This window comes from Chrysemys picta, chromosome 2 (assembly GCF_011386835.1).
Source record: "Chrysemys picta bellii isolate R12L10 chromosome 2, ASM1138683v2, whole genome shotgun sequence".
Classification (NCBI taxonomy): domain Eukaryota; kingdom Metazoa; phylum Chordata; order Testudines; family Emydidae; genus Chrysemys; species Chrysemys picta.
Window position 1 is genome coordinate 215,179,557 of NC_088792.1, and position 72,089 is coordinate 215,251,645.

Here is a 72,089-nt window from a genome sequence, read left to right on the forward strand (position 1 = left end):
CAAAGGGGAAAAAAAAAAACAAAAAAACAACCGCAGCAGTGCCGCTGAAGAAGAAAAAATGAAAAAGCTACCACCGAACTGCTGCTGAAGGGGGGGGGGGAAAAAAAAAAAAAAAAAGTCAGCGCCGCCCCAAGAACGGACGGAGTGCCGCCCCAGGCACCTGCTTCCTTAGCTGGTGCCTAGAGCCGGCCTTGCTTAGAGTTTGGTAGCTGAATTCTCAGAAGAGTCCATCTATGCTGAACATGCTCTATCCCAGAGCTACAGAGTGTTAAGCAGGACTTTCCCTAAAATTGTTGGCCCAGACAGCACTGGCCACCAACACTGAGATCAGGGAGTTTCTCTCCTGTGCTCTCAATGCTCCCCTGGGCTGGCACCTAGACAGTCTGAGGGAAGAATCTGCGTGACACAAAGGCAGAGAGGACAAGAACAAAACTGGGCGTGGGAGAGAGATGGAAAGATTGAGACTTGGACCTGGGCGCGCCTGTGTGCGCGTGCAAGACTAGTACTTGCTGGGTAAGAAGACTGGGACTTGGGGTTGGGAAGAAGATTGGGTAGGATAGGGAGGGAGGAGACTAGGAGCCTGTGTTGGGGGAGCAAATAAGACAAAACTGGTGCAGGGACAGCCTGGAGGGAACACAGACCAGGTGTCAGGCTTGGGGTGGGAGGAAGAGGGGAATGCATCTGGCTAGTATTGCAAAATCCCCTCCAGAACCTGTAAAGGAACTCAAAAAGATTCCCAAGTCTCACCAGTCCTCTGGTATCAGCAACCAATTCTGATGCTCACTGTAAAAGTGCGTGCCTCGTTCCCCTTTAGGGACTGGTCTGCAATTTACTACTGCTGCCAGTTACTCCATTAGCTCAAGAGACAGATCTGTGCAGTAGGTCAAAAGGTTCCAACACTGCAGACGCCAGGTGGATGTCAATGTGATTCCACACACTTGAATAGCTTTTTTCAGTTTGCTCTTGGAATAGCATCCAAAAATTGTATTAAAAAGGTTGCAAAGTCACACTCAAAAGTTACGAAATGTCAGACTTAAGGGTTGCCTGTGCAGCCTCAATTTGACCCCTTTTGTATATTTACTACAATACAATCTAATTACCTGCCTCTTTCAGTATTGTGAGGATATGTTTGTGAAGCAGTTGGACACTACAAACTGAAGTCTGGCATTTAATAACTTCTAAATACTTGAGTTGTAACCTTAATATTATTTCAATAATTTTTGTAGGTCTTGGGGTTACATTAAGGCTTTTTGAGCCATAGTCCATTTTGTGAGGCATGGAGAGGATCCGAATCACTTTGTTTCAACTGAAATTCCCAAAGGTTTTCTGGTTGAATTTAAATACTTCAGGGATGATATGGAGCAAACATTAGGGTGGAGGCAGCAATATTTGTTTACATACCATGTTAGCAGAACTGAACTGGAAAAAGGGCAAAGACACAAAGCTTGACTTGTACTGTAGTTAGAATATTCTGAAACCCATCTCCATTGGAAATATAGCTACCCCAATCACCTGCATTTCTGCCTCTGGGAAAATAGTCTTTTGACTCAAAATCATCTCTTCACTTACTAGAAGTGCCTGTGACAGAAACAAGGACTTAGCTTGAAGTGAGGGCAAACCATAACTTACATGGGTGGTCTTTTGCATGGGAGTTATCGGACTGCAGTGTGACATACTTATGTAAGGCTCTGTAGAATCTTATTTCATTCCATTTGCCCCACTCATCTTTTCTCGTTTCCTTCTCAGGCAGCTATTTGGTAAAGTGTTGCGGATACAAAATTAATGCCGTACATAGACTAAGTTACTTATTCCAGCTATTTGAAATCATTAGAAAGTTGTCTGACTGCCTGGGGGTTGTAAAGTTCAACCTACCACACCTGGGTATCAGCTGAAGACAAACTTCTTTCAGTCTCTGAATAGGGCTGTCTTTTAAAAAACAGTAATATCAATTTGGACCTTCCAGACTAGAGCAGGGGTCAGCAACCTTCAGCATGCAGCCCATCTGGGTAATCCGCTGGCGAGCCACGAGGCATTTTGTTTACGTTGACTGTCCGCAGGCATGGACCCCTGCAGCTCCCAGTGGCCACGGTTCGCTGTTCCTGCACACTATGCCAGCCATTTTTAACCAGAATTCTCCATTGGTTTCAAAGAGGAGTTCTGCATAAAAATCAGTGAGCTGTTTGGCCCAGGTGTGGTAGGTAAGTAGTTTTCCATTTAGTTGTTTTATATATTAGAAAAGTATTTAACTACAGTAGTTCCCATAATTAGATCAGGTAAACTCCATGGCTAACTTGTAACAGTGCATATTTTAATTGATACTGCATAGATTCAGGTCTACATCTATTCTTTTTCTAGTATACAAGAAATGAACTACTTTTGCAGTCCTTTTATTTTCCAAAAATCCATTTTATTACTCACTGTTGTACAAAATATTTTTAAAAATGACGACATTAAACAAGATAATGTTTACACAACTAGACAGTTTTTGAAATTACCTAGTTGGAGAGAACAAGTCATCCAAGACCGTAACAATCAGTGAAGTATACATTTTCAAATACTGTGTGCTTAGTGCAATTTTTTTATAGTTAAGTTTTTGTTTTAAGATTTATAAGTTTTACGGTTTATACAAATTCGATTAGACAATCTATTTTAAAATTATTTTCCTAGTGTAGGCTATTACCTTTTTTAGCATAAGATTACCAAATTTAACAGGAACACTACCAGGTAGCTATGGCACCACATTTAGGCTTGGTAGTAACAAAAATACTTTACAAAAATGAATAGTAAAGTTAAAGGAAAATGGTTTATTTGGATTTAAACATTCACCTGCTATTCAAGCAATGCATGCAGCAATGTACAAGTGAAACTGACTCATTTTATTTGAATTGTCCAAGCTGAGTAAAATGTACAAAATAATCAAACAGGATAAATGGTGAATGTAAATTAGATTGGTAACATGCTTTTGGCTCCAATACATTCAATTAAGTCACACCAAGGATGAATTTTTTTGGCCCTAATTTTTAAACAGAGTACTACTCTGGTGTCTTCTTGAATAATGAAAACATAGCTCTGGAATTTTACTTTTTATATTCAGTGTTTATAAAAGACTGGTGTGTTGGTTTTTTTGTTTGTGGTTACATTTACCATGGACCCTCATGAGTCAAAGGCTTTCTTATAGCTAAAAAAATAATAATAATAATAAGAAGTCTAAAGGGAAGAGGAAATCAAGTCATCTTAAAATATCTACACCTAACATTGAAGATATTGTATATGAAAACAGAGAAACTAATAATAAGTTCCTTAGGGCCTCATCTTCAGTTGGTGTGAGGTCAGCATAGCTCCATTTGCATCAATGGAGGTATGCCAATTTACACTGGCTGAGGACCTGGCCCTTAACATACAAAGAAACTCACTGGTGTGGGTGAGTAGCAATGCCATCAGGATTTACTTTTACTGTAACAAGACTAGTTCAGAATACCTTGGATCTTATTAAAATCTTTGATCTCAGTGACGGTCTTGCCTTTAGTGTTGGCAGTTAACGTTGCTCAGGGTAAATTCAGCTCCACTGCCAAACAGCCTACTGATAATCTAGAATACCTTTAACATTTTCATCCTTGTGAAGACTATTTATCACAATTAGATCTTATTAGAAATATTCTGAAGTCTACTTACAGTCTGATAGATAAAATGTTACTTAAAGTGTAAAGCTTTGTATCTACCTTTTGCAGTTTTTCAGACAATTAGGGTTTTGCATTGACTTGTAGTCATGTGTGGAATTCTCATTGTCATCAATGGCAGTTCTCCATTGAGCAACATGACCCTTTATTGTCATGGATAACTTGTTTTAAAAAAAATCATATATACAGGTTAAAAACTATTTCCATCCTAAGGCATGTGTTTACAGAGCAACTCCTAAAAGCAGCATTTAAAAGACAAAAAAACACAAACCTTAAGTTTCTCTTTTTTTTATAATACAAGGGAAATTTATTTAATGCACAAAAGAATCTTGGGAGCACATCAAAGATGAATAATTTACCCAGGATAGAAAATATTAACCAGCTGAAGACTTACTCAATTCAGGAATTGGTGGTTTATATCTTACTATCACAATCATGAGGTCACAATCTTATATACAGTACAGTGTTAAAGTATCGTAATAGGTTAACTTTAATTATGCTTGAGCAATATATTTGTTAATTTTCCTTCGGGATCTGTCTATATTTGTACCTGTGAGTAAGTTACAACTCGTCATATTAATAAATAGTAGGATATTTACTGTCCATAACAGTGGGAATCATACTTGATTTTTTTTTTAAATTATCAATGCTGTCTGTGTCCAGTTTTATGCTATATTTTGTGTCACTTCTGCTCACAGAAATAAATGACTGATTCCACAATATGATTATAAATCAAGTTGTCACTGCCTCCTTTGCCTTGGGGTCCTTTTTTCCCCCTCACCTCCAGCGACACACACCTAACCTGAATTTTACAGTAGGCATGAGTAGCCACATTGTATAAAACTTTAGCAGTATTCCCCATCTCTGATGTGGTTATACTAAAGCTCACAAACAGCTGAGGTTCAAATTATATCTAGAACACGATAAGTAATACTTCTGGCGGTCACGAGTTCAAGATATGGGGTCTATTGTAATGCAAGTGCAGTACAATAGTTATCCCTATATCCTGAACTCATGTTCTCCAAGTGTATTACTTAAAGTGCTTACATACAATACTTATCTACATCCCCTGGGATAGTACATTTGGTGGGCACTAGTCCAATAGGAGGAAATATACTTTTGAACATTGTTACATATATACACTACATACTAGTTTTTCATTTTTGTTTTCCATCCGAAGTTTTTTCCAACGTAATCCTCTAGTATCTTAGTCTGAAATTTTACTTGTAAAATTAAAAAGTCTTGGATCTCAATTTGTACAGGTAATACATTAAAACAAGTTATTTTGATATACTATTTTTTCCTATGAAGAGAAAAGATGAATGAAATAAAGCTTTTCACCTCTCAAGCCAAATAAAATGAAAAATTTGAAGGTGAATACTTAAAATAAGGAATACACTAAAGTCTTGTATTAAAAGTAAACACAATAGAAAATATAATGCTAAGTAGAATGCAATATTATTGTATTCACATCATTTTAAAAGAAACACCTAAGATATAAACTTTAAAGCATAGGTAATGAGTACAGGCCAAAAATTATTATGTACTGCAGAATTAATGCAGGATTTACATCCTTATAACAACCCTAAATATATTTTGTAAACCACTTCCCTTAGCAAGAAAAAAAAATACAGAATACATTCAAGTTTAAAAATATCTAGCCTCTGAAAAGCATGACAATACCATTTATTTACAGATTTCAGTACTCTGATAGGCACACTTATCTCTTTACACATGTTTCTGCTAATGTCCTAAACTTGGGTTCCAGCTGATCTAAAAAGTCAAGCACTTCCACTTCTTGCTGATCACTACAGCAGCCTACAGAACCAGCCAATGATCCTCTTCCTTCATAGTTATATGGAAGGACATAGTCTTCAGAATGCTTATTTTCTTCATCCTGTCTGCACATATACACCTTCTGCATAAAAAGAAAAACATACTATTAGTTTTCTTTAACTGTTATCCTAAACGTATGGCATAAAAATAATTTTTGATTTACCTTTCATTGTTTAATTTTTAATCAGAGTGTGTCCTCTAATGGGTTCCTACATACAAAAAATGCACATGATTGGTCTATATAATTCATACTATAAAATAAGTATTTAACAAAAATCATTTTCTACTGATCACACACATAATAAAATGTGAAGAAACTGGTTAACCTGTTAAACAATTAAATCCATTTGAAAACAAGATTAAAAGCATGATTTACACAAATTCGGCCCTACCAAATGGTCCATTTTGATCAATTTCACAGCCAGAGAGTTTTAAAGTTGGTCAATTTCACGTTTTCAGCCATCTGAAATTTCATGGTATTGTAACCAAAAGATACCCAGGAGGTGGGTCTGATCTCATTTCCCCCCTCCCTAAGCAGCCGTGCAGGGGATGGACAAGTCCTGTCCCTCCCCAGGCTAGGGCGCTCCCAGTAGCATGGCAAGATCAGATTTCACAGGGAAGGGCTTATTTCACAGTCGTGACATCTTTTTCACAGCCAGGAAACTGGTAGGGCCCTATACATAAAACTTGGTTTTTGGTGCATGGTGTACATACATTTTCTAATGTTGCACAGCAATACGTGCACCACATCCAGCATGTACATAAGGCATTCAATTTTATCCCTTGGAAGCATTTAGATAAAATCAGTACAATGGACAGTTAGACCAAAAGCAAGTACATCTGTGCACAGACACACAGCAGTCATATTCCAAATGGAAAATAATAGTTCTGCTTAAAAACTATTCTGGTGTGTTTCTCTTTGGGGGTAATTGGAGATAGACCACTCTTTGAGCAAAACTAACAATCGTCAAAGGGGTGGGGGTAGGGTGGGGTGGGGTGGGGAGAACTGTCGTAAATTCAAACAGTATGATACCGGAGACAAATATCAAAATACTTACTTCACCTAGACGAGAATGCATGAAATTCTGCCATTCTGAGTATGAGTATCTGCCTTGTTCCACCGTGGACTGTCCATATCCCCTGACTGATTCCAGGGTCTGATGTCCTCCTTTGGACATTTCAAAACTCTGTCCCCCAGTTTTTACTTCATGTCCTATTGTGCCCATGCCAACCCCTTGATCACAAGAATTTACAGTTGCAGCTTGTAGAGGAATGATATTTGGATCCTAAAAGCAAAGATAATAGTGGGGAAGGGGGGGGAAAAAATCTTACCAAAATACTTCAGATGTAAATTTTTCTAACAAAGAAATATTTCCTTTATCACCTTTGCTTTTGGACAGATCATTTCAAAAGGATACAGGACTTGGAAATGGTCAGTGCTTAAACTGAAATGTCTCATTCTGTGTGCATACAGTATTGTACTGAATCCATGCTGAGCACTCTCACTGATGTCTAAAGAAGTTTGTGCATAAATCATGGGCAGTTGATGGCCTCTATATGCATATAATTTAGAGAGCCTCCTACAAGGACCACTTTGGGAAGCAAAAAGCACTCAGATACTTTCATATTACAGATCATTTGCTAGTATGCTATAAAGTTACATAAATAAAAATGTTATTTAGGTTGCAAAGTCAAGCACTAAAAAGTTGCAAAGCCAAATTTATAGTTGCTTGTGCAACCTTCATTCTGTTCCCTTGGGCATTTCAGTCTTTGCACTGAATGAGGCTGGAGTCCTGTAGAAAAAATTGTATATGATCATATAATTAAAGACTTTCACAATGCCTAGGCACAAGGATGCCTGTGTAACCTTAAATAGGCCATCATAAATCTGACATTTCCTAACTTTTTGAAACCTAAGTAACATTTTAAATGTGATTAACTTTTTAATAGGAAAAAACTGCTACTGTGCAACTGTAACACCTCCCCATACCCCCAAATGGTGCACGATTATGATTTGAATCCAGAGCCTTCAGCATGGACTGATATTACCTGAGCAACATTAGGTAGCAGCAGAAAGCTGTTATTCCACAGGGGGGAGATAGACCGAGTCTTGAGGGTGGCTGGGTGTGGAGAGCCCTGGCTCAGTTCTCACCTCCCTTTCACCTCATCTCTCCACTCACACACACAGTTTGGGGAGCTCCTTCCCTGCATAGTGTCCCAAGAAGGGGAACTAGGCTGAGCCATGGCAATTTGGGGTTTGTTTTGGGTTTTTTTTTTTTTTTTTTGGAGGGGGACGAGGGGAGCCTGGTCAGGTTTTTCCTTCTTCTTCCTTCCCACCCCACCCCCCTGACCCTGGGAGGTAAGGGTGCTGCCCTGAGAGGGGGCTCACAGGTTACTGAAACTGTGTCAGGAAAAAGAGCCAGGTCTCATCCCTGACCTATCTCCAATGGCACAGCTGCTCTGGCAGCTCCTAGGTGTTCCCATGGTGGTAACAGTGCTGCTACAGCAGCATGAGCCCAGCCTTAGAAGCTTCAGGTGTTTAGTGACTTTGCCATTTTGCAGAATGAATGTTCCCCTTGCAATTCTGGCATTTCCAAACTTGAGTGCTTGATTTTACAACTTTCATGGTCTTTTAACCACATGTGCTAAGAGAGTAACTGATAGCCGTTACATGCTGTTATCCCCTGTATGGACCAGCCACTAGAAGCGAGAGAAAGAAAGAGAATTTGCCAGTGGTTTAATCATATACTTGCTTACAGCAGGGGAATGTGTGAAGACTCAGGATTTCTGGTTTTAATTCCAGGTTAGGGAGGAGAGTGTGTCCTAGTTATAAGACTCTTCTGTCCATGTCCCCACAGCCTGTCCGGGTCTCCCTCTACTACACCCCCACCTCAAGATTTGAGCCCCCTATTCCTTTTCCTATTTAACCCATCCCTCTATTTAAAAATTAAACCATGCTTTTCAAATGAACAATACATTTACAAATGCATTATCCTAGCTTTTTATTGTTTCACTAACTCACTGATTCACAAATTTGCAAAGGGTCTCCATGTCATACTGTGGTGATTACAATACCTTCATTATACGTTCCTACAATTAAATAAATAAAAACACTACTCACCATCACCTCTTCTCCTGGTGCTTCTGTGTTTGATATAATTAAGTTCTGATTAGCTAAATCATCAGGCACATGTTTACTCACTGCCCCCGTGCCATAACAGCCACAAAGTGTAATCAGGATTACTACACAAGGGAAAATAAAATGAAAAAGCTTCTTGAGTATAAAGGTACTGGATTTTTGTATGTGTCAGAGGAATATGTGCACAGTCCAGTATTGATAAAGTATTTGGATTTGTGTCTGGAGATAAAATATTAAGTGTGATTAGTGACCAGCAAATTTGAAGCCTCTGAATACTCTGGTGTGCAAAAACTAGGGCTGTCAATTAATCGCAATTAATTCACAAGATTAACTCAAAAAAATTAATCAAGATTAATTGCAGCTTTAATCGCACTGTTAAACAATAGGATACCAATTGAAATGTATTAAATATTTGTGAATGTTTTTCTACATTTTCAAATATATTGATTTCAATTACAACATAGAATACAGAGTTTACAGTTCTCACTTTATAGTATTTTTATTACAAATGTTCGCACTGTAAAAATGCTAAAAGAAATAGTATTTTTCAATTCACCTTATACAAGTCCTGTAGTGCATTCTCTTTATCATGAAAGTGCACCTTACAAATATAGATTTTTTTGTTAGATAACTGCACTCTAAAACAAAACAATGTAAAATTTTAGAGCCTACAAGTCCACTTAGTCCTACTTCTTGTTCAGCCAATTGCTAAGACAAACAAGTTTGTTTACATTTACCCGGAGATAATGCTGCCCGCTTCTTATTTACAATGTCACCTGAAAATGAGAACAGACATTTGCATGACACTTTTGTAGCCAGCACTGCAAGGTATTTATGTGCCAGATATGCTAAACATGTGTATGGCCCTTCATGCTTCGGCCACCATTCCAGAGGACATGCTTCCATCCCAAAGACGCAAGTTAAAAAAGTAATGCGTTAATTAAATTTGTGACTGAACTCCTGGGGGGAGAACTGTATGTCTCCTGCTCTGTTTTACCCACATTCTGCCATATATTTCATGTTATAGCAGTCTTGGATGATGACCCAGCACATGTTGTTCGTTTTAAGAACACTTTCACTTCAGATTTGATAAAACGCAAAGAAGTTACCAATGTGAAATTTCTAAAGATAGATACAGCACTCGACCCTCGGTCTGAAGTGCCTTCCAAATCTGAGCGGGACAAGGTGTGGAGCATGGTATCAAAAGTCTTAAAAGTGCAACACTCTGATGTGGAAACTACAGAACCCAAACCACCAAAAAAAGAAAATCAACCATCTGGGGGCCGGTGACATCTGACTCAAATGATGAAAATGAACATGCATCGGTCCATACTGCTTTGGATAGTTATCAAGCAGAACCTGTGATCAGCATGGACGCACGTCCTCGGAATGGTGGTTGAAACAAGAAGGGACATGTGAATATCTTGCGACTCTGGCTACAACCGTGCCAAGCGAATGCCTTTTCTCCCAAATCAAATATACTGATCCACTGTAACTTGCTGTAGAAAAAGTAGGATAAAATTGAGCAAGAAATGCTTCCCAGTGCTTATTAGGACTGGAATTGCTATTTTCAACAGCCATTGCCTTTTTTGTTTGTTTGTTTGTTTAAAAGGAAGACAGTGACATCGCATTGGCAAATTCCCCATAGAAACAAAGAATGGAGCAAAAGAATAATAAAGGCACCTCAACTTTTCCTCATTTATGTAGGACAGTCTTATAATATGCATCCAGATATCCTCCAATCACACAAGCTGAAAATTGTTCCACTTTACTGCAGTTCTGTAACCATATGGGAACCAATCCTGTCTGTGTTCTGTGCACATCTAAAATTCCTGCTGAATGACCTGCCCTGGGAGCAAGTTACCAGTGACCCAAGGCTGCGGCGGAAGGAGGGTGCAGGTGTGTGTGTGTGGGGGGGGGGGGGGGAGAGGAGAAAGGGGAAGAGAGCCCAGGACTGGGACAGGGGGCAGGCAAAAAATTTTTTGCTTGGGGCAGCAAAAAACCTAGAGCCGGCACTGCTTCACAGCCCTAAAAAATAACTATACAAAATTCCGACATCAACTCTCCCCCAAGGGAGGAAGAGAGAAAAAAAGAACCACAAGTGACAGATATTAATCACATCATTTAACACACTTCTGGAAGTTGCTCAGATACTATAGTGATGCAGGCTATGCAAGAATCTTAATAGAAGAGGCACTGTCTATTACGAAACAGACTAGTATCGAATTTTAAAAAGAGAATATTTTGCATTTCATATAAATGCATACTTACATAGCAGTAATAGTGATCCCAGAATCATTGCAAGGATGGCCCATACACCAAGAGTAATAGCTGATGAACTTTGTCGGACAATACCACAATCACTTGGAGTAGTACAATCACAATAATTAACTGTAACCATAGTTGTTCCTAGTCTTCCGGCATTATCCCTCACATTGATAGGAATTTTATATATTCCAAATGGAATATCAGTCCTTGGTGAAAGTAATATAGATCTATCTGCAAAAAGGATAAAACAAATCCAATGTTGAATGTTAAAAAATTGTTACCTTTTCTTTGTAACTGATGCAAAGGACATTTCTAAGGCTCCAGCCCTACAAAGGAATCCAAGTGGATGGACTATATCACCTAAATACATAAAATCCCGCTGAAGCCACTGGTGTATTAAATGAAGTCAGTGACACACTGTACAGGGGTAAAGGTCTGCCCACAGAGACCTCTTTGCAGGATTGGAGCTTAATTCTCTAGCTTTCAGTTACTGGATAGGAAAGCAGTTATTCTGTGCGGGACCATACAGTTAAGTTTTATCACTGACATGGACAACAAAAAATGTTTCTAAGATTTACACCCCTTCTCTAAGTATACTTTGTTAATCATTAAGAACAGGAAATGAAAAGTGAGAGCTGCATAGTGAGACCTCTTCTTAAGGTCAGTAGTATGAAACTTTGGTAGATTTTGTTATGGTTTGTTTTCAGTTTTATTGATTTAAAATGATATTTGTTTTTCACAGTGAAGATGCCAGCCGATGCTCCTGATGAGCTACAGGAAATAATCAGGGCAAAACACATTTTTTCCATCTGTTTTTGACTAGTTCCAGTATAACATGTTGTACCTTCTAATCCTCCAGCATAACCGTTCATTTTAAAGAGATATTGTACATTTGTGTTCGCAGCTCGGCCATGTCATTCTTAAAAACCAGCAGTTTCTGGTGACTTTTGTTATTGTGTTTTTCAGTTTATTCCATCACTTCCTCTTTTGACACTTCAATCTCATGTTTATCTGAAATGAGTGGGATTCAGATTCTGTGCTTCTCAGAAGACACCATCCATCTCTGCACCTTCCTATTTCTGGGTTGATCAAGGTGCCAGCATGGCTCTCAGAGTAGTTAGAGCAGCCCCTGTATCTGCTGTAACTTACAGGAGTTTCCCCACTGTTCAAAAGGGGTATTCCAAAGCCAGAATAGCTGGAGCACAGAGCTCTCTGGAGCTCCTCTCCGTCTCTTTTCTGTTCCAGGTACCCTCAGCTGGTGGCTCTGCAGGAGGACAGCATTGGGCTACACGTCAGGGGCATGCTAGATTCTATAGAGGGTTCTGTTTAGGGAATTAGAAAGGAAACTTGAATTTGGCCCTAATTTGAAGTGTTTGAAGTAGGTGGTTCCCTAACTTCCTCATTTGGTGAAGAGTGATGCCAAGAAATGTAGCATTTCTGCCATGTCCTTATTCTCCCTTAAGTGTCCGCTTTACTCCGTTGTAATCCAACAGACTTACCTCTTACAATTTTCTTGCTTATATTTAAAAATCTTCCTATTTGTTTTCAGATATTTGGCTATTTGCTCTTCAAAATTGCTTTTAGTTCTCCTAACTTACAGACTTTTTGCCTGCATTGTTCCTTTTTATTCCTTGGACTTCCATTTTCTGAAGGATATCTTTTAGGTTAAAATAAACTACCTTTCTATTTGATCATACTGGTTTCTATCTTGCTTTGCTACTTCCTGTCTGAGGGTTTGCATGCTTTCTGTGACTCTGGTATGGTCTGATTAATCTCCAAATACTTATTGTAAGTATGTCAAAAATACAAAAAAAGTGGCACAAGTCTGCTTACTGAAAAGATACAATAAATCTCGCAATTAATACTATTAATATTCTTGTTTTAAAAAAGAATACACAATATTGCATACCATCTTGTTGTGTTGTTTGCCATCCTGAACCCATACTCCTGTCAGAAATATCAAATCTGAAAGGTGCAGAATAGGGAGACTCATTAGAAGTGACTGCAGTAATATAAACTGGTTTTCGGTCTCTGCACATTGTAAAGTCTTTTGGAGTCACGGTGGGGTAAGAATATCTGTCGCAAGCACCTACAGTAGCCAACACTGTTCCAGTACCTGTTTTACCACCTAGGAGACAGAAATAATAATTTCAGTGCTGTTTAACTTTTATAATGCTCTCCAAGTTTTAAAACTCTGTGGTTTCATCTAATCCAAGCTGGTACCCAGGATTTAAAAGTAAAAGCAGACGGGGAGTTTCCCAACCTTTCCCCTAGCTTATAGGAATACTGATTTCCCCTTGGCTGCTGCTCAATAGGCAGAAGACTGTGAAATGAAATCAGGAGCGGATGCCTCGCTGGGTAGCTTTGGGGGGGGGGGGGGGGGGGGGAACCCAGCATTTCTTGGAGCAGGTATAGCAGCATCTGATAGGAGGGGAAAAGATGTTCCAATTGGTATTCTCTTACTCATCTCAGCTCCTCTAAAGAAAAATCTGCCTCTTGCTGTCCCCGCCCCCACACATTTAGGGAACTAGGGTAAAAATCTGCCTGGGAATTGGTCCTGTTTTGAGCAGGGGGTTGGACTAGAAGATGTCCTGAGGTCCTTCCAACCCTGATATTCTATGAATCATTCATAATAGATTGTATGATAAATCCCTGTCTCAAATGGTCATAAGATCTTTAAAAATGCAGGCTATTCAACGGGGTATTTCAAAATCATGTAGGAAAGAATCCTGCCTTTGTCCCCAGGGTCCAATATCTGTTTTTACATCATTACAGATTCTCCATCCTAATCAAACCTAAACGATGGCGTTTACGAAAGTGGGAGAGTGATGCACCAGGATGCAGGGGTCAACAGTTCCACATGCTGATGTATTCACACTTTGTTTGGCTGGCTATGGTCCTGCGTGGGAATGTGAATTCCTTTCACATACAATTCTTCTATTGTCCCTACTCTTCCCCTTTGCATCATCTTGCAGTGATGGGATGCAGCAATGCTACATCACCAACCTATGACAACAGCCACCAACACCAGTAAAATCCTCCTCTTAGCTGAACTGACCCACTGTCAACACCTGAAGTTATCTAGTAACCTCTACAGAAATGACTAGGACTTACATATGCAGAATGCTGAAGTCAAATTATTTCTTACTGCTTCCTTTTATAGATATATCTGCTCACTGTTATATACTGCATTTACATTTAGCATCTTAAATTGTAAAATTTGAATAATCTAATTACATCAAAATTAGTCAAACTTTTTAAGTACAGGTTCTGCTTACAAAGTAATTTGAAGAACTTTAAATTTTTTCCTATTCAGGTTTTAACAGATAAGGGCTAGATCCTGACACTGAGTCCAATGCATTTTTGCTTTCAATATGAAATGCATGTTTGTAATGCCTCTAATAGTACTCACATTGTCACACCAAAATATTTAAGTCTTTGGGCTACAATCACTAAATTTACCTTGAGAATCTATTAGCTACACTAAGCATTTGGGAAACAAAAAGGGTACTTCATTAGTTTATCTCAATTACGTCTTTTCCTAGGATAAAAAAAAATAGAGAACATGTAATCTTTTAGTTTAATGTTAATTTTCAACTCCAAAATCAGTTTTAGAGTGAGAACCTGATTCTGCAACCCTTAAGCATGATGAGTAGTACTTACCTGGTTGAGTAACCCCAGATAAAATAGGACTACTAATCTGAGTAAGTATAGCTTATTGGGAGAAATGTTGCAGAATCTAGCCTTAAGTAGGGTACTGGAGAAGAGAGAACAAATATAATATAGAAAAAAAAAAAAACCCACGAACAAAACAGTAAAGCAAAGTTACTCTTAAAAGTGCTCTTAACTTACATGCTTCCCAGTTAGACTGCAAGGGATCAAACAGAAGATTAAAAATAAGCTTTACATGGATTTTGTATTTACAGAATGACATCCTGATTCCACCCGCCCCCACCAGCCAACCTCATGGCTGTCTGTGGTACTATTAAGGGGATTGGCGGGGAGGAAGGTTATTTGGGAATAGGGAAGGTAACCAAAAGAAAAAAAAAAGTGTTCACCAATGAAAGTATCAGATTTAATATATTTCAAAATAAATATTGAAGCATTTAAAATGAGAACTGAGCTCTTGTGGAAGTCTGGCCCCAATTATGAGTGATGAATACTTTTGAAAATCTGGCCCTGAATGCTGTATGCAGTTGCTCAAAACTAGAACAGCTACTCCCAGTCTCTGTGAACGATTGTTATTCTTTTCCTCCTATTGGGGGAGGGGAATTATCACTCCTAAAAAAATGCAATGGTAAAAAGCCTATCACCATTACAATCAACTGCAGGTTAAGAGGAAAATAGTTTAATGTGACATAGTTCCATAAATATTTGTGTGCGCACCCGAACATGTGCGATTCATTTATAGACCAAATAAGTTATACATATTCAACATTTGTACTCACTCTGGTCTACTGCAATGACTGTAATATTGCACTGCCTGCCTATCATATCTTTGTCAAAAAATTTAGCAGTTCTGAGCTCGCCCGAGTTTTCATCAATGGTGATCCAGTTGCTTTGGCCAGGTGCTATCCGATAGCTAGTAAAAATAAAAATGTTTAAAAAATAATTGTATAATGCTTATCTCCCCATATCCCCCAAAATGCTGTACATTTAATAAACCAGTAAAATAAAATTATTTATACCGTATGCCTTCACTATTTCCTGTTTCTGGATCCTCTGCTAGGTATTTGCCAACCACTGTTCCAACTGTCACGCATCCGTCAATCGTTATAGGAAACAAACAAGGTTTGAATACTGGTCCCTCATCATCATCTAGTATGGTAACTCTAACAGTACAGCTGCTCTGGGAAAGTGAACTTGAATATGGTACTACTGCATAAGGTATCTCATTAGATGCAGCAATCTCAAGTATCCTCAGACTGGTGGTTTCGTAGTCCAATCCCTGTAAAATAAATTTAGGTCTATTAAATTCACCAAAACCTCCTATAAATTTTTACTATTAAAAACTGTGGTGAGAAAAGAGACAAAGTCAAACATGGTCAGGATTTTAGAAAAGGACTAATTATTTTGGGTGTCCCACCTAAGAAACCTTAAAGGGGCCTGATTTTCAGGACGTGCTAAGTACCAGCTTATTTAAGAAAAAGAAGAGGCATCCCTAGAATGGCATAAGCAGCACCACAAAACATGGTTATATTTGTAACTCTTTATTGGGCTGCTCTCCACCCCAAGGGCTATGTTAAAAACTAAGTATGTTTATTTCTAGAACTGAGGCATGGTCGGTCTACACTTAATTAGATTGCCCTAGCTACATCACTCAGGGCTGTGAACAATTTTGCACCCTGAGCACTGTGTATATGTTGACCTAACCTCCCAAGAGTCCTTCCATCCACCTAGCCTCTTGAAGTGGTGGATTACCTACATTGGTAGAAAAACTCCTTTCATTGATGTATGAAGCGTCTACGCTATGGTGCCACAGCTGCTGCATCACAGCTGTGCTGCTGAAGCGTAGACATGCCCTGACTTTCTTCCTAGAATACTTGCTGCCTTTCCTGTCTGTTGCCACAAGTCAAGAATTCTTTCCTATTAGAAATGCATGTGTGTGCTTAGTGAGAATTCAACAACGGTAAGAGCCTCTGAACTTCTAGTGCAGTTGCCATGACAAGTGTTTTTTGTTTTGTTTTTTGTACATGGCATCTAGGCTGTCCTTAATGGCAGATTTCTCACCTTGTAAGCCTCCCATTTATAAACACTAATAGAGATATCAGGTTGCTTTTACACATTCAGAAATACTGATAAACACTGATAGAACAAAAAACAAAATAAAACAAAAAATTCTTGAAATGCTTTGATTACCTCACACTTTCCAATATGAAATTCTTCTCTTTAAGAGAACAAATACGATGAAGCCATGTTCCATACAGCAAGTATGGACATTATGGGGAAAGCATAGTGTTAACTCTTAAGCTAAAACAGAATCCAAACTAGCTGTAGCAGAATTGTTAGAAAGGTTATCCTGTGTGGGCCAGCAAGTAGATGCTACCGGGTAATAGTCTACTACTACGAGAAATTTCAAGTGAGTTGGTACACTTTGGTCATAGCGGGGTGCTGTGTGTTAAAATATGACTTTTTTTTTTTTTAAAGCCATACCCATACTTCTCTGCACATAACAGAGATTTACATTTTCCAAGCACATATTAACCTTCTGTGCACCTTGGGAGGTACTTATGATTGTTTAAACAAACAAAAAAGCAGATGGTGAAATGGAAACACAGAGAGGTTAAGGGTCTTGTCTCATATTGCCTGTCTGTAAAATAATACCTATAGAGGAAATCTAACAGACCTGAGCATATACAGGAACTAAGGTGTATACAGCCACAAGTAGGCAGAAAGGCAAGAATCATTTACCTACACACTCCAAATTACACAGATAGTTAAGAAACAAAGGTTAAGTGACTGTTTTGAATGGGTTACTTAAACGCCATGAGTTTGTTTTCCCCTTTGTAAAATATGAGAGGATAATATTTCCTTCCTTCACCGTAATTTTATGAACTGTAGCGAAACATTTGTAAAGAACAATACTGGATAAGACCAAAGTATTGTTATTAAGGGTAGTCATTGGCAGAGATACTACAAGAACTCAGGACTTCCTGGTTTTAAGCCATCACTTAATCCATTAAACTATATGATCTTTTAGAGGAAGACCTCTTAAGAACCTGAGCCAGCCCCTATTGACTTAAATGGAAGAAAGATCAGCACTAAGAAAACTGGATGTAAACCTGCAAAACTATACATTAGTATTATGCATTCTTTAGGCACTTAGTCTCAATGTACACTTTACAGGCTTGTCTACATTACATCACAATCTGAACTATGAGGGTGGGGGGCAGGATGTGAATTGCAGGGCACTCCAAAGCATTGTGCTGTAACTGCTCCATATAGACCCTGCTGGTGTGAACTAAAAAAGTGTACCTAGTTCATGTTGATGTAGTCCTGTTTCAATTAGTGAAAGGCACCATTCCTTGTCAAAACCAGATTAAACCAAATGTGGAATTTGGGCCTAGCTATTACAGAATTAAAATGAATTACTCCACTCCCTCCCCAAAAAAACATTAGGAAAAGTCAAAAAGGGGAAACATCTAAACATTTTATCAAATCTCACTAAAAATGTTGTCCAATTTGCTACACATTTTCCAGAAAAATTACACCCTGAGAAAAATATCAGGTGAATTTGTTTGTTCAATTTGGGGAGGAAGCAGAGCCAAAATCCAACAGACAATTATGTGTTATTAACTAAACAGAATTTATAGCTACAACAAAAAAGCGAAAACTAGATGTGGGTTTTTGTTTTGCTTTTTAAAAAACAGACTTTAGACTGATGTTTTCATCTTTGCTTACCTTAACAACACATAATACCCCTTCATTTGTTCTTCCATCTGTTGTAATAGCGAAATTATTATCTTCATTTCCTTTTACAATGCTGAATCTACAGTTCCAGGCAGGTGAGTTAGGCTCATCCTTGTCCAAACAAGGAATTCTCAGTATTTCCACATTCACTCGGTTTTCCAGTACTTTTGTTTCATACTGAAATAAATATTATCTATTGTTTAAATTAAATAAATATGAATTACAGTATCAATTACTTAGTTCAGGAAATAGTTATATTGTGTTTAAATGCAAGGCCTTAAATCCAATGGCCAGTGTAAAACTTTGGTAATGAGGTTTTGGTTCTCGGGTTTGTTTATTTGTTTTTCCTCTAAGTGAAGCATTAAGCATCCCTTTCTGTGACCGTAGGCAAAATTCACTGGTTGAAATCTTAGTTCCATTGACTTCACTTGGGCCAGGATTTCATCCAGAGAATTTCGCCATCACCAAAAGGAATACTTAGAGAACAAACAAAAACATAAAACCTCACTACAGCAGCTTTATAGTTTAAACTGCTATCAAAGTGACATGAGCTACACCAGAAAAAGGTAATCTTGTACCAGAATAAGAGTGTCCTTTGTGAGGTGTTATACCAGTATAACTATAGTGGCTTAAATTCACTCTTTTCCTTATACCAGTATAACTTCCTATGTAGGCAAGCCCTTAGATGGTCTGGTTGGATGACTGGGAGAATCCAGTCTGAGATGATTTAAAAAAGACTTCCCATCTAGGCCCTGTAATAAAGATAGTTGAGAAATATGGTATTTGGAGACCAGGGACACAGAGAATGGGATAAACAGTCCAGGAGAGTCACTCTCGGAGAAAAACAGGGTCCTGGCTGGATCCCAAGAGCTCCTTAGTTTCCTTGGAAAACATGTATATTGGGTCTGTTCTTTTCCTGTAATTCCATAGGAAAACCCATCTAAATTTAGTTTGTAATGAAGCATAAGATTAGAGAAGAGTAAATATGCATGTAAACTATTTATTATTTTGAAACAGTTTTATCTAATGCTTTGTTCCATTTGCTAATAAATGTACTTCTTGTAAAAAGGCTGTTGGTCAATGTACGTCACTGATCAGAAGGCTGTCTGAAGAGAGGATCAAGCAGGTGTTTGAACTCTCATCGGGCCTGTTGGCATGGACAGGGTATTGTACCAGATTCTGCTGCAAGACTGGGAAAACTGCAAGATTCCACTCCAAGACAGGTAAGGGTACGAGGTCTAACACCTCAAGGGGTGCACTCAGAATCCAGAAAGGGACGGAGGTGCAATCAACCCCACAATTGTGACAGAGGCATAACAACAAACAAACTTACAAATGAATGGCCAAAATATGGGGCATTGTCATTTATATCTCCAACGTTAATGACAACTGTTCCCGTATTACACAAACCGAAAGACTGACCGTCCATATCTCGTACTTCAATTAGCAATACATGTCTGTTTATTATCTGAAAATGAACAAAAAAAATGGTTACAGATAAAACTTTCACATTCATGTAATAGTCTGTCACTTTTATTACAGAATTAAATGCTTTACTTCCTTCCCCTTCTTTCTAAAGATATGTTAAACATGTAATTATTTTCTAGGATAAAAGAAATAAGACAACCAGCTTTATGAATAGAAAAAACTGTGAAAAACACAAGGAAAATATTTTTCAGTGGCTAAGCAATACCAGAGCTCAGAAAGTTTTACTAGAAACCTATTAGTCATGTTGAATACCAGAGAAGGATCTCTATAATGTCCTACACCCACAATTGTCTCCTCTTCCCTATAATATATATTTATTATACACACACACACACACACACACACACACACACACAGAAGCCAGGTCTTCCCCATCACACGCACACCTGTCTGCTGGGAAAAGCAGCAAGGAGTTCTACATAGTCTGATACACTATTGTCTGGTGGTAGTGGGAAAGTTTCCCATATACTATGCTGTCTCTTCCTGGGGCTTCTGATGCTGAAAAGCTTCACCCACTGGTTGCTGCTCTTTTCTCTCACCCTTCTGGTGAAGGGGATTTCCACTGTCTTCTCCCACTACTCATGGATGGAGCAAAACAGTATATCTTGTAACTCCATAATCTTGTGCTGACCTCTCTCATGTTACATCTTGAGTAAAAGAGTGGAAGTGCTCTTGTGATAAGTCTTGATATGATAAGGCATGCTTGTCAGCAAGGTCTGACAACACATCCAGATAGGATCATTGAGGGGAGGGGGAAAAAAGCATTTAACTGGACAATAATTTGAGTCACAGCCGTAAAATGCTTACCACCACCTGAGAGAGAGTGGATCTGGTAGATTAGGGCTCCCTAGATTTGCTGGGCTAAATTTGGTTTGTTGGGAAGAGGGGACAATTTTGCTTCATAAACTCTTCAAATTCATCTGTAGGAAATAAGTGATGGTACTCTCCTCTCAAGATTCACTTTCCATGGCCAGCACCCCAGTATTTCTCATTCACAATATCCACAATCTCAACATTATTCTTTTTCTAAGGCTTTGTCTACACAGGGAAAATTGATGGGCATAGCTATTTCACAATATCCCTCTGTATGGACATTGCAGCCTTCTTTAATATAGTCTGCTCCTAAGCCCCACTGCTCTGTTTCTTCACTCTTTGTTGCTTGCCTAGGAACCCGCAGCTCCCTTTGCAAGTGGCACAGTCAAGTGATGCTGACAAGGTACTTCAGAGTTTGGAGCAGCAAAGCAAAATTGACACTCTCACATTGGATCAGGGAAACAGAAAAAAGTTCAGACTCCAGTTCATCTGTGTTTTCCCCAAGCTATGGAAGATTCTTGCTTCTAAATCATTAGAGACAATTTGAAACCATATATGGTGCCTCTCTCGTCTCATTAAAATCTTGCATAGTTTTCTGTGAGCAGATATATACAGAGTTGTGAAGTGAAGCTAAATATAATGCTGTAGATAAAAGTTACCTCTCTATCCAGTTGTTGTATTCGTGTGGTAATTACACCTGATTCAGGGTGAATAGAAAACATTTGGGGTAATGGCAGTTGTTCTGATACAATTCGATATCTCAGCTTAGTGTGCAGGGTATTAGGTTCATCTCTGTCTTCTGCAATGACTTTTCCAACTACTGTACCTGTATATACACAACAACATTATCAATGTTAAATTCCAAAAATACCCCAAGTAACAAATACCAAACTAATTATTTGGTACTTATTTGTACATAAGATAGAAACACACAAATGTTGCTTCTTTACATGATGTGACAAGTTGGGGGAATCTGTGTACTATTTCTGATTGTGTGTGCATCTTTATCCAGCTATAGACTTCATTTTGAATGTACTGCTTGTTTGACTTCTCTTTTGTACTTTTACCTCCATGTTGGGCTGGAATTCCAAAGGGGTAGTGGAATGGGGCTAAAACAGTAGAGAGACATTAAGTCTGGATGGTCCACTAAGCAAAAGGAAGCCCTCTAGACAATAGGCTAGTTCCTACCCAGGACAACTGCTTTAATCAGATCTGTGGTCATCTGAAGCTGATCAAGGAGTCACCTATCAAAGGGGGGGGGGGGAGGAGAAGAGACCAGAGATTCCTTATTCTGGATGAGAAGCCATGTGCAGGAAAGTGGAGGGAAGGGAGAGGAAGGATCCTAGACTCCCTAGACTGTTCTGCCCAAAGCCAAAGCACTCACCAGAGTGGTAAGGAAACTGAGGCAAGAAAAAATGCATACAAATGTTTATTACAGTGGAACCCCAATTATCTAATCTAACTGGGACTGGGGCCAGATCAGATAACCAAAAATCCAGATAAACTGGAGAATAGATGGCTGGGGCTTCTGCTGTCATCCTAGGGTGGACAACAGTGCCAGCCCCAGCTGCCTGGGGTGGATAACAGCCCTGGGTGGCTTAGTTAATAAGGAGAACCAGATAATGGATGCTCAGTTAAATGTAATTTGTCTAGATCTGTGTATCTCCCAGGCTATATAAAAAGAGTAAATAATGTTTAGAAACCTGTGCATAGGTTGTCGGTCTCCTTTGACGATCACATACCCCTGAAGTCAAACTGTAAACCAGAAGGCTCACACCTTCGGTGGAATTCTGGGAAATGTGCCTGAGCCGCTACCGACAGTTGAAAGAGACAGCACCAGTTTCAGGCCTAGGCAATTGGGCTGCGAAGTCCCCACTGCCAAGAGAGGTATCAGACACAAAGGTCCTATACCTGGGAAGTCCCTGCCAAGAGGTCCAAAGCCCAGGAGGATACCTAAGCTCTCCCCAGCACCAGCACGGGCATATGAGATTCAACATTTGGATACCCTCCCAGCAGTCTGGCAAGCGTCCAGTAGGGGGAGCTTGACCAGCTCTGTGACAAGTTTACTATAAAAACAAGACCTGAATATTATTGAAAACCTAGTAAAAAGTATAAATTCGTATTTTCTATTTCTGAGCATTTGCCTGATTCGTTTTAAATCTCTATTTATGGCTGCTTTCAGACAGATTAATAAGACACAAAATAGGGTCTTTATCAGAAATACAAAAGATCAGATTTCAGTGAATTGTTTGTATAGGAATAGCCCAAGCATAGCTACATTTCTGGAAAGCTTTAAACAGATCCAAATTATTTCTTCCATGGAGTGATCTGATTTACCATTTACTGAGGATTAAATTCTGATACTCACAATGAGTAGCACTGTACTCCATGCATAGTCCCGCTGATATTCAAAGGTCTAGACTGTAACCCCATAATCTGCCTGGTGTAAGAGTAGAGGAAGCGGCACTTCTTCAGGAGCAGAGCGGAGAATTAAACATTACTCAGTCCCAACTCTACCCCTTCCCCACTATTATTCTGGGCAGAGAGTAAGTTAATTCATCCCCTTTTTGTGAAGCAATTTACACCCCTACTCTGTGCTCCTGGCCAATAAGGAGAAGGAGAGGTGGCAGAGCCAGGGTTCTTTCCATTCCTTGTCCCTTCCTGTCCATTCGCTTGAAGTAGACTGTAGCAGGTAATTAGTCCCTGCTCTCCCTATGACTGGGCCTTAAATAATCTAACACAGTGAGATACTAAATTGTGAATACGGGTGGCAGAATCTGACCCTTACTTTGATGTTCAAGAAAACAGCAATTTACACAGTATTTCCTGGGCCAATTCGCCCGCAGAGTAACTTCCTCTGAAGTTACACTAACAGTGAATATTGCCCTTTGTCTTTGGTGCCAATTCTCCTCCCACTGAAGGCAACAGAAGTGTTACTATGGATTTTGGTGGGAGAAGGAACATCCCTTGTGGATGCATGGCCTTTAATCTTACTTCTGAGAGAAAGAACACACCTTACAGTAACTAAGGGTAAAATTTTGCCCCTTCAAAAGGAGGACAGGTAAGAAATATCAATAGATCTTATGCTATAAGGACAGCATAATGTAGAACAATGCTTCTCAAAGTCGGACCGCCGCTTGTTCAGGGAGAGCCCCTGGTGGTCCGGGCCGGTTTGTTTACCTGCCGTGTCCGCAGGTTCGGCCGATCACGGCTCCCACTGGCCGCGGTTCGCCGCTCCAGGCCAATGGGGGCAGCGGCCAGCACATCCCTCGGCCCGCGCCACTTCCTGCTGCCCATATTGGCCTGGAGAGGCGAACCGCGGCCAGTGGGAGCCGTGATCGGCCGAACCTGCGGACACAGCAGGTAAACAAACCGGCCCGGACTGCCAGAGGCTTTCCCTGAACAAGTGGCGGACCGGCTTTGAGAAGCACTGATGTAGAATGTATTTTGCTTTGTTTTTTTTAGGATGAGAGAAGACAGCCCAGGGCAAAAAGGGGTGCTATATCTATTATTCTGGCAAATATGGTCAGTGTTTAATGTATAACTATTGTATTCCTGTGTGCGTTCATTCTATATTTAAGTATTTTGGTATATATGTTGCACTTCATTCTAGGTATTCAGTCCAGAAGTGACTTTAAAACCCACTTCTAAACCAGATATAATGTGGACAAATAATACTTGGACTGACCACTCTTTTTGTAGCTGCAATATGAAAAAAAAAATGCTATAAAGTTTACAACTCTTACTTGCACGCTCAAAATGAATTGAGAGTGAAGAATCTGAGTATCTTGTCTTTATATGTTGGCTAAACATTAATCACAGTGAAGTCAATGTGACTATTCCCATGCTTAAAGTTAACCATGTTCCTAAGTGTTTGCAGGATCCAGGGCTCAAATTTTTATGGATCAAGTATAGGGATGTCAGTTCTGCATTTCTGCTTTAAATGGTCATTCTCCCCTTCCCCTTCTCTCCCCCCCCCCCCCCCCAATGAATTGAATGGGCTCTATAACAGTTTGAGATACCACAAAATGAATTTTTAACACAATCCCAAAAGTTTATCATTGTGGCTTTCAAAGTAAACCTGCATTGTCAATTCCAAACATTAACCCTGGGTTAGGAACAAAGGTGGTATTTCACAATTCTTTATTTGAGTTTTTGAGTAATTATCTTTGTACATTATGGCTAAACTGCCCCCATTTACATAAAATATGTGCAGAGTTTTTAAGCTAATGGCTGGGGGAAAGCTGAGTAGTACAGAGGAGCACATGATTCAGACAGATGTCTCTTAGGGGAGGGTTTATTAAAGGGAATGTTCTATATCCTGGTAAAGAAGACAGGACAGAAGTTGATAAAATACAGGTAGAACAGTCAAACAAACAAACAAAAAAAGAGTCCCATTCAATTACATCACATGAAGGCAGACCACTGAATACTGACAAATTTTATAAGTGCTTGTACACAAATGCTAGAAGTCTAAATACTAAGATGGGTGAACTTGAGTGTCTGGTATTAAGTGAGGATATTGATACAACTACGTACCATAGAATCTCCATGGATAGAAATTCCATGCCTGAATAAGACAACTCTAGCAGTAGGAATATCTGACCAGAATGGTGACAATAACTGAAATGCTCAAGGACATTAGAGAGGCTAAAAAAAAAAAAAAACCCCACACACACCCTCAATAATAATGGGGGTTTAAACTATCCTCATATTGACTGAGTACACATCACCTCAGGATAAGATGCAGAGATGAAGTTTCTAGACACCATTTTGGTTCTTGGAACAGCTAGCCCTAAGACCCACAAGAAAAGAGAGAGGCGACTCTTGATTTAGTCCTAAGTGGTGCACAGGATCTGGTCCAAGAAGTGAATATAGTTGAACTGCTCAGTAATAGCAACCATAATGTAATTAAATTTAACATTCTCATAGGCCAGAAAATACCAAAGAAACCCACCACAGTAGCTTTTAACTTCAAAAAGGGGAGCTACACAAAAATGAGGAAGCTAGTTAAACAGAAATTAAAAGGAACAGTTGCAACAGTGAAATGCCTGCAACCTACATGGAAACTTTTTAAAATCACCACAATAGATGCTCAAACTAAATGTGTACTACAAACAAAGAACAAAACACTAAGAGAACCAAAAATGTGCCACCAGGGCTAAACAGAGTAGGAGAAGCAGTTACAGACAACAACAAGACATCCTTTAAATGTTAAATCCTACTGAGGAAAATAGAAAAGACCATAAACTTCAGCAAGTCAAGTGTAAGAGAAAAATTAGGTAGGCAAAAAAAACACCCTTGAACTAAGCAAAAGATACCAAAATTAACAGCAAAAACATTCAAGTACATCAGAAGCAGGAAACCTGCCAACCAATCAATTGGGCCACTAGATGATTGAGGTGCTAACGATGCACTCTAGAAAGACAAGACCATTGCAGAGAATTCTTTCCATTGGTCTTCACTGCAAAAAAATGTGAGCCATTCTTTTTAAGTAACAAATATGGGAACCTGTCCCACATTGAGGTGTCAAAAGAAAAGATTTAGGAACAAATTGATTAAATAATAATAAGTCACCAGGACAGATGATATTCACCCAAGAGTTCTGAAGGAACTCAAATATGAAATTGCAAAACTGTGATATATAACTTATCACTTAAATCAGTCTCCGTACTAGATGACTGGAAAGGTAGCTAAATGTAACACCAATTTTAAAAAAGCTCCAGAGGTGATCCTGGCAATTACAGGCCTGTAAGCCTAACTTCAGTAGCATGCATACTGGTTTAAACTAGAGTAAAGAACAATTACACTGCTCTACAGCCAAAATGCTTCTGAAATAAATGTAGTCGAACTTTACTAATTCTGGGTCACTGAGAACGAAAATGATGCTTAAAATTGTTGATTGGCTCTAGTTTTCAAGATATGCTATTGGGTTAGTATATACGACCCTTGACTTGGGAATGGCGGAGGATAAGTGAGTTATAAAGGGAAGGGATCTCAATTTAAACCAGAAATGACTAAAATACATCTTTGACTGGATCTATGAATAAATCTATGACTGGGTTTGGACAGTACTTGCTTTTTAGGCAAAACAATGAATGATGCAATCTGAAGCTGGTATTGCGTCATACATGATATTAATTGCATCATGTTATTCCTAGAAGTCATGGATGATGCAATCATAACGAAGCTTACATCACTCTGCTGACCAAATTGCCCTATATCCGCTCTAGAATTCATATAGTGTCGTGCTCTTATTTGTCAGTGTTTGATTTTGCAAAGGGACACATTTCTGTTTAGCCAAAGTGAGCAGAGATGCCTCGTACTTGTGTGAACAGTGCAGATAACTTCTGCTATGTTTGTGGTGAAGTGACTTTTGCATCACAAAAGCACAGTATAACCACTATGGTTAAGAAAGCCTATCACCTTTATTTTGGCTGCAAAACTGGAGATCAGGACAAGAGGTGGGCCCCACACATATGCTGCAATACTTGTGCAACGAATCTTCGCCAGTGGTTGAACAGGAAAAGGAAATCTATGCCTTTTGCAGTGCCAATGATTTGGAGAGATCCAACAGATCATACCAGCAGTTGTTACTTCTGCATGGTGCCTCCATTTGGGAAAGATTTGTCAAAGAAGAAAAAATGGACTGTGCATTATCCAAACATTCCATCAGCTATACGCCCAGTACCCCACAGAGAAGGGCTGCCGGTTCCTGATGCACCAGAATCATTCTCACTTGAGTCAGACGAGGAAGAGGAAGAGGATGAAACTTCTGGTCCTGAACCATCAATGTCACAGGACCCACATTTTCTCCCATCCTCCTCCTCTGAACCACACCTCATAACACAAGGTGAACTGAATGACCTTGTCAGGGATTTGGAACTACCCAAGAGTAAGGCAGAGCTGTTGGGCTCCAGACTACAGCAGTGGAATCTCCTGGCAGGTGATGTTAGGGTTTCCATGTTCCGTGACCGTCAAAAGGATCTTGTCCCATTCTTCTTCATAGAAAGTGATCTTGTAGCCTGCAACAATATCGATGGTGTGATGGCAGCCCTCAACATCGTTCACGATCCAGATGAGTGGAGACTATTCATTGATTCATCGAAGACGAGTCTTAAAGCTGTTTTACTGCAACATGAAACAACTTTTGAGATGCATAAACTATGACCAACATCAGTGGCAGCTTTGTGGCGATTTGAAGGTTGTTGCTCTCTTGCTTGGTCTGCCGACTGGATACACAAAGTACTGCTGTTTTCTCTGCGAATGGGACAGTCGTGCAAGAGATTCCCACTACATCAAGAAAGATTGGCCACTCCGACTGTCATTGGAGCCTGGGAGGAAAAGTGTTCAGTATCTACCACTTGTTGAATCAAGGAAGATTTTGTTACCACCCTTACACATCAAGCTGGGTCTGATGAAGAACTTTGTCAAGGCCATTGACAAAACACAAGCAGCTTTCAAGTACCTCCGTGGAAAATTTCCAATGTTAAGTGAAGCTAAGATAAAGGAAGGTGTCTTTGTTGGTCCTCAGATTTGTGAACGTCTTCAAGATGATGCATTTGACCATGCACTGCGTGGCAAGGAAAAGACGGCATGGAAAGCCTTACAGTTAGTGGCAATAAATTTTCTCGGAAACAACAAGGCAGACAACTACAGGTTGTTGGTGCAAAACCTCTTCAAGGCATACGCCTTGGTTGCAACAGGTCACTAAAGATGCATTTTTTGCATTCTCATCTAGATTTTTTTCCACTAAACTGCAGAGCAGTGAGCGATGAGCACGGCGAGTGATTTCACCAGGACATTGCAACAATGAAGAAACGCTATCAGGGCAAATGGAGCCCATCAATGCTTGCAGACTATTGCTGGACAGTGACAAGAGATGCTCCATTTAATGAATACAAGAGAGAAGCCAAGAAGCGCCGAGTAGACACTGAATAGGACTAAACTATGTACATAATAGTTTTCTGCCTTTTGTTTCATAATAAATTTTATTTATATAACCCTTTTGCTGATTTTTAAAGCGTTACATAAACAGGACAGGTGACATATTATGGTTGCTTTACATGATAAACAAATGAAAAGACCTAGGTTTACAATTTATGATTAAAACTACTATTTACACAATATACATAGACAAAATGTAAAAACTTAAATATCTTAGAAACAGTAGCAAGTTGTTTTAATTGTCATATTTGAATTCAGCACATCAAAATACATAATAAATAGCACATTTTATCTCTGAAGCAGACGACTTCTCAAAAATTGTAGACCAGTGTTATCAGACACAGATGAACAGGGCCGCCCAGAGGATTCAGGGGGTCTGGGGCAAAGCAATTTTGGGGGGTCCCCCATCCATAAAAAAAAGTTGCAATACCATAGAATACTATATTCTCGTGGGGCCCCTGTGGAGCCTGGGGCAAATTGCCCCACTTGCGCGCACCCCCCCCCCTTTGGGCGGCCCTACAGATGAACACAATTTGTTGGGGAAGAGTCAACACGGCTTTTGTAAAGAGATGCCTCACAAATCATGCCTCACCAATCTATTAGAGTTCTTCGAGAGTAGTCAACAAGCATGAACAAGGGTGATCAGGTGAATATAGTGTACTTGGACTTTCAGAAAGCCTTTAACAAGGTCCCTCACCACAGGCTCTTAAGCAAACTAAGCAGTCATGGGATTAGAGGGAAGGTCCTCTCCTGGATCAGTAACTAGTTAAAGACAATAAACAAAGGGTAGGAATAAATGGCCAGTTTTGAGAGTGAAGACAGGTAAATAGTTGGTTCTCCCAAGGATCTGTACTGGAACCAGTGATGTTCAACATAGCCATAAATTATCTGGGAAAAAGGGTAAACAGTGAGGTAGCAAAGTTTGCAGATGATACAAAACTATTCAAGAGAGTTGTCAGCTTTGGATTTAATTAAAGTGTTACAAAGGGATCTCACAAAACTGGGTGCCTGGGCAACAAAATGACAGATGAAATTCAATGTTGAAATGCGCAAAGTCATGCACATTGGAAAATATTCCACCTAATACATACAAAACGATGGGTCTAAATTCTCTTTCTTGAATGGTAAAAATTATCTTGGAGTCATCACAGATCATCTCTAAAAACATCTGCTCAATGTGCAGCAGCCGTCAAAAGAGCTATTAGGAACCATTAGGAAAGGGATTGATCATAAGACAGAAAATATCATAATGGTACGTCCATACCTTGAATACTTTGTGCTGGTGCCCCATCTCAAAAAATAAAAATAAATAAAAATTGGAAAACATACAGAGAAGGGCAACAAAACCGATTAGGGGTATGGAACAGCTTCCATATGAGAAGAGATTAAGACGACTGGGACTGCTCACACAATGCACAGTCATCCTGTGGAGCTTGTTGCCAGGGCATTTTGTGAAAGCCAGAAGTATAACTGGGTTCAAAAAAGAATTAGACAAATTTACGTAAGATAGGTCCATCAATGGCTACTAGCCAAGATGGTCAGGGATGCAGAGTTTGGGACTGGATGACAGGGGATGGATCACTTGATAATTTCCCTGTTCTGTTCATTCCTTCTAAAACCATCTGGCACTGGCCATTGTTGGATGTCTGGATATAAAGCAAAATGGGCCATTGGTCTGAACCAGTATCACGTTAGATATACTTTTTGTACTGAGTGCACAGAATCTCTTTTTCAAGACTATGCTCTATTTTAACTTCTAGTAGCCTTGATGGTTTATAAGACCATTATCTGAAAATCCTCCCTTCATGAAGTACAGTACCATAGCACACTCAGTAAAAGCCAGTTTTTCCAAAGGCCTGCTGATTTGAGTGTGCACATAATTTGTCCATGTGTATTTGGCCAACTATCTGGCATGCATATACAGGTGTGGATATTGCATGCAAATTGAAGCAGGTGCAAATTTAAAATAAATTGGAAGTGCTTTGGAAACATAGCCTTCAGTATTTTTATATTGATTAGTTATTCCTACTGAAAAACTGATCAAACATCAGAATTATACACAATCATTGTCGTATGTCACTGTTGGAAGTTGATAGCATTTTAGATATTTATTGGTCAAAAATCATACAGTGCTTTAAAAAAAAAAACATAAAATTATGCTTACCAGCATTGCAATGTTCAGGAACAACAAACTCAAAAAGGTCCTGTTTAAAGAATGGGGCGTTATCATTATCATCCTCTATTTTGATTTTATGCGGCAGTGGTTTCTCTGGTGAATACCCATCTGGAGTGGTTGCATAGCAAATTATCTATAAGAGAGAGAAAACCTTAGTTGCCCACTGTTCTAGAGCAGGGCGAAATATTCCTTTTCAGCCCAGTGGATAACAGGATCTACAGAATAATTTCTGCAAAGCACAAAGTCAAATATCCTTTTCATAAGCAGACAAAACACTTAATAGAAGTAAATGGCTTATGTCTGCAATAGATATTTTGCAGCTATTTGCATATATTAATCTTTCCTTGTTGATCATGGAGGACAAAGCTGAGCTCTTTCTAGCCATTGGTGCACTGGGTTTCTTTTCCTTTTGTGATTAACGGTTTCTGCTTCAGGATAACATGCAAGACCCAATTTCAATAACAAATTTGTTTTCAGTCAGATGCAAGAGAAGATTATTGATGTTACAGGCTGGCAGTGGTAGAAGCAATGCATTTAACTGCTTCCCAGCCCCCATGACAATCATTTGCATTATTTTCCACAGTTACAAGTGAAAGATTTCCATCCTGGGATCTGAATACACTGACCCACTGTCAGTCACAAAGAGACCATCCTTAGCCAACCCATCTTGTGATCCAAGCGTCACACTCAATGGTGCTCACTTAAGCAGAGTGCAGCTTTTGGCAAAAGTGGAAACAGAGGAGTGAGCAACCAATGCAATACCAGCAATTGTGTGTGTGGGGACTATGTAGAGGTAGATACAAGAACAAGCTACAGAATGATTGCTTCAGTTTTACTGAAAGGTGCATTCCCTCTGCCTCTGGGGGTAGTGGCAGCACTTTTTGTAGACTTTCCACACTTAATATTATTTCTATATTCTCCTTGGTGGGCAATCTGAAGCTGCCTTGTCTGACACTTTCCTCCTCACTGTCAAAGTCAGACATACTTTGCAGTTCTACAAATTCACGTGGCAGACGCATTAAACTTATTAATTCCATAAGTTTATCTTCTGGCATACCTCCTTCCTCACCCTACAAAGAAACGTTGACTGACATTAGCATGCCACACTTATGGTGTGCCACACTCTAGTGTTGCCAAAAACAGCAGAGCCAACACTTTGTATAGTTTTGCTTGTTTCTACCTGAGACAACAGTCAGGCAAGTAAAAACAACGTCTTTTCAGTTGTGCATAGACAAATGGTGTCCAAACATAGCAAGAGTCTCTGATACTCTTCTATGTGTTTGAGGTGCAGAAAGTGAAGAAGCAATGGCAGTAGACATAATTGACCATGTGTTTCTTATTTGCTTTCTTTTCAATTAAGGTCTGAGCCTGGCTAACCAACTGCCTAAGAGAAAGGAGGAAGCATATTCACTGAGAAATAAGCCGGAGGGAAGCAGAATGAACAAACATCTAATGTGCAGTGGAATTATTAGACTATATTATTTTTACTATTTCCCTATTGTGTAGGAAAACAATGGAATATTAATGTTCCCAACAGTCCATTGGAAGCAGACCTATCCACTTCTGCCACTTCCTTACACCTCTCAGCCAGCAGAGAGAGCAGTTTACCCATTTAATAAACATTAAAACTGAACAAGCAAATGCTGAGGAACTAATACAGCTCTCTTGATTATCTTTTTGTCTCATTTTAACTTTACGTGGACTTTTTCAATTCTTCCACCAGAAAAGAAGTCTTGTAAAACTAGATCTTCCTTCACTTCCACCACCAATTTCTGTGCTGTAAATATCAGGGATACTATTTGGGATAGTTGTCTGAGCACAGATGCATTTTCCTCCCATTCCTGTTAGAACACACCAGTGAAGTACTTTAGCAATAGAATGAAAATACATTTAATTGTGTATACAATTTAGGCCCTTACCTGAAAGCTTGGATACTGTTCACGGTCTACTGGGCCAGTAGCAAAAATATTCCCAGTTTCTCTCTCTATATAAAACAAACCCTTTGGATCTTGATCAATTCCAGGACCAGCTGCAGTGTAATGAATGACGTAGTTTTGGGCTGTGTCAGACTGGACCTATAAAGAGTAATTTGTTAAACACAGACAAAATAATTCATCATTAAACACCTTTCTGTTTCTGTGTTTTCTGAATTAATGTAAGCGTGGGATAGAAAACAGTGTCACCCTTCAGAAAAGATGTATAAAATCCAAGTCTTAGGTTCAGGTACTACAGCAGCTCAAACTTTTACACAGAACAGGAAAATGGTCTGCTTTGTGCCAATCTTCAGGGCCGGCTTTAGCAAGTGCGGGGCCCGATTCGTGGGGCTTGTACTCACCAGGCGGCGCTTTGAGTCTTCGGTGGCACTTCAGATTGCTGCGCTCCGGGCGGGGCTTGCTGCGCTCCAGCCGGGGCGGTGGCCCGAGGAGCGGGGCCGCGGGCTTGCCGCGCTCTGCCTGGGCGCAGGGCCCTCTTAGGTGCGGAGCATGATTCGGGGGGAATCGGCCTAAAGCTGGCCCTGCCAATCTTAACTACCTTTATAGTAAATGCACATATGAGAAAGGCTGCTAATCCTTCACAAATACCAATGGAAGAAAATCCAGCTTGGAGTAGAGTGTATGGGGAAGGGGAAGATGTGAGTAAAATATATTTAGTCTCAGCATCATTATAGACAGAGCTGCCAGGTGTAGCTAAGGTTGCCTAATGCTTTTCATTAGAAACCCCTATTTTCAATCACTCACTCATAACCATTCTGGTTAACATTTGCTATGTCTGAGATTGACTTTTTAGGCAAAACTGGTTCAGCTATTTATGACTGGAAGTGATTTGTGGGGGTTTGCGCCACTGTTAGTTCTTACTAAAAAGTTTCTTTCAAGAAATTTAGAACCTTCTTTCTTTGGAGCAGGGACTTGATATCTGGCAAGGGGATAGCACTGGGGTCAGTGCGATGCCTTTTTTCTTGTCCTCATAAAAATCCACCCAGATTTCACCTGATTATAATCCTCTAAGTAGTATTTACACATAAGTAGAGCTTTTTAGAGGAATGCTGCTAAAATCTCCAGAAGTGCAATAAGCATGCTCCAGACCAACAGATCTCCATGGCAACTGCAATAAACATGTTTTCAGGCCCCACCCGGTCTCCTACATAGTAGGCAGAGAGCTAGTGCTCCAGACAGAACATAAACATAGCAGCAGCATCTCTCCTCTTTCGCCTCGGTAAAGAAGTGCTAGACAAGGCTGATGTTAATAACTTTGCACAGTTCACAGCCTTTATTATTGAGCGAAACCTCACACTTCTACTTTACTAGGCATGCAAATAGCATTCTCTCTCCTTTACACTCTTAATTTGGCCCCATTATGTATATGCATGCTACAGTCTTCAGTGACCTGATCATATTATTTGTTCTACGGGACCCCAGTATAGACAAAGAATGAGACAAAAGTTCTGAGAAATAGGACTGGGATTCAGGAGTTGTGTTCTAGACTTACTTCTGCCTCAGACTGCCTATGCGTATTTGGCAAGACTATCAATGCATATACACATAGGGGCTGAATTAATCTTACGATTTTTTTCCTGAAAAGCAGTTACTAAGGATTCACCTTAGTTGCTTTTCTAAAACAATAATGTAGTTGGTTTTCTTCACTTTTTTGCAAAGATGCCATCTGAATCCAAAGGCAGTGGCTTATAGTATTTTGTACTGGTCAGATAGGAAAGTCACTTACATTATAAAAATAGCTGGTGTATAAAATGTACCTGTTGAATTTGCATTGGAAAAGGTCCAAGAGAGTTCTCCATCATAGAGGATGGGAGAGGAGCCCACCTTCTTTTGGTTCGCCTGAGGACTGTATCTCTAGTATGTCTTGTCTTAGGTGTCTGGATTTAGAAGACCAAAAGAAATTAAATAAAGATCAACTCAAAAATTCTTAAGGTTTATATTCTTACTTGCTTCCTCTCATTTCCCACCCTCTGCCCCCAGCCTCACAGATTTTTCAGAACTCTCTCCAAATCTTAAGGACCAGTTTTTGCTCTTTTAAATCCTCTTTTTCACCATTCTGCTTTCAGCCCTGTGCAACATTCATTATTTTAATACTTCCTACCAATATACAGTGCTCATGAAGTTTTTTTAATTGCTTAAAATTTGCTTTTCTAAAATCTTAATGCCCTCGATGAACATCAATTTCCAGCCTTTGCCACCTCAAGGAGTCCTGAAAATTTAAAACCTATGCACTTATTAGGTATTGCTAAATTAAAAGTACACAATCTACTATACAATAGCTATGCCTGATCATTTTAAGAGTTATAAACAACAACTTTTACACAATGAGAAGCCAAACTGTAAAAAGAGTTTCCAAAAAATAAAAAGTAAAATGTCTGTAGCAATTGTGAGCCTACCTTTTTTTGATGAGCTAGCAAATTAACGTGTATCTTCTTTTCTTCATGTCTTTGAATGTCCTTGAGTAATATGGTAAAAGTCTTTTTTTCAGAAGATAAAGAAATGATATTTGTTGTATACACAGAACCATCTTCTAGAATTCTAAAGTCAGGATCGCTTGAACTGATATGTTCTGTGGACTTAAGGCACTCTTTCAGATTTACTGTAAGAAAGAAATTTCAAAGATTCTCTCAAGTCACAACAAGACAAATGGTTTCAAACTTACATGCCTGAAGTTTGGTTTATATTTATGCACCTATGTAAAAGTGGCCCGATTTCAAGTCAATGTGCTTAGCACCTCTAAAGGTCAGACTAATTTTATTTAAGAATGTAGAGCCCAGCTTCTGAACAAGTTTACATTCATGTTGCACATCCATCCATTCGTTAAACACATTAGGCCATTTGCAAAGGATACTTGGCCATAGTGAGTACTTTACACAGACACTGTCGGGGGGGGGGGGGGGGGGAAGGGGGGAGAATAGGTTTAATTTTGGTGACTAATGTTTCCCAAAGTAATATAATTCTTCTTGTGTATTTTTTGCCCCCCAAAGTGCTTACCTATCCTAAAATAGTGCCATCACCCATGTACATAAATAATTCTGCTACAAGACAGTGGGTGAAATCTTTTCTCCATTGAAGTCATTGGCAAGATTCCAACATACTTCAACGGGACCAGGATTTTTTCCAGTATGGTCAGACAAACTTGTTCATAAAAACAGATTCCATCTCAGTGTTTTCTAAGTATAACCACTGAGGGGGTAATTGACAGTGTTCCTTTCTCTTCTTAAAAACAGTCTGCCTTACTGTTGAATGTTCAAACATTATTACAGAGCATTTCAGCAAATAATACCCCTTATTGTTCAGCATTCAAGACACCAGGGAATCTTCCTTCCTTTGCTAATGGCCCTGCTTTCCCATAAGTGAGCACTTGAATATGAATTCTGCCTCTGAGGCAAGGTAAGTCAGCATTATTCCTAGTACTGAACAGCTCTGTGTATTGTTATATCCTGTAGGATATTAAAATCATACAGAACTTAGCAATTGTGGGGAAAATCCTTGCTTATTTTACTATTGTGCTATGAGTCACCAGTTGTATTACAACAAAAATGGCATTCTTTCTCAATAAAATGTTAAGGAACAGCATTCAGGCTACAATGGTATGGATAAATATTTGTAGACAAACAGATGCATTGTATAAAATTCTTCCATTTAGTAATCCTTTATAGTTAAAACTTTTTGAAATATTCTTCTTGAATAAAGTGAAATTAAATGAATTACTTTCATATTCATTCAAGTTAAAAGAGGATACATACCCACCTCCCTCATACAAAATACACAATGATCAGCTGCATAGATTTTCATTATAAAAAACTGACATTAAGGTTAGCTTCTCCATTGCATGTCCTTTTTATTCACCCTCATTTTAAAGGTAGTCTTGATTAATAAACATTCAACAGACTGATGGGATAAAAATCTACTGTTCCTTCAGTAGAGACTAGGGCCACTACCCTGGCCCACGCTCCAAAACTGTGCCAATACTGGTATAAGACAGCCTCAGATTCAGCTCTCAGAGGATCTCCATTGTGTAGGAAGATCCCCAGGTGGCACAGAGGCTCTGTAGCAACTCCTACATCACACCCTCCCAGATGCTGCCACAGGAGACTAATCTGGAAAAAGAGGGTGTTGTCTGGGCTTCCCTAATCCCCGTCAAATTGCTTAAACTTGGGCTGCTCAACCCAGTACAGAGCAGCCCGAGGATTGAGGAACTTCTCTCCTGAATACTGCACTAAATACTTCATAGCCACAGCTGAGGATTTGGCCATATGTGATTTCACTGCTCATACGTCAGTGACACAGGAAAAATCTGGTTTTGGTTGTTTTTTTAAAACAATCCAAGTTAAAGACTATAGGGCTTCACAGTCCATTTTGGTCAATTTCACGGTCGTAGGATATTAAAAATCATACATTTTCATGATTTCACCTATTTAAATCTGAAATTTCACGGTGCTGTAATTGTAGGGGTCCTGACCCAAAAAGGAGTGGGGGGGGCGGAGCTCAAGGTTATTGTGTGGGGGAGGGGGTTGCAGTACTGCTACCCTTACTCCTGCAGAGCTGGGCAGCTGGAGAGCGGTGGCTGCTGGTCGGGAGCCCAGCTCTGAAGGCAGAGCCACCGCCAGCAGGAGCGCAGAAGAAAGGATGGCATGGTATGGTATGGCCACCCTTACTTCTGTGCTGCTGCCTGCAGAGCTGGGCCCTCGGTCAGCAGCCGCCTTTCTCCAGCTGCCCAGCTCTGAAGACAGCGCAGAAGTAAGGGAGGCAATACTATGACACCCACTCCCCCCCACAACTCCCTTTTAGGTCAGGACCCCCAATTTGAGAAACATTGGTCTCCTTCATGAAATCTGTACAGTATAGGGTAAAAGCACACGAAAGACCAGATTTCACAGGGCAAGACCAGATTTCACAGTCTATGATGTGTTTTTTATGACCGTGAATTTGGTAGAGCCCTAACTATAGAAAATGTATCCCTTCTATGTAAGCTGTGAGTGTTCAGCACTTGCAAAGATTAGACCACATATTTAGATCTTTTTTTAGATACCTATCTTTAGGCATCCAAGTTGGAAAATGTTGGCCAAAACTTCTGCCTTGAATAAAAAATAAATCTGCTAGTAATTGGTTATAACAAGAATCAAAATGTGCACACGCTGCTGGTGAGCAGCGTTAAAATGAATAACAAAACACAGCAAATCCTTCAGTAAAAGGCTAATCCAATATGCAGTTGAATTTAACTAACTGGGCGTTGTCCCAACTGCAATAAATTGTATTACAAAATAAATCAGTATCTCCTCTTCATTGTAAAAGCAGCTACAGAAATGGTGAAATGATTATGTAGAGTTTTGAAGGACATTTTGAAGCTTCTCACCTCTGCCAACTAATGTTCCAGCCTCTAATTTAGAAGGAACATTAAAAGTGACTTTCTTGCAAGCTTCACAAAATAAACTCAATACCTGAAAAGGAAAGAAAACAAAAAAAGAATAGTCACCCTTGCTGTGAAAGTATTTTTAAACATTGTTTGAAATCATGGCATAAAAAGTATAGAGGAGCTAGATTTTTAGTCATGTTAAATAAAGAATACCAAAATGTAAAGTTGAAACATGTATTACATATTTTGGTGACTGATTTCAAGTTACATGAGTAATGAGACATACAGGGAGGTTTTTTGCTTTGTTTTTTTAAACAGTCCAGTGAAACAACCTAGAAAGTATCATTTATTACAAATGACAGGAAAGCACTGTGGCATAATGTACAGGGTTAGAACTCAGAAGATGCAGGGTCTGTTCTTGACTCTCACCATGATGTGTGTGACTTCGGCAAAGATATTTAACCTGTGATTGATATGCTGGGCCCAATTGACGTCACTGGCACAACTCCTATTGACCTCAACAGGGTCAGGATTACACTCGGCCTCCCGCTTCACCACATTTTGAAGTGGGAAAATAAAAATTTATCTTCCTTTAAAGAGCACTTTGGACTCTATGGATGAAGTGTACTAAGTGTACTAAGATTCAGCAATTCATAAAGTTTATTTCTATAGGGTTGCATTGATTTGTAATGTTTAAAGGAATAAATATTTTATTAATGTCATATAATACTTGGCACATACATATTAATTTGTATCTTCAAAAGTACTTTACTAAAACTACTTAAGCCCCAAATCCTTCAATTGCATCTGATTTATAAGGCTCCAAATATGTGCAGAGGTCTGTCAACTTACATATATCACATTACAGAATTGGGGCTTCAAACTTCAAAACGCCCATCTGTAGCTGGTAAATAATAACCACATTTTATAAAACGATATGGAGGCATAGCGGTTCCTAGTTCAAAAAGCAAGCAGTCTTTGAAATTCTAGCCAATCATGATTTTAAAACTGATTAATTTTGAAACACTCTGGATAACCACAGCATTTAAGATATTTAAAATATTGTGTATGCATCAGTAAAAGCGTCTTTTCCGATTTAAATTATTTCTGTTGTTCACATCCTTTCATGAATCTCAACCATATAACTGAAATCACTATTAATTTCTCAGCTAACATTTGGGCTATTTGTAATAGTAATTAATCCTTACAAAACTTCCCTGTCTTTCCTGGAAAAAAAAAAATGTTGCTTGTGTATTATTTTTAATTTAAAAAACAATACACAATATAATCAGACACAGTTTAGGAGTTTTTTTAGGCCAATGAAATGTTATTTCAAAACATTACCCACCAAGTTTAGTCTGATAGTCACATGAAGAGTTATGGAAGTAATATATCCAAAGACAAGATAAGACTAGACCTGCTGGTAAATATAAAAGGGTTCAATATGCTCTGAGTGTATATATGACACAGATGCCTACACTTGCATTATGTAAGGAGTGTTTGTTATGTTGAGTTTTGTTTTTGTTTGTTTGTTGGGGTGCAAGAGAAGGTGGGGAATTTTGCTTTCTTTAATTGGACTGGTAAGTAAAGTACGATTAGCATGGCTTTTCCCCCTCCATTCATCGAGATTACAGTAAGGGTAAGTAAATGGATTGTGTCTGGGCAGGTAAGTTTTCGTGAGAATTTTCCAAGACTGAGTGCATTATATATTAAAATAATCAATTTTGCCTGGCAATAGTATGGAAAGTTTACTTACACAGGGACAATCTACTCACCTATTCTTTACTCTGATTATGATAATGGGGGGCGGCCAAGCTAACGTTACTTTACTCACCCATTAAAAAGAGTTGTTTTCCTGAAGGCAAATAGAATTGGTCAGGGCTGATATTTATTTATACTCATACATAATTAAGTTACCCTGCATTGAAATGGGCCAAAAACTGTTCACCCTCCAATGCATGGACCCTCTGAAGGAAATAGGAGTACTTGTGTGAGCAGGATTTGGCTTCAGATGAATAACTGAATTTGCCTTTTATAAATACAACATAAAGAAACTTTCCTTTTCATACCTGATTTATTGACTAATAATAAATATATGTATTAATGATAATCCTTTACTGCTGTAATAACCAATAGAATCACAGAATATTAGTGTTAGAAGAGACTTCAGGAGGTCATCTAGTCCAATCCCCCGCTCAAAGCATGTCTAGTCTGACAGCCCTAATCAAGAAACACCACTTAAAAAAACGGAAAACACACAACAACAAAAAACCCCACAAGCACCATTTTGGGCAGTTGGACTAAACAAATCTATAGATGTAGGTGACAAAGCACCAAAGTCAATTTAAATTTTTCTGACTCATCTAGTCTTCCCTTTCTAAAGTTCATGTAAGTAAGGCTTTCATACCAGAAAGGCACATAGCCTCTTCACCATACAACATGATATTCCTTCCATGGCATATAATGGTGCCTTTCGACACTTTAATTTACAAGTTCATGTAAAAGGGGCAAAGGTTACTAAGCCCTAATAAAATATATATATTTATTTTTAAAGTGAGAAGCCAGGAATGAACTTCAACAAGCCTTCACTGACAACTTGGGCCCAAAAAGGTTCAAATGAATTCAGGAAAAGTTTTTGTTGGTTTGTTTGGGGGGGATTTGTTAAGAGGGGAAATGGTTCTCTCTGAATCTAGACTCTGCATCTAAACCAAAGTTTCACTTTTTTTTTAAGTGACACTTATTCAATAATCAGCAGGCACACAGTTAACATTTCACTAACGCTCACTGCATTTGGTTTCTTCGAAAGAGAAAAAACGAGGCTGCTCTGATTGATCCAGACAAACCACATCAACGCATCTCTCGGGGGGGAAACAACTCCAAACACACACAACTACCACCGCCCTAGCCGTGGTACAAAGAACAGCTTCTCCCGCGCCGCTGCTTACAGCCGCACCAAAACCTTGCGGGTAACCACGGACCGTATCCTGCGCGGGTGGCCCCAAACTCTCCCCAGCGGCGGCGGCAGCGGGACCAGCCCGCAGAACACCGCGGCCCGGGCAGAGGCGCTGCGCTGCTCGGCGCCCGCTGTCGGGTGGGGAGCGCTAGCCACACTCACCAAGAGGCCGAAGAGGAGTTGCCGACAGGCGGTTCTGCAGAGCGAGCCCCCCTGGCGGGCTGCGGCGGGGGCCATCTCGGCGTGGCTGGGGGCGGCGGAGGCTGCTGGCTGAGCGCGCCCGCGGAGGAGCAGGGGGCAAGGCTGCTGCTGCCGGTGCGGTGGCGAGCGGGAAGGCGGTGGCTACTTTCTTTTCCCTCTTTTTGTTCGGGGCGGGTGGGGCGCAGCGGCAGACGAGCCGTGCGGCTCCTCGCAAGGACTTGAGTTGTTTGCTGTGCGCCTCGCCTGGGCCAGGAAACTCCCTTCACGGCCAGCCCCCTTCCTCCGCCGGCCAGGTCGGGCTAGGCGCTGCTTCCCCTCCTCCGCCCACCGCGGAACCCGCCCTGTCCCCAGAGCTGGGCGTAGCGGCGCACGAAGAGGGAGGCGCCAGGCACACCTGAGCCCCGCTTGACTGGACGGCTGTGGCTCAGGTGGTTTCCCCACCCTGCTAGTCTCGGCGGCGGCGGCGCCCTTGTACTGGCAGCGCCCTCCCGCCTTCCCCTGCCCAGCTGGGACCCCCTGGTTGTCCCCGGGGGCAGGGACCGCCCTAGGAGCTTGGCTTCACTTCCCCAGAGAGCGAGTGAAATCCGGCCCCCACGCACGAGGTAGAGCAGGCAAAGGCGCAGCTGGAGCCGAGAAGGGGGGGCCCGGGGCTCAGGGTCAGTCGCGAGGGGAAGGGAGGCGGGGATGTTGGAAGCGGCTTTGCAGGTGAGCTTGGTGAAGTTGACAAAAGCCTGGGGGCGTTCGCATCTCAGCGCTTGAGCCGCCGTTTCCAGCCCCAAACCTCCCGCAACGGAGGGAGTGTGAGTCAAGCCTCACAACTCACAAGACTAGCTTTAAAATGATGAGGTTTAAAAAAAAAAGTTTGTGGTTCTTTTTTATTGGGCTTCTGATTTTTATTTCATTTAGAGTTCACATTTTCAAGCAACCGAGCTGTCTAGATTTCCTTTTTTTTTTAAGAGAAAACTTGAGATTCTCACTTAATTACATTATTCCAGAGCCTGGGGTGTGAAGAAAAAGCAACAGCTGGCAGTGCTGAGTATTTCTGTGATGGTTTTAAATATTCAAATGGACAGTGATTTTAAAAAAATAAATGTTTTTCCCCCTCCCCCCAAACTAAATATTGCAATGTTAAACAAAATGAAATTGACCAGAAACAAAGGTGAAGATGGGTTTTGTATTTTGTAGTCCAAAGTGAGTGAGGTACAAAAAGTAAACAAACTACTTAAATAGTGAAAAGTAAATTATTATTTTTAAATACATTCAATTTATCTTCACCCACGAAAGCTTATGCTCCAATACGTCTGTTAGTCTATAAGGTGCCACAGGATTCTTTGTTGCTGTTGCACCTAGGGGCTTGTCTACATTTACTGCACTGCTGTGGTGCTTGGTGAAGATGCTGCCTATGCCTATAGGAGAATTTCTCCTGTTGATGTACCACTGTCTACACCAGGGGTTAGGCTGCTATAACTATGTCGCTCAAGGGTGTGGATTTTCCACACCCTGAGTGATGTAGTTATTTCAACATAAGTGCCTTGCGTAGACCAAGCCTAACCATCTTTCAGTCTACTTTGCTTCTAGTTTATCCTTTCAGTTAAAGCCCTGATTATCCCTCACCTTGTACGTTATAGGTCTGATGTATGGGATTTCTGCACAGGCTTGTAGAATCTGCCCCTAAGTGAAATAAGCAGAAAAGAAGAACTGACCTACTGATGGGGCATGTCAGCTGTACCATGCATTTTCATTACAGACTTTTCTGTATTTAATAATATTGCTAATGAAATATTTTTTTGTCAAATATGTGTGCCGGGAAACTGGAATTCGGGAGCTAACATTTAGGAACTGGTAGCTTTTCCCCCTTTTTGCTTAATAAACATATCCTGCCAATTCCCTCTATCTTTAAGGCAAATATAGAGCCAAAGCATGACCCATTCTGCACGCCCATGGAGGCATCAAACTCTCTTTACTACTCTGTGCCATCTATTCATACTGTGAATGGCAGCATGGGGAGACATAAAACTTCCTCAAGACCACTACATTCCTCATAATATTTGGGTGTAGAGTGGATGTCAAGGAACAGGGAATACTCCATTCCCCTGCACCAGCCAACACAGTTGCACCAAGGAATATGTACTGCACCAGGTATAGGGCTGCCACAGGTTACATACCCCCTGGAGCAGGGAAACAGATGGTGACAGCTCCTGGGGCACCGTAGCTGTGTGTTGCCCCATACATAGGGCTTGTGGCAAAAATCACAATTGTCCCATAGTAATTATGTTAGAATGAGTTACAGTACCATGCTAACCTTCAAAATATTAATGGGTCATAGCCTACCATCAAAATTACACAACTTTCATTCATTTCAAAAAGAATTGCAGACATGGTAAAATGCCAGGATATGGCTACAATTTGGACCCAATTATGACACATTTCCAAATGTAATGCTCCAAGTGAATCAGACTACTCATATTATTAAGCATTATGCTCCACAATAAGTATTTGCCCTTTTGAATCCTTAGTTATGTGTCAGCATATTTGTCTGGAGAAATCTATAGCAGTATAGTTAACAAGAGCTGGGTGATTCAAACTCCTTATTCTGAAGGAGTGGCTAAAAACCTGAACCCTCTTATCACATTTACATAAATATTTCAGTGCTTGTAGACTCGTACTCTGAATGTATTTACCCTTCACCAAAGCTAACAAAGTACTGTCTTTAAGATAAGAATATGCTCCCCTAATTGAAATCCCAGTACACTTTATTGTAATTCTTCTACTGGTCTCCATTTCTACAGATCATTATTGGCTTCTGTTGGTTGGTTTCTCCTGGCAGACTAGTAGCCCTGGGAGCCAGCAAAGTAATAGGCCTGTTCCATTGTTCCAAAAATCTATTTGCCAACTGGACTCAGATAAAAATTTTAAACAGAAAATTCCCTTGGGGTTGGTGGAGAAAAATAGTTTTTATTTTCATATTTCACAAACAGGTAAACCAGGCCCTTCATATGCTCAGCACTACGTGAGGTAACTAGGAGCTTATGTATATCTACAGGTGGATCTTTCAGTCTGTTTTCTTTCTCTGCCAGCTTCTTTTCTCAATGTATTCCTGGCTCTAATGCTTTCTTATTTTCTTTTCTTTTTATTTCTTCTGTTCACTTTCACTTCTCTTTAATTCATCCATGGTTCTTCTCACACATTTTAAATTTCTGCTTGCTGACTGTTCCCTATTTCTTTCCTCTAAGGTGGAGCCTGCTTCTCTTACTACATTTTATTCAGTTTTCTCCTCCTCCTCCTCTGCCCCCTGCCAAAAATCTGACCATTCCGGTTTCTACAAAACCTTTAAGAAGGTTCTGATTCATCCCTTCGCTGAAAACATGTTCCTTGATGTCTGAATAGAAAGAAAGTAAGAAAAATATTATACCATATGTACCCTACAGCAACAGTACCCTGAAAACAAAACAGTTGTTTAAGATGTACCCTTTAGTATAGATTCAATAATAGATTTATAGAATTTGTTTGAATGTCTATATGGATGAATGTATATTTTCATTATGTTCTTAAAGAAAAATAGAAGAAACACAAACAACTTCCTCAAATGCCTTTTACTAGTCACTGTAGTAAGTAGTCCAAAAGCGGAATTGTTCTGGTATGTGTTTACTTTCTCAACAAAACAAAAATTCAAATATGACACTTGTATTAAAATAAACTAAAAATACTAAGTTTGGGCAATAGTTTAGAATAAAATTTCATTAACTACAGTTTTAATACCATTTTAAGATATTTCTTGTCTTGCAAACTGTAAGCGAAAGCATGTTGCTAAAAATGATGGCAATAGAAATGAGCAATTGTGTTAGTTCACTTAGAGTCACTATAGAGTTTTGCAGAACTTTCATTAACATCAATGACAATTCCAACTGCAGAGCAATAGGAAGATTCGGAACATCTTCCTTTCCATGTTCAGGCAGGACTTGCTACAATCATTCATGTCTTTTTCAGCTACAGAAAGAAATACCACAATGTGGCTACTGTTGAAGACCATTTTGAAGCCTCAGCTAGTTAAAAATGTCCCATTCACTACAGGAGCTTTCCATCAGCTTCTGAGTGCACTTCAAGGTGTTGGTTTTTAACCAATAAAGCCCTATATAATTTATGATCTGGCTACTGTAAATACTGTCTCTCTTCCTGTGTGTCATTGCAGTGACTTCAATCAATTGGTACACTTATGTCACTAGATGTGTATTTCTGAGGCCTAGTGGCAGGGGCCAGTAACTTGGGGTAAAGTTTGGCACTTTGTACCACACTATTTTGAGCATGCAGCCCCTTCAAATGGCCCCAAGAGGATCACTTTAGGGCAAGGTGGATCCTCCAGTGGTATAAAACCAGTGTTGCAACTCCAATACCACCTCCTTCCTACTGGTGGCATAGACATATGATCTTGGAAAAAGGGATTTGCTTCACTGATTACTAATTGATCCATGGGCCCCTTGGAATATAATCTAATTCCAAGTGTTCTGGCTGGTTGAAGTTATTTAGGAATATGAGAGCAACACATCACAAGCCAAGGATTGGAGTGAGGGGCCTAGAGACTGCCTTTGCAGCTTCCCTTCTGAGTGGCACTGTATGCTCCTTGATTGCAGTAGCCAAGAACCTAAATCAGAATGTTTTCAGTGCAGCATTACTTGCTCTGAAACTCACTCCCTTGGTGGTCCACCAGAGGCCATATTTAGTGTACTTTAAAATATGGGTCAAGAGACATACTATTGCCAAGCATTAGACTATGAACTGTTCTATATGTTGAAGGGAGTCTAACGTGGCAAATGTTCTTAATTTATATCATGCACTCAGTTATGAAGGGTATATAAAAAATAAATGAGACTGGCCTGAAGAAACTAATAATTCTCCAAACTCTGCCTTTATTAATCCATCAGAGGGGATGATATGCAGCTTGTCTTTAATTGTGAGAATAATTATTAAAAAAAGGTTTAAATCCTTCAGACTTTACTCATTCCCAATTGACATTTGGACTGAGTAAGACTGCAGAATATGGCCCCATGCTTTTACAGTATGTTTTCTTTTTGTCATGAGAAACCACCTAACACATCCAGAACGTCTAAATAAAATGTCTAATTTTAAAATTATTCTCATTAAAAAGTTTTTGTTTAATATTTTTTTTAAGTTTTATCAGTCTCTTCCCTAAATAAAACGATACACTCAAGCATACTTTAACTAGCTTTTGTTGTTTTTACCTAGTGATTTATCTCAACATTTTCATATGAAAATCACCATTTGCAAAAGGTGTATTATGTCAGGTATGAATATACCTTTTGTCACAGCAAAACCTGATTTTCATCCAAACCTCTGTGAATTATGAGATCATTACAGATATGTGCTTCATTGTGCCTAGTCATTCAAATACACCTCTACCCCTATATAATACGACTCGATATAACACAAATTCAAATATAAAGCAGTGCTCCGGGGGAGTAAGATTTTTTGGCTCCCGAGGACAGCATTATATTGAGGTAGAGGTGTAATAGATAATGTCACTTGCAGGTTTAAGTGAGTGTAAATGATGGCTTCTCTGTAACTTGGGTCTTTAAATCATGCTTTGAGGACTTCAGTAACTCAGCCAGAGGTTATGGGTCTGTTACAGGAGTGTGTGGATGAGATTCTATGGCCTGCAATGTGCAGGAGGTCAGATTAAATTATCATGATCGTCCCTTCTGGCCTTAAAGTCTATGAGTCTTTTTACCCATACAATTTAAAATACATAGTTTCAGAACGTAAAACAACTAAAGATGATGTATTTTAAAGGAATATTATAAAAATTATTTTATTTCCAGTATTTAAACCCATTTTTTATAACATGAATCTGGATTCTGTACAATATTTGAATTGCTTGAAGAATATAGCATACAGTGTGGAAATTGTTCAACAGTTTCAACCCTGGAAGAACTTTATTCATTACTGAACAATATACTAGACCTCTACAGCGATATAACGCTGTCCTTGGGAGCCAAAAAATCTTACCGCATTATAGGTGAAACCGTGTTATATCGAATTTGTTTTGATCCGTCAGAGTGTGCAGCCCCGCCCCAGCACTGATTTACCATGTTATATCTGAATTTGTGTTATATAGGGTCGTGTTATATTGGGGTAGAGGTGTACCTTCAAAAATGCTCTTTTCAGCCAAGACCTGAAAAAAGATGGATGGATCTTAAATCATGCTTTGAAAGCCAGTGGAAGAAGTGAATACCAGAGTGAAGGACCCTCTTCTGAGAATCTCTGTCCCCATTCCTAGAAACCAGAAGTTCCCAGGCTGACTTATGGCAGATACAGCAGAGACACAATTTTTCAGGTAGTCAGCACCTCACTATTTAGGGCTTTACAGATGTATGTGACCTGGAAGTAAACAGAAAGTCAGTTCCATCCAGAAATTAATTTGCTATAGCTCTCTCATCAAACAGGTGAGAATTTTATTCTGTACTAGCTGTAGTCTCTGAGCAGTTGTCAAAGGTAGCCTATGTACAGGACATTGCTATAATCCAATCTGGAGGCTAAAAGAGCATGGGTAACTGCAGAATGGTCTTTGTCAGAAATAAATGATTGGAATTGCCTTACTGGATATGATTTTTTTTTAATTGTTTTTGGCTGCTAATGCCACCTGAGAATCCAAACAATCAGAGATCTGAAAGCACACCCAATTATGAGTCTTTTGGCTAAAGGGTGAGTGGACCCCTTAAATATTGGAACAGATTCCATTCCTGCCATAACTCCTTAATACTTCCTCTAGCCACTTGCATCACCTCCATCTTGTGGCAAGCATATTAGCTGAGCTGCACATTTTAAATAAATGGAGATGTCCTATCTCCTAGAACTGGAAGGTCATTGAGTCCAGCCCCCTGCCTTCACTAGCAGGACCAAGTACTGATTTTGCCCCAGATCCCTAAGTGGCCCCCTTAAGGATTGAACTCACAACTCTGGGTTTAGCAGGTCAATGCTCAAACCACTGAGCTATCCCTCCCCCTGTAATCAGTAACTGGATATGACTTACTTAGATTTAGAATCTCCTGTGCCTAGTGACACATGAGGCAACCCAATTTTTCCATTGCTGTCTAACTCCATCTTTCTTCATCTCCATGATGGCAGCATTCTTTTAGTTCGTCCTATGATAAGTCCCTTCTCTTTCCTCTTTCCCTCTTCACAGTGGGAATCTAATCTAAGACATACCTTGTGCTTCTTCCACAGGGTAGCCTGATGACATGACCACACCACCATAATCGTCACTGTCTAATTATTGAATCTGCAGTCTGCTGACCCATAGGTGCAGCACTTTCTTATTGGTTAGATGATCTCCCCAGTGGATTCCCAAGATTCTTACTAAATAAAGCTGGTGAAATGTTTTCATTTCTTGTTGAGTACTTCCACCATCAGACACATTTCCAAGGCATACAGTAGTGTCAGAAAGACAATAGCATTGTATAATATCATTTGAGTATGTAGATGTATCTTCTTATTCTTCCGGATATGAGTCCATTGTTAGAAGTAAATCATCATCAACAAAACTAGCTGAGTCTCTCTGCCATGCTCAGGCCAAAAGCCAGAATGAAAGGGAATTTTTATGACTTCAAATTATATTCAATCTGCCTCATCACAATTATGTCAATAACCTGATTCAAAGAACAGGAGAATTAAATACATGGTGATAAGTGATTAAATAACATCATTAAAACATGTATTTTTGAGCCTGGGCCTAACACACTCAGCCCAGAAAAGTTGTCACCCTGACACTACCAGTCTCACCCAATAACAGATCTAATAGTGCTGTACTTGATTTTTCTAGACATAAGGAATGAAGGCCACCATACAGGCCTTTTAGCACCTCAAGAATCATACTGAATTCCTATTCCTCTCTGTGAGAAACACTCAGTTCTGCTTCTGAGCAGGAATAGCACAGGTTTGTCAAGCTGACTACCACTGGAACAAGTTCTCTGGTCAAGATTACATGGACATTCTAGTGGATGAGAAGAAGTGTTCTTCGCTTTCACTATAGCGACCGTATAAGATTTCAAAAGAACTTCTTGACATAAGATATCAAACTCTGTGCGATTTCTGCCTCTGGTGTTCTAGTCTCCTCCCCATGCTTCATTCTTTTTGCATGCCATCTGTGCACCCATGAGATGGTGTAAGAGGAGACTAATTGAGGAGCCACTGCATGGATAGGCAAGGACAAAAGATGGCTATGATAATTAACGGTATTAACAAGAACCAAATCTTCAGTTATTACTGTATTGTATGTATTACGAGTCTGGAGATTTAAACTTTTGTTGTGCTGAATGAATCGTACATGTAAGTCTGAATTTAGTGCTGTGATATGCTTCTTATGTATTTTTTTACTCGTATTCTGAGAAAATTATTGTTAAAAGATAATTATTTTTTAAAAAGGAATAAAACAGCAGAATTAAATTATAACTTCATCTAAAAGACTCTGTTACAGACTTCATAATGATAGAATTTTTATTCTGCATACATTTTGGCATTTAAATGACGATGCATATTAAAATTATATGGGAAAGACTCATGTGATGGCAATTGTTACAGTATTATTCACTAAACATTTCTTTCGGCTGCTGCATTTATTACTCTTAAGACTCCTCTTTATTCACATCACATCAACACTGAAACTCTACATTGTTTCTCTTGCATATAATATTTTGTCAGATTAGATAGAGGGTAGGAAGGGCAGACTGTTACTGTTGATACTCATGAAAGAAATGAGTGACACAGCTGTGAGTTGCTTCTGCCCTATATATGTGTGTGGCTGTAAACCCCACTCCATTACCAGGAAAATGTGGAGGTAACCTGGAAAAGAAAATTCACAGTTTTCTTCCTTGTAGCATATACATTGTAGAGGGTGATCTGGACCAGTATTTTTATTGTAGTTCCTGTTTTAAAATACACTCAGTAGGTTAACTCTACATAACTATCTCTAATCCTTATAACAATTTAATATGCATTTCAGTAAAATACTATTCCCCAAACTAATTCTATCTCAAATATAAATTACCAAATTCGGTTCTAATTTACAGTCTTGTAAATCCCATGAACATCACTGACTTTCATTATAATCATATCAAATTACTGTAGATTATGCCAAAATAATTATAATTTGACACAGATTTGTTAATTTTGTGTCATAGAATCATAGAATCATAGAATATCAGAGTTGGAAGGGACCTCAAGAGGTCATCTAGTCCAACCCCCTGCTCAAAGCAGGACCAATTCCCAGCTAAATCATCCCAGCCAGGGCTTTGTCAAGCCGGGCCTTAAAAACCTCCAAGGAAGGAGGTGTCCCTTTTTTCAGTCACTGAGCAGGGCTTCCCCAGTCAGACATTTCCTCTCTCTCTAGGTATGAACATTGAGTTTCTCATTTGCTCACAGGGCCTTGTTTCTCTTGCAGTTCCTGATTTATCGCTCCTCCTTGCTCTATCACAAATGTTTAGTCCCAGAATATCAAAGGGCTGTTTTCCTCGTATTAGCTGCTCCCAAGGTATAGGGCTCAAGAATAAGCACTTCACTTAAACCATGCTACTGTTTCTGTTCCTCTCAGAACAGCTGTCTGTTCAGCCTTCCAGAACCTTTTGGTCTAATATTCTTTCCCCATTTTTTTTAAAGTTTTAAAATGTTTTCCTGCATTTTAAATATTTCTGATCTAATCAAATCCTTCTAAAAATGGTGTTTGTGTACATGTGTGTGAGAGAGCTGTTGAACCCCGTTAAAAAACAATAGTCCTTCATAATAAAACACTTTCTATTATCCCTTTTAAAATTCCTCTTCTACTGTATGGAATTATGCAGCATTTTTCTTCTAGTCAGGTTGGTGGGGTGGTGACAGTCCTTAAGATGACAATAATGTCGTTACTAGAACTATTGACAGCAAGCGAGTGTGCAGTGAAGAGCTGTCAGTTTCTATTCTGTATTGCATTGGTTTTGTAGTCCCAACAGGAGAAAAAATTACTAAAACCTTTTTTGTTATCACTCAGGTAAACAGCTGTGATTCAGAACACACATGGGAGTGGATCTGTTGTTTAATAAGGAATATTTTTGCAGACTTGCTTTTTTTTAACTGTTTCTACACTTTAAGTTTTCACCTCTAGATATTAGTACATACCAATATTGTTCCTAATACTCAGTATGCAGTTTTCCAATACTCCTCACTTTATTACATCAAAATAATTTTTTAACCTAAGAAAAAAGCATGTTCCTTGGTGTGGGCTATGGTCCCAAACCTGCTCCTGTAGAACTCAATATCTTAATTCCCATTGACTTTAATGGGAGTAGGATTTCGCTCTATGTATCTGCAAAATTTCAAAGTCTAGCCATTTTTGCTGTGACCATGTCTAAAAATGTGTGGTTACATTTTGTTTACAATTCCCCCTCTCCAATAACTGAATAAGGATTGAAAGGATTTTACTCCAACACTTAAAACAAAATAACCATCACCTCTGGGCAGAGAAGAAACAGCAAATGTCAGCCTCCTTGGGAATGTTTCTAAAAGTTATTATGAAAACAGTGAAAACACTGTGAAAATAGTATATTATAGGGTACAGAAGGGAAACCATCTTGCAGCCTTAACTACAGCAGTTGTGGATGAAGGATTTCACCAATGTGTGTTTCTTTCTTTATTAGATCATGATTGAGCAGATAAATAATGTTTTAAAAGGATATACAAGTAGAAACAGATGGAAGTCTGAGTCACAATACACTTCTCTGCTTTTGACCCTCAAGTGATATTTTACTACAGTTTTGATTGGTTTTACAAATATTTGAACAGTGGTTAGGTGTGTCATTTGATGAATGCAATATTTTATTAATTTAAAATGTTGTATAGATATTTTCCCTCTTTTACTCTGTAGGACTCTCTCCCTGATCAAGTGATAAAAATATATACTAGTGAAGGATGAAGTTCCAGCAATTAGGAGATGTCACACAGTAGATTTAATGCCCTGGTTTGCATATTTGATGATTATGCATTAATTTGTTTTCATAAATGTTAGCATATTTTCTGCTCACCAGAATTTAAGCTTGACAAGGCTACAGAGTGGAAAAGGACTTAGAAACATAGGAATTGCTATATTCCTGGTTGGCGCTGATACATCCCTGGGTTGGTGTTCAGGTTCCTCTTGCAGCTCCTTGAGGCTCTGCCCATGGCTGCTTCTTGTCCTGGACTGGGTGCAGGGCAGTGGTTGGGTGGTTAGTCCTTGGTGCTGGCTGCTATTTACCTGGGCTAGTAAGAGAATTTGGCTGCTTCCTGTTGTGGCTGAACTTCTGGCCCTTATCTGGGTGCCTAGCCTGTCGCTTGGTCCCTGGCTGGGGATGTTCTGGCCCTGTTTGTTGCTTCCCAATTAATGCATTCAGGCCCATGTGGCCAGAGAGATGGCTGGAGCACTGGCCAGTGTTGCTCTAGTTACAGTTCCAAGCCGGTGACCACACATGGAGTGGGGTGAGGATCATGCTGTAAACTGCAACTCTATAGTTATAGTATCAGAGGGGTAGCCGTGTTAGTCTGAATCTGTAAAAAGCAACAGAGGGTCCTGTGGCACCTTTGAGACTAACAGAAGTATTGGGAGCATAAGCTTTCGTGGGTAAGAACCTCACTTCTTCAGATGCAAGTAATGGAAATCTCCAGAGGCAGGTATAAATCAGTGTGGAGATAACGAGGTAAGTTCAATCAGGGAGGGTGAGATGCTCTGCTAGCAGTTGAGGTGTGAACACCAAGGGAGGAGAAACTGCTTTTGTAGTTAGATAGCCATTCACAGTCATTGTTTAATCCTGATCTGATGGAGTCAAAGTTGCAAATGAACTGGAGCTCAGCAGTTTCTCTTTGGAGTCTGGTCCTGAAGTTTTTTTGCTGTAAGATGGCTACCTTTACATCTGCTATTGTGTGGCCAGGGAGGTTGAAGTGCTCTCCTACAGGTTTTTGTGTATTGCCATTCCTGATATCTGACTTGTGTCCATTTATCCTCTTGCGTAGTGACTGTCCAATTTGGCCAATGTACATAGCAGAGGGGCATTGCTGGCATATGATGGCATATATAACATTGGTGGACATGCAGGTGAATGAGCCGGTGATGTTGTAGCTGATAAATGGTAGCCAGAAGCAGTTTCTCCTCCCTTGGTGTTCACACCTCAACTGCTAGCAGAGCACCTCACCCTCCCTGATTGAACTAACCTCGTTATCTCCACACTGATTTATACCTGCCTCTGGAGATTTCCATTACTTGCATCTGAAGAAGTGAGGTTCTTACCCACGAAAGCGTATGCTCCCAATACTTCTGTTAGTCTCAAAGGTGCCACAGGACCCTCTGTTGCTTTCTATAGTTATAGTCCTCATTCGCTGGGGCTCTGTGGTTAGAATGCTGGATGACTCCAGGTGCAAAGACCTGGCCCCATTGAAGTCAATGACAACATACCAAGATTTCATCCCAGAATTCTAACCATAGGTATCCTCCCTAAAGAAGCCCTTACTACAGAGAAACAACCAAGATGGCCTCCTAAGCTCCTGAAATCAGGAGATTTAAAGCCCTAGGCAGGAGTAATTCAGCTGAAAAAAGGGGCTTTGTAGCCAGGTTAGTAGACTTAATGGGCCTGATGTTAGTTAGTTAGTGCTTGAGTTGCCTGAATGCAATGCTATTACTGTGATCAAATAACAAATATTTCTGTACTGTCTGTTCAGTAAATCTGTTAATTTCATTGACAACAAATAATTCCTGTTGTCTGACTTTCACTCTTCTTTCTGTTCTTTCCTTTCTTCTCTTTCCCTCCACTTCATGTTTACTTTCATATTCTCTCCGATTCACTGATGGATGACATTGTGTGTCTGGGTGTGTGCCTAATTAACACATCAGTTGGAATCAGCTATGGACTGTTGACATTTTTGTAAGCATTTTTTGAGAGTCTTGTAGTTATACCACTACATTTTTTGTTCTGTTCCACATTTACATCTTTAACATATGAGAGGACCAAAACACTGAGTCTCCTCTCACTTAACCTGGTGTAAAGCAGGAGTTATTCCCCTGAATTTCTACCAGCGCACAACTCATGTAATTAAGAGGAGAATCAGGCCTTGAGTTTTCTTTGAGATGTGGTCGCCCCATCTCAAAAAAGATATATTGGAATTGGAAAAGGTTCAGAAAAGGGCAACAAAAATATGGAATGGCTTCCGTATGAGGAGAGATTAATAAGACTGGGACTTTTTAGCTTGACAGCTAATGGGAGATATGATTGAGGTCTTTAAAATCATGACTGGTGTAGAGAAAGTAGATAAGGAAGTGTTGTTTACTGGTTCTCATAACACAAGAACTAGGAGTCACCAAATGAAATTAATAGGCAGCAGATCTAAAACAAATCAAAGGAAGTATTTCTTCACACAACGCACAGTCAACAAGTGGAACTCCTTGCCAGAGGATGTTGTCAAGGCCAAGACCATAACAGGGTTCAAAAAAGAGCTATATAAATTCATGGAGGATAGGTCCATCAATGGCTATTAGCCAGAATGGGCAGGAATGGTGTCCCTAGGATCTGTTTACCAGAAACTGGGAATGGGCGACAGAGGATGAATCACTTGATGATTACCTGTTCTTTTCATTTCTTCTGGAGCATCTGGCATTGGCCACTGATGGATGGATGAAAACAGGATACTCGGCTAGATGGACCTTTGATCTGACCCAGTAGGGCCATTCTTATGTTCTTAAGTCTCCACTGCAAAAATTAAGTTGGGAATGCATTTATGGGTGAAACTTTATATCTAATCTATCTATATATCTATCTATCTTTAAACCCATTGAAGTTGAGCAATATGTACTTTGAACAATTAATAGGAAGTTGAATATATAATTAAGAATATATAATAAAGAGATAATGTTTGTAGTACAGAACATTTTCCCAGGATAATAATTTCCATCTTATTCATACAAGTATAGTAAATGTCAGGTCATATATTTTCAAGCAGGAAACATTCATCTCATGACAAAGTTCTATTAGAATGATTTTACTTTGGTTATACCAGGTATAGGATAGTAACTAACATAGGACAATAATATAAGGAGTGGTAGATAGAAGAAATTATGACATTGACAACCTGGCATAGAAGTGTAAAGTTAATAGAGGACTTAATTTCAAACACTAAAATTCAAATTGGTTATTTTATTAATCTGGGTAACAAGTCAGGAAGTGGGAACAGTAGCATGTGCCAGTAATCCTAGCTACTTGGAAGGCTGAGGTTGGCAGATCACTCAGGTTCTGGGCTGTAGTATGCTATGCCGATCAGCTGTCCAGGGCCACTGACTGCCTAACCAATGGGTGGCTGAAGGACTGCCTTGAACAACATGAATTATGTGTTGAGATCAGCACTCTCTCTGTGAGGGCTGATGGACCGATTGATCAAGGTGATGATCATATCATGTTGAAAAACATGTTGATAGTGGGTCCATGGCATGGGGACTATTCCCCATACTGATTCTTATATGGCCTGAGAGGCCAGTTAACTGAACTGGCTGTACCTGATGCAGAAGCCCAGAGGAAGTCCAGCTGGGGAAGGAGCTGGGTGGTGACTATAAAGAAAGGGTGTGGAGACCATGGGGACCAGAGTCATGGCTGAAGACCTTTTATAAGGCTATTGGATTTTTTCTGTTGGAACTTCCCATAACCCCCGAAGGGATGAGACTAAAACATGACCTGGCCAGAGGGCTGAGTCTCAAGAAGAGGCAGATCACTGAAGCACTAGAGCAACCGTGGGCTGGGGGATGCTAGAGAGGAAAGAGCTGCGATGCCATACCCAACCACAAGGAGGCAAGATAATGGAGAGTCCACAATCCACCAAAATAGTAACATCATCTTTCTAAAGTAGTAAGTTTTGAAGGAAGGGGTTGAGAGATTTATATTTTAAAATCTTCTATTTTAGATCAGATTTAATTTGACGAAATACACCAATCTCACTCAAAATACTGTGTTTTGATCTGAAAGAAATATTTTGAAAGTGATCTGGTTCTCTCTGATTTATCGAGAATTAATGTTTTCTGCATGGTAGCTATAAATAAATGTAGAAGAGCTAGTTCCAGACTAAGTCCTTTTAGGCTCCTCTTTAGAATATTATTTATATTTGGATTCATCTCAATTCACTGTGGTCAATGAAGAGAAAAAAGGATTAAAATGTTAGAGGACTTGTTTCATTTTAAACAGAAGGAACTGCTCATCTTGGTTGGTTGAAGAAAAACACTCCGTTGATGTATCCTCTTTTAAGCACCTAATCCTGGCTCAAAGCACATCTCTACTACTGAGATCTCATGACCACTCTGCTCCAGAGCCAGGAGTTAACATGAAATTTTAAGCTCCTTTCAGTGTGTATCTATCTAGCTTCTTACATGGCCCCCAACATTAGTATCTGGGGTTTTCCTCCCACAAAACAGTGGCTGCATTGTGTTTACACTGATGGCAAGCGCTTATTCCTCATAGGGATAGAGTCTGTGAATCTAAACCTTTGCCCCTCCAAATGCCAAATACAACGGCTGGAGCACCAGTCCAACCATGCCGCAATACTCACCAGGGCTAGCTGTGATCTGGATCAGTACCAGGTAAGTTTACATATAATTTACATTTGAGGCCATAGTATGTCCTCACTGATACCTGTGCAATCTTATCCTTTCAATAAGATTGAATAGGTGTCATTGAAGACTGGATTTGACCTTAATTCCTATGTAAGATGTCTCTATCTGTTACCCATATTGGTTACATAGTGGAACAGAAATTTTGGCCGTAGTAGTGCAACAGACTGTTTAAAAAAAAAAGTGGTTCTATCTCTAGGGTTAAAAATGTCCATTGTGAGCTGTTTTTGTTATGGTTCCTATGGGAGATTGCCATCCCCTAATACAGGGGTGGGCAAAATAAGGCTCGCAGGCTGGATCCGGCCCATCTAACATTTCTGTCTGGCCCACCAGGCTCTTTGGCTGCTCCCTCATGATCTCTAGGCCGCTAAAAATCCCACAGTGCAGCAGGGCACTCAGGCAGCACCTCGCACCCCTTCCCGCACTCTAACCCCCTGCCCCAGGTCAGAACCCCCTCCTGCACCCAAACTCCATCTCAGACCCCGCTCCTTTCCATTAATATAGTAGAAATGTGCAGCCTGTGACGACTTACCAAAATTTGTGGAGTGGCACCCCAGCAAAAATTATTGCACACCCCTGCCCTAATAGCTAGGCAGATGCTTCCTAAAGATTTTTGATTGTCTTTTCTTAACTAATACCTGATGATGATTGATTTTTTGAAAAATAAATGTATATGAACCATCTAGCTGTGCACATAGCTGGCCACTGAGAATTCATATTCTTAATATTATTTCCCTTTTCTGCCCTCCTTCATTCCTTCATATGTTGCATCTTGTCTTAAATTCCAGAAGACTGGAAGAGTACTAATGTTATAACAATATTCAAAATGAGCAAGTGGCATGACCAAGATAACTGTTGGCTAGTTAGCCTGACATCAATCCCAAACAAATTGTGGAAAAGGTGATACAGTAATTAATTGATAAAGAATATGAAGATAACGCCAGTCAATTTGGTTTTATGGAATATAGATTTTGTCAAATGAACCTGATTTAATTCTAATCCCTAAAGGAATGGGATTATGAGTTTGGCTGATAAAGGTAACTTTAGATGTACTATTGTAAGACTTTTGTGAGTTGTTTGATCATTAGGGCAAAATATTCAAACTCAGCTGCCCAAAATTGGGAATCTAAATCCATATTTAGGCACTTATATAAGGGGTCTGATTTTGGTCAGGTGTTAAGGACCCACAGTTCCTACGGACTTCAACTTCAACTTCCATTGAAGCTCATGAGAATTTGTCTGAATAAAGACTCATAAAAACGAAGTCATTATCAAAGAAATACAGACTGTGTTGCTCATTCCATCACACAATCCTGGGCTCTCAAAATTCCACTGGTCCTGCAAGACTGCAAAAGTCTTTATTTACAGGTGTTATTCAGAGGCAGGACATCTGCAACAGCCGGGAGAAATTTAAAGACGCTATGAGTGACAAACAGCAATTAACAAATGAAGAAATATTTGTATGTTTAATCACTTCATTGGTCAGATTCTAGTTTTGTAAGAAAAGGAGGTCCACCCCACTCTTTTATTAATGTCATCGTAAATAGTTTATAGTCATAGATATCCTATTTCCTGGTCTAGTGGATTTCTTTCTTGTCATTTACCTTTACATGCCTTTCAGAGATAGGTGTGGTTGTGTATTCATTTTATAACTAACTCCCTTGCCATGTTCGTTAAGTTTATTCAGTTCATAAGCAAAGACATGTTTATGCATGTACATTAGTTTCAGCACATCTTTAACTTTTATTATTTAGATGTTTTCTGAGATTATCATGGAAGACGTTTGTACTGCTGAAATACTTTTTAGTCTAGTGAATCTATACCCTTTTTCATAAACAGCTCTTCTTCATGTCTCTCTCTTTTGGCTAATGTTATTTTAGAATTGTAAGAAACACAGGGTGTTGATTTCCTACTCTATTGTAGTGTCTTAAAGTGGATGATATTAAAAAATATATATCCTTTCTACATTATTATGGTCTTGCACAGTGTTGAAAAAAAGTTACCAAAAATTACCACCTCATTAAAATAGTGCTTAAACTTTAGCAAATTATGTATACAGATATAACACATTTGAATGCCCATTACATAAAGCATAAGAATATTACCTTCTGATTGTAATGTAAGATGCATCATGGGCATAAGCAGACGCACTAATCACACACCCTGCACAGTGAGGGTACAGCAGCCGTTGGGCGTCGTGTACGCAGACGGGCTCCATTGTCCATGGCCAGATTATATTCACTGGGCCTTCTTAGGATTCCTTCCCCATTTCAGATGCCTGTGTGCGTGTACCCACCTATTCAGGCTGCTCACACAAACAAAGTATTGATTCTTAGGATTTTGAACAATCGCACTATAAGACACTGTTGTCCAAGTAGCCCACCTCTGGAAATGATCTTGTAACTCCTGCTTACAGACCTGAGGTCTGATTCTGCATCGCTTTGCATTTTCTATAGTCATTTAACTCTTTGCAGAGTGAGTGAAAAAGGTGTGATTTGGTCCTGGTTTACACCCACGTTGGGCTCCCTTTTTGGAAGCACAAATGAATACACAAAGTGCAAGGCAGTGGAGGGAGAATTAAGTCTGTTATGTGTGCATAGTCCAGGCGTGGCCAAATCATGGCTCTTTTACAGTTAAAGTGCAGCTCGTGGAGCCCCCAATACACCCCCCCCCCCCATTTCTCCGCCTACAAGACTAGGCAGGGGAGCTCGGGGCTTCTGCTCTGTAGTGGGATGGTGCGGGTAAGGGCTTCTGCTCAGTGGGGACGGGTGTCTTGGAGCTTCAGCCCCACAGGAGGCACATGCCAAGGCTCAGGGCTTCAACCTTGTGGTAGGCACCTGCCGGGGCTTGGCACTTCAACCCCATAGGGCACACCTGCCAGGGCTCAGGGCTAAAGCCTCCCATGGAGCTGATGCCCTGAAACCCCCTTCATTGCAGGGCAGAAGCCCCAAGCCCAGGCAAGTGCCTCCTGTGGAGCTGCAGGCCCAAAAAGAACCCTCCCCGCAGGACAGAAGCCCCTAGATCCGTCACTCTGCCACAAGGCTGAAGCCCTGAGCCCCAGCAGGTGCACCCAGCTCTTTAACTTCTGAAGATTATCATATGTGGCTAGAGGGTCAGTACTTTTGGCCACCCCTGGCATAGTCCCTCAGGTGGAAGTTGCTATCCAAAGGGCTTTGAAAGCAACAGCAGGTGGATTACTAAATGGAGCAGCATCAGGAATGGAACTTAGAGGAGGGCACATTTATCCTGGCTTTCCAGTTGAACATGAGAGACCACTGTGACAAAGTGCTAATGACAGGGCAATCAGAAATACAAAGGAAGTTAGCTTTGACTACATAGCCAATCTATTGAATAGACTGTAGTTGGCTACCTGAAACCATTTCTTTATCATAAGAGGAAAACAAAGAGGAACATTAAAGAACACATTAGGAAAATATTTTACAATATTGGCACAGTTTGTGACTTACAAGACTGTAATTAGAGGTTCCTGAAGTACAAAGGTGTAGCAGAAGGGCTAGTGTTAGTGTACTGTACAGCTCAGGTATGTTTCATCACCTTCCCTCCCACAATGTGTTTTAACTCTCTAGAGTGGGGAGTTTCTAAATTATGCAGTTAAATGGAAGATCTTCCCTTTTCAATTAAGTTTGTTTCAACTGAGAGGGCAAAGTTACTGTGGCATTGATTGTACTGTATGTAGCCTAACTGACTATTTTACTTTATTTATGTGAGCTTTTATTTGAATGTAGTGTTCAAGTCGGGTCAATAAAATCCATGGAGACAGATGTATAGAATAGAAATTGAAACATAGTTGCTAATACCCATAAAAGGAGAAGTAATTCTTGCTAGCATCTCAGTCGAATTAATTCATGAATATTTGAAAATGTCATTAGATCTTTTTAAACTTGCATTCTTTGTAGAGTTTGTAATGTTAATTTAGTCAAACGCTATGAAAATAAAACAATGGGATTAGACCAATTTACACCAGCTGAGGATCTGGCCAAATACTTTAATATTGATTTTAGTAAGACTTTTAACACAGTTTCACATGAGAGTCTCATAAGCAAACAAGGGAAAGGTGGTCTAGATGAAATTACTATAAGGTAGTTGTGTAACTGGTTGAAAACCATACTCAAATGGTTTACTGTCAAAGTGGGAGGATGTATCCTGTGAGGTCATAAGAATGGCCATACTGGGTCAGACCAAAGGTCAATCTAGCCCAGTATCCTGTCTTCTGACAGTGGCCAATTGCCAGGTGCTCCAGAGGGAATGAGCAGAACAGGTAATCATCAAGTGATCCATTCCCTGTCTCTCATTCCCAGTTTCTGGCAAATTGAGGCTAGGGACACCACCCCTGCCCATCCTGGCTAATAGCCATTGATGGACCTATCCTCCATGAATTTATCTAGTTTCTGCAGGGATCAGTCCTATATCCGGTACTATTCAATATTTTCATTAATGACTTGGGAAATGGACTGAGAGTATGCTTATAAAATTTTGCAAGTACTTTGGAGGATAGGATTAGACGTCAAAATGACCTTGACAGTTTGGAGAACTGGTCTAAACTCAACAAGATTAAATTCAATAAAGATGAGAGACTACGCTTCGGAAGAAAGGAATCAAATGCCCAAATACAAAATGGGGGATAACTAGCTAGGTGTTAGTACTGCTGAAAAGGATCTGGGGATTATAGTGGATCACAAATTGGAAAAAAGGCTAATATCATTCTGGGGTGTATTAACAAAAGTGTCATATGTAAGACACAGGAGGTAATTATCCTGCTCTACTCGGCACTGGTGAGGCCTCATCTGGAGTACTGTATCCAATTCTGAGTGCCACACTTTAGGAAAGATGTGAACAAATTGGAGCGAGTCCATGTGAGAGCAACAATAATGATAAAAAGTTAAAAAATCTAACTTATAAGGAAAAGTTTAAAAAATGACCATGTGTAGTCTTGAGAAAAGAAGATTGAGGGAAGACCTAATAGCAGTTTTCACATATATTAAGGGCTCTTTTAATGAAGACTGTGATCAGTTGTTCTCCATGTCCTCTGAAATAATGAGCTTAATGTGTAGCAAAGGAGATATAGGTTAGATATTAGGAAAAACTTTGTAACTAATATAGGGTAGTTAAGATCTGGGATAGGTTTCCAAGGAAGGATGTGGAATTCCCTTAATCAGAGGCTTTTAAGAACAGGTTGGACAAACAACAGCTAGGGATGGTCTAGGTTTAAATATTATCAACTTTATTTGATTGTTGATGTCAATTCATGCTCCTCACATTGTTCACCCATATCTAGCAGTATCTTCACATGTATGCTCCTCACATTTTCTGTCCTCCTCCCATGTGCTTCATTCAATAGCTTTAGGAAGGTCCTCTGCCATGTTTACAGCATTTAGAGAAGCACCATTCCATCAAGCTTTGCATCATAGAGATAGATGGTACACATCAAGCCATCTATAATAAAGTTTGCAGGTGACACGAGAATTGGTGGAGTGCTAACTACTGAGGAGGACAGGTCACTGATACAGAGCAAGCTGGATCGTTTGGTGAACTGGGCATAAAGCAAACAATATGTGTCTTAACAGGGCTAAATGTAAATGTATACATCTAGGAACAAAGAATGTAGGTCATACTTACACAATGGGGAACTTTGTTCTGGAAAGCAGTGACTTTGAAAAAGATTTTGGGTTAATTATGCATAATCAGTGGGAAATGACCTGCCAGTGTAGTGGTATGGCCAAAAGGGCTAATGAGATCCTGGAATGCTTAAACAGGAGACTCTCGAGTAGGAGTATAGAGGGTATTTTACCTCTGTATTTGGCACTGGTGTGATTACTGCTGGAATGCTGTGTCCATTTCTAGTGTCCACATTTCAAGAAGGATGCTGATAAATTGCTGAGGGTTTGGAGAATGCCACACGAATGATTAAAAGATTAGAAAACATGCCTTATAGTGATAGATTGGAGCTCAGTCTATTTAGCTTAACAAAGAGAAGATTAAGATTTGACTTGATTAATCTATAAATATCTACATGGGGAACAAATATTCAATAATGGGCTCTTCAATCTAGCAGACAAAACTATAACACTTTCCAATAGCTGGAATCTGAAGTTAGACAAATTCAAACTGGAAATAAGGCATACATTTTGAACAGTGACAGTAATTAGCCATTGGAACAATTTACCAAGGATCGTGGTGGATTCTCCATTACTGATTATTTTAAAATCAAGATTGGAAGTTTTTCCTAAAAGAAATGCTCTAGGAATTTTTTTTTTACTAAATGGTCATACTGGTCCCTTCTGGCCTTCAACTCTGTGAATCTATGAACATAGTGAGTCAAAATATGCTTGTGGGCCTTGCAAGGATAGCATTTCCTATAGGAAAACTGGAAAAGAGATTTAAAGTGAAGATGAAAGGTAAAATGGAGAGTAGAAGAGCAGGCTTGGCCTGCTCAGTGTTTGTGCTGTTCTGTGCCTACTCAGGATCTGTTGTTCCCTCAGCTGGGAGTGTTTGGATGACTACATGCTCAGCCCCGGGGGAGATGGGAGTGCCCTACTTAATCCAATAGCTAACATCTCCTGCCAGTTAAGGAGTGGTATTAACAGTTGCTAAAGAGAGGCCATCCAGTCCATCTTCTTTGGAAGGGTTCTGACATCAAAATGGCATCTTGAGGATCAAGGGTGAGTGCTTATAAAGCTACAAGAAGGGCATCTTTATGGTAAGAATGGAAAGGGCGTTTCTTTCCTATCCCAGATAGAAGAGAAAAAAGGAAGTCACAGTTATTTCTGACATTGCTGAAAAGACTTCTTTTAATATCTTCTTCAAGGCCTGCCTAACAAAACTCAGATGGAGTCACAAGGCTTGATTCTCTTCTCACTTGCACTGGTTTTACACAGGTGCCAATCTATTGCATTCAATGGAGCTGCTCCTGTTTTACACCAATATAAGTGACAGGAGGATCTGGCCTGTGCATTCCACATTTGGGTAGCAGGTGGAGTTAAAGTACCACATAAGCATTATTCAGCAACCCCATAAGGCAAATTCAGCACTCCCACTCCTAATTCAATTGGGCCTCAGCAGCTGCAGAGCTGGGAGCCGCTCAGGGAGGTTTGCTGGCTTTTCCCACAGAAGACAAATCAAAGTGTATGTGCCCTAGATCTGGTGTGCGCAGAACTTTTTGTGGAGTCAGACTGGAAAAACAAACTTGCAAACTATGTTATAAAACTGAAGATTTTCTGATAACTTTGCTTGAGGTTCACAAAAAGATTTTCAGGTGCATGAGAGTCCCAAACCTCAAATGAACCTAAGGATATGGACCCTGGTGAATCTGATGGATTGTGCAAAGCTATAATGGTGGGTCACACAACCCTACTATTGTTAAAACTAAGCGTATGTCTACACTGCGCACACCTTACAGTGGCATGTAGAGTACATACACTGCATACATCCCCAGCACAAGTATAAATAGCAGTGTAGACAGTGAGGCACTGCTTAAGTGAGGAGAGTAAAGACATATCTGAACCCTTAAGTTATGGACCCTACATGGCTCTCTACACACCCAAGCAGTGCCTCCCCTGTCTATACTCCTATTTTTAGCAATGTAGTGTCCCACTGCCTCCTCACTTCTGGAACCATATAGTTACACACCACAGTGTGAATGCAATCTGCTTTTCACTGCGGTGTGTCACTACACATACCCTACATGCCACCACCAGTGGCTTCCAATGTAGATGTGGCCTAGAAGTGCTAAAACTAAATGTTTCTTTTGAAATATCTAATTCCTTGAAAAATTTAGATATGCTTATGTTACGTTATAAACGTCTGTATATTCTGGATGCAAATATATCCCACTGGTGTAAAGATGTAGTACACCAGCTATAAGAATGTTGCACTCAGGGGTACAGTTTATGATGAGTTCAGCACAGCAAGCTGGGTCATGCCATTTTGGTGAGAAAGCTGAACCTCACCCAGTGGTGTGGTTTCTCATTGAAAACTCAAAGTATCCAAAACAATTATGTTTGAACGGAGGCAACAATTTTAGCTAAAACAGCAAAATACTTGAGTTAGCTGAAGAAAAGCCTAAGTGAAGTTATTTTTAAAGAGCGTGATTATTACATTGTTCATTTTTTTAATAGGGAAATTGTGCCCAGTCCCTAAATGGGTGTGCATGGGGGGATAAAGGCTGCACATGGACTGAAGGTTCATATCTCTACTGGCATTCTGTAAGTAAGTAAATCCATTTATTTGTCTGAATATTGATGACATCATAGAAAATTTTTCAGAAACCTTCACAATCCATCACTAACTTGAAGCACTCTGCAGCTGACCTTCCATCCATCCATGTCCTTGCTGGTCATCCTGTATTAGGATGCCCATTCACCATTCCTTCCATAACAACTTTCTCAAGATTTTTTCCATCTCTACACCTAATATGACCAAAGTACAGAAGTTTGCATCTGTTGATTTCCAACATCAGAGTCTGCTTCTCTCCAATAATATTTCTAACATAGGCATTCATCTTTTTTTCCATCCAGGAGATACACAAAAGTCTTCACCAGCACCACATTTCAAAAGCTTCAGTTTTCTTCTTGTCAGTGGCATTAATTTTCCATGATTCAAATCCATAAATTCATATAGGAAAAATTAGGCTTCTCACCAGTTGCACATTAATATATTTCAAGATGTCATGGTTTTTCCATCATGGAAAGTCAGGTCAGGTTTGGAAACTGCTACCGCAGTAGCCAACTCCAGGTGCTAAGCAGTAGTTAAGTACAGTAGAACTTCAGAGTTACAAACACCAGAGTTACAAACTGACTTCACACCTCATTTGGAACTGGAAAGACGGAATCAGGCAGAAGCAGAGACAAAAAAAAGCAAATACAGAACAGTACTGTGATAAAAAAAACTGCTACAAATATAAAGGGAAAGTTTAAAAAAGAGTTTTGACAAGGTAAGAAAACGGTTTCTGTGCTTGTTTAATTTAAATTAAGATGGTTAAAAGCAGCATTTTTCTTCTGCATAGTAAGGTTTTAAAGCTGTATTGAGTCAATGTTCAGTTGTATACTTTTGAAACAACCATAACGTTTTGTTCAGAGTTACAAACATCTCAGAATTACGAACCCCCATTCCCAAGGTGTTTGTAACTCTAAGGTTCTACTGTAATTGGCAAACCTCAAAAAGTGCCACTGCTTTTGGATAGATGAGCACCTGAGGAGGGTTGTAGGACCCTTGATGGAGAAAATGCCATTGAAAGGCAGAAGAGTTAAATCCTGACTTAACCAACAGCAGCCGCAAACCAGAGGGAAGCAACAGGAAAGCACTCTTTGTACTTTCACCCATGAGAACTATTATGGCAGAACAAAGGGAGGATGGAAGTGCACATCACAATGAACAGACATGAGCTGAACATACAAATGTGAAGAACCTGGCTATGTCAACCATGCTCACTGTAGAGGCAGTAGATTAATTTAATTATCTGAGATCATATATATCCAGCCAAGGAACCTGTTCCAAAGACATTGGAAGAAGACAGGGGATAACTTGCTTAGCTATGGCCTCCCTTAAGAAAGTGTGGGAAAACCATGGAAAAACTGGCATTAGCACCTCTAGAAAGGGCAAAGAGGTCCAGTTGATCAAAGATTATATCTCCTCTTTAAATGCAGTGCAGCAACCACACTTCCTGCTTCGAAGATATCCCGCTGGAATATAAAATTGATTAAGAACTTAAAAATGAATCTGCCACACTTCTAGGTATGCAGCATAAGGAACATAGAGTCAGTGTAAAACTCATGATTCCTCAGATCAGTGAGGAAATGGGATGTGGTATTAAGAATAAGCTGCAAACAACGAAGAAGCCTTATTCTAAACCCTAGGAAGAAGGAATGCTAGTAATCCAGCCTCATGTGTTCAGGAGAGTTTGTGGTACCACTGTGAAGTAATTACAGGATAAATAGGGACATAGTGCTTTTCCCAGCTGTGCAATGTGCACAGGCTTTCATAGTGCCCAACACATGGCTGTTCATATGTAGGGCATGGTCAGAAGTGATGACAGGATTCTCAGACTGACTCACTGTCTACAAATGAATCCCTCAGCTTGCAGGGAAGTGAGAGGAAGGCAAGCCCTTTCCATCAGTGGGCTGATCCAAAGCACTTTGCAATGAATGGCACTCTGCAGTCCAAAGCACCTTGCAACTTTCCATTGCCTTCGATGTGCTTTGGCTCAGGCCCTTAAATGACCTATACACAGAAGCAAGACTTCTGTTTTCCCAAGGCTTAAGAAAAGGCAGTGCTGATTAAGTCAGCTGGTAATGCATTGAAACACTCCTCCAGGAGAAAGACCAAACATCCAGGGTCGGCCGGGAAAGAAATATACAGCATATCTCCATATCATCCACATCAGAAGTGCCAATTAGGAGGGCCTGATTGATGCGCTTGCTAAGCTGTGCATATGCATGGCCATGCAGGGTACCTACCATGCATCTCATATGGCTGGGAGCATGGCTAACACCTGGGTCCTCAACCCGACAGGAACCCATGGCAGTTCCTCTTGCCACCGGGGACTGGCTGGAAGCCACCAGTGAGCCAGTAGGGAGAAGCGGTAAAGAGCAGAGTGAGGGGAGGCAGGGGCTCCTGGGAGGGATTGTGGCAGGCATGCGGGTCACACTTTCCTGCCAGGAACCCACAACAACTACTCTTGGTGTTGTGGGAAGCCTAGACCCAGCAAGGAGGGGTAAGGAGTGGGATGGGAGAGGCAAGGAGCTGTGGCTCAGGAGATTGGGGTGTGGGGAACCTGTGCTGACTGCTGGGGCAGAGATACCCAGTCTATGTGCTCCTGCCAATTCAAGGCTATGATGGCAACTCCTTCCTGGGATGGCTGTTGGAGGGGAGCAGGGCTGGCCTAAAATCCCTTCCCCAAAGAAGCCTTGAGCTAGAAGGGAGGAGTAAAGGGCAGGGTGGGGAGAGGCATGGCCTCCTGGAAAGGGACAGTAACAGGGATCCCTCAGAGGCTGAGACTCCTGGGTGGGAAAGGCAGGGACTCCTCCTTCCCTGGATTTCTAAATTTGTGTGGTTTTTATCTCTAAAATTCTTAAAAGTTAATAGGTACTCAAACCACCACTATGTATGCTTGTGTGTCCCATCTATATGTGTATTACTGAAATCTCAATTGAAAAATATCTTACACTCTTCAATGCAATATAGTGTAAGAAAAGAAAAGTGTAAGCTTGCCCAAGTTCAGAAATGTAGTTCTCAGTGACATTTGTAGCTGGCTTGTTTGATAAAACGATTGTATGTAAGCTAGCTAGTTTGAACTACTGTGTAGAAATAAATCAAAATATGTCCATCCTTTTGTTTTTATTGTGTATTTAAATTCTGATCTGAAAAAATTGCCACCCTCAAGAAATATCTGACTTGGCACCGCTGATCAGCATATTGATGATACTCTGCACAGTACTTACAAATGATCCCCCTAAAAGACTTCATGTAAACACTGAACAACATGGTGTGGACACATATTTGATGGCTGCTACATTTCAAATCCTTTAGTGATATTATACAATTACCTACCACTATCAATTGACTCCTATCTTCTAGCTGCAATTTGAATATGAAAAGCAAGTCATTTATGACTTTGACTAGCATGGTTTCAACTTCAAAGGGATGCAAGAACTGGAACATGTCCACAATGGACTTGATCCAAAGCCCTTATAATTTAATGAAAAGACTTCTTGATTTATATGGGTTTTGGATTAGGCCCAGTGTCCTTATCTTCATGCCTTTTCCCATGTCAACAGTCCAAGATTCAAGTACATTCTGACACTTCTATCTAAAAATTTTAGCAATGCCCTTCAAAAGAACAAATGAACTCATCATGTTTGTGATAAGAAATAATCAGAGATATTCAACAAAACTCTAAGAAGATAATGGCCTGACTAAGACTATGTATTTGCTGTATGCAGTGTTATTATAGCCATATAATGGTCACAGGATATTAGAGACACAAGGTTGGTCCTTTTATTGGACCAACTTCTGTTAGTGAGAGAGGCAAGTTTTCAAGCTTATACAAAGCCTGTCACTGACAGAAGTTGCTTCAATAAAAAATATAACCTCACCCACCTTGTCTTTCCATGGATTTGCCGGACACTCAAGCTACATTTCAAAGCTGCTATATGATTCTGTTGAATAGTGCACTACACTAGTGTTGTCAACTCTGATGACTGTATCACAATTCTCATGATATTTTATGTTTTTCTTAAAGCCCCAACTCTTGGAGTCAAGTGATTATGTGAGAATCACAGCTTTCATTTTAAAAACATAGATATTCCTAAACCTCATGGCTGCAGAGAAAAGCATGAAAATGTGAACCCTAAAGCTCAAAAACCAGAAGACAAATAGAAACCTCGACATTTATTATTTTGAAAAAATGATTTTAAAATAATTTCATAATTTTAGAATGCTGGGGGTTAGCAATACCACTTCACACTAATAAGTGTCAGTATCGAAGTAAGACATGCTGTATCTGTGGGTAGATTCTCTATTTTTCCATAGATACTATGGGTATCTACTCCATTGAGAAGGAATCCAGTTTTCTCTTCCACATATATATTCTTAAAATCAATCCATAGTTAAAGTTAAGTATAGAAAGAGGAATACTTAAAATCAATGACCATATTGGGAAATAAAGTAAGACCATTTGTTTATGTTCACAACAGATGTCAGATACCACTAGCACCCATTACCCTTCCAACACTTTTTAACCTTCCTCTTAACTTTTCAACTCTTCTTCCTCAAAATTTACCAAAAAAGTACAGCTGCACATACAAATAGGAAGAAACTGACTATTTAAAACAAGCTTGCTGTTAAAAGATCATATTGATATTGTATATATGGCAAAAAAGTCTTGCAGAAATATATATAATTTACTGCAATAGCTTCATAACCTTTACTTCAAAAACAAAGGCAGGAGAGGAATCTCAGTCTATTATTATTATCATTATTATTTATTATTTGAATATAAAATATATAAAATATTTGCTTAAATATTTGTGTTTTGATAGATCCCATTGTGCTAAATTCTGTACAAAATACTGAAGTCCCTGTGCTAGGAGCTTAAAATATAAGTAGAGGAGCAATATTAGAAAGATGAGTGAGAGGAAGATTAGGAAATGTATAGTTTTAAATATATGTTTTAAATACAGATAGATATGTAATGATGTAAATAAATATTTACTTTCTCCAATTACCCCACATGTGCCTGCCACAGCTGCCCCTCAGACTCCCCACTGATTGTAGATGTCATAGCAGAGCTGCGTCCTGAACGGAATTTGTAGGAGTAAAGGGCTGTAGATTTATGGATGCCCCTTGTTAAGGCATTTTATGCATAATGTGATGAACAATATGGCCATACAGACGGGCAATATGAGTTCTTTATATCTGACCTTCTTTCAAAACAAAATGCTGAATTTGTACAATTAGACATTAGGACAATGGTTCTCAACCTATTTGCCAATGTAGGCCACATGTGCAGCTCTCTCTCTGTGTTATGTGGGCTGCAGCCACACAATATATATACTACGTGTATATGGCCCTGAAGATGTCACATGGGCCACAGCTGAGTGCTCATTGGGCTGCAAGTGGGCCACAGGCTGAGAACCATTGTATGAGGGCATCTATTCAAAACTCTCATAACAAGACATAGCTCATGCTGTTGACTGGATAAAATTTTCCAAAGCATCTAAGTCCTATTTTTCAAATTGCTTTCGTACGTTAACTATTACAGTTAAATGTGTCTAAATTTGCAGAACTGGATAACTTGCTACCAGTATTAAAAAGGCTTGGGTGAGGAACTCTCTGAACCATTTATGTAGATTTTTTTAACAAGATTTAGAACACCGGGGAAGTTCTAAAGCAGTGGTTCTCAAAGCTGGTCCACCGCTTGTTCAGGGAAAGCCCCTGGCAGGCTGGGCCAGTTTATTCACTTGCTGCATCCACAGGTTCAGCCGATCGTGGCTTCCCCTGGCCGCGGTTCGCCGCTCCAGGCCAATGGGGGCTGCGGGAAGGGCGGTCAGCACATACCTCGGCCCGCACCGCTTCCAGCAGCCCCCATTGGCCTGGAGTGGTGAACCGTGGCCAGTGGGAGCCGCGATTGGCCAAACCTGCGGATGCGGCAGGTAAACAAACCGGCCTGGCCCGCCAGGGGCTTTCCTTGAACAAGCGGCGAACCAGCTTTGAGAACCACTGTTCTAAAGGACTGAAAAAAAGCTAATGTCATGCCAGTATTTAAAAACATTTAAACGGATGATCCAGGTAACTATGGGCTGGTAAGCCTGACATTGATCTCAGGCAAAATTGTAGAAATACTGATAAGGGAGGCAATCAGTAAAAAATTAAAGGGTAGTAGCAAAATTAATGCCAATGAATATGTTTTTATGGACAATAGGTTATGCCAAACAATCATTTTAAATGAGATCATAAGTTTGGTAAATAAAGGTAACTGTGTTGATATAATAGATTTCTATAACATATTTTACTTAGTCCTGTGTGACATTCTGGTTTTTAAAAAGTGTACTATATAAAACCAATGGCCATATTACATGGATCAAAAACCAGTTAACTGATAGATCTCAAAAAGTCAAGAACTGTCAACCAGTGGAAGTGTTTCTATTGGGGTTCTGCAGGAATTTGTTCTTGTTCCAATGCTCAAAATTTGTATCAATGAAAAATATAAAATCGTTGCTGGTAAAATTTACAGATAACACATAAATTAATGGAGTCATAAATAATGATTGAGACAAGTCATCTATACAGATTGACCTGGATGAGCTCACTGGAACAACATGTGTTTTAGTACAACCAAATGCAAGGTCATACATTTAGAAACAGAGAATGTCCTGGAATGCAGGCACTGTGTCCTGGAATGCAGTGACACTGAAACGGACCTAGGAATGCAGTAGAGGAAAAAGGCCACATGCTGAATGTCCTGTCTCAGTATCCCCAAAAGAGAACTACCATTGAACTTAGAGCCCAGTTCTGTAGCTCTATCTTTCTTTGGATTGGTTTATTTATTATTATGACTGATATCTACTGTGAGTGTATGTGAGGAAGAATATGGGTCTTTGCCTTCTAGAGCCACTTATAAATTAGTTGGCACATGAAAAAGTGGCTAGCCTTAACAGAGT

At 39.8% G+C, this 72,089-nt stretch overlaps 1 protein-coding gene across 2 annotated transcripts; it reads right to left on the reverse strand.

The window, feature by feature from the left end:
• Positions 1-2,385: 2,385 nt before the first annotated feature.
• On the reverse strand, positions 2,386-41,557 carry DSC1 (desmocollin 1). Of its 2 annotated transcripts, XM_005279995.5 has the most exons (17): positions 41,223-41,522; positions 38,108-38,192; positions 35,145-35,347; positions 34,506-34,625; positions 32,674-32,829; positions 30,743-30,887; positions 21,291-21,457; positions 19,664-19,798; positions 18,322-18,507; positions 15,609-15,868; positions 15,369-15,502; positions 12,830-13,048; positions 10,924-11,151; positions 8,635-8,756; positions 6,572-6,799; positions 5,677-5,722; positions 2,386-5,595 (listed from the first exon to the last, which is right to left on the reverse strand). In XM_005279995.5, exons 1-16 carry the CDS (start codon positions 41,295-41,297, stop codon positions 5,687-5,689), a joined length of 2,499 nt encoding a protein of 832 aa, XP_005280052.2. In that variant the 5' UTR covers positions 41,298-41,522; the 3' UTR covers positions 2,386-5,595; positions 5,677-5,686. The 2 variants fall into 2 exon arrangements, with proteins under 2 accessions (XP_005280052.2, XP_005280051.2); XM_005279994.5 differs by lacking the exon at positions 5,677-5,722 and having other exon boundaries at positions 41,223-41,557.
• Positions 41,558-72,089: the final 30,532 nt, after the last annotated feature.

Coding starts and splice junctions, on each gene's coding strand:
- DSC1 (XM_005279994.5), bottom strand. CDS start 41,297: ATGGCCCCCGCCGCAGCCCGCCAGGGGGGCTCGCTCTGCAGAACCGCC. Junction 32,830..34,505: donor TTCCAATGCAAATTCAACAG/GTACATTTTATA, acceptor TACTCTTTATAG/GTCCAGTCTGACACAGCCCA. Junction 21,458..30,742: donor TCCTGAACATTGCAATGCTG/GTAAGCATAATT, acceptor GTGTATATACAG/GTACAGTAGTTGGAAAAGTC.